This window comes from Chenopodium quinoa, unplaced genomic scaffold, assembly GCF_001683475.1.
Source record: "Chenopodium quinoa cultivar QQ74 unplaced genomic scaffold, ASM168347v1, whole genome shotgun sequence".
Taxonomy (NCBI): domain Eukaryota; kingdom Viridiplantae; phylum Streptophyta; class Magnoliopsida; order Caryophyllales; family Amaranthaceae; genus Chenopodium; species Chenopodium quinoa.
Window position 1 is genome coordinate 3,248,267 of NW_018742763.1, and position 72,089 is coordinate 3,320,355.

General features: G+C 42.1%; 1 long non-coding RNA gene across 1 annotated transcript; it reads right to left on the reverse strand.

Moving 5' to 3' along the window:
* Positions 1 to 32,809: 32,809 nt before the first annotated feature.
* Positions 32,810 to 36,896, reverse strand: LOC110724413. Its single transcript, XR_002511980.1, has 4 exons — positions 36,513 to 36,896; positions 34,939 to 35,305; positions 33,812 to 33,938; positions 32,810 to 33,054 (listed from the first exon to the last, which is right to left on the reverse strand). It is a non-coding gene; the product is annotated as an uncharacterized LOC110724413 (long non-coding RNA).
* Between the last annotated feature and the right edge of the window lie 35,193 nt (positions 36,897 to 72,089).

Consider the following 72,089-nt stretch of genomic DNA (forward strand, 5'->3'; position numbering starts at 1 on the left):
ATGCCAAAGCGAGGCATCACTAATTCCCTAAGAACGTAAGGTATACTAGGTATACAAGTTGATCTTGGTTGAGCTCAACGATATCCGTAAGGAGTCCTTAGATGTCGTGGCAAAAGAGATAAAATGTTAAGAATGCATTAGATGCGACGTTTTATAAAACCGAGAGTAGCTTAGAGCTATTAGCAATTGGATTGCTTACCCTAAAATATTAAGTGTTAAGACATGCCAAAGCATTCTTAATCACTTTCTGATTTTTGGGATCTTGGAATCATTTTATTCTCGCCAAAAGGGACAAATTATTTATGCGTGGATAAAATGCTCAATAAGATTGAAAATTTGCATGAAAGCTATTAAATTTCAAATTCTTTCAATTGTAGAAACATATCTACAAGTAACTCAAACTATAATTCTATGTGCCCGGAACTCCCCGACAAGTTGGCCTTTTGCCTTAACTTGGTCAACTTCAAGGAGTGGGAGGAGGAACTCAGGAAAACTCTTCGGGATTGTTCCTTGGAGTACACTCTTGACACTCCCATTCCAAGCTTCTTCTATAAGGGAATCATGACCGATGAGGCTCATGAAGAATGGTCTTCCAACTGTAAGAAAGTCTCACGACTTATGGCTAATTTCATCCCGGAACATTGGAAGGAAAGCCTTTCCTCCTACCTTCCGGATATGTTCCTCAAAGTTCTTGAGGACGTTGTCAATGTGAGAGTCACCAAGAGTGACATTGGCAACTATGATGGACTCGTGTTTTATTTGACTAGGTCACTCTCAAACATGAAGATAAAGCCACTGAATGTGGGTTGTCTTGCTAAGGAAAGGCGCCGGCTTTGGAAAAAGGTCTACAATACCAAATTGAGACCCGGTATGCCCCTCCGACCTCATGTGCTTTGAATGACTAGGCTCTTCAAACACACGCAGCTTCTCGAAATCTCATTAGAGGATGAGATGGCGGGGCATATCTTGCTTGCTTCGCTCCAATCGGGCTATGATGCACTTAGAGTGCATATAGCTGCGGGAAAGGAGACACAATCTTTAATGGAGGTGGTGAAACAACTTAGCCGAGCCACTGCCTATGGAGTAACCGAGAGGCCCTTAGGATCAAGGAGAAGGGAGATCAAGAACAAGGAAAAGATATGGTGCTTCTATTGTGGTGGGCAAGGCCACTACAAGAAGGAATGCAAGCTCTTCCGAAAGGAGGAGGAAGAGAGGAATGTGGCATCTGCCTCAAGTATAATCATTAACACTTGTGCTTAAAAGCTATTCATAGGTATTGGATACCACATATGACTCACTTTACGTTGCCTTTTTCAGGAACCAAGTGAGAGGGCTTCATAAGTGGATGTGCAACTACTAGCGGACGACAAAGATGGTCTTCTAGTATTTATTTTGTCTATAACTTGTAATTAAACTAATCTTAGATTCATCATGCTTTTGAACATACTATGATCTATGGTGTTGAACACCAAGTTGTTTTAATCGTAAGACTTTGACAACAGTTGTTTCAAAATGTCTTGTTTGTATATGTTCAATGGAAATTGCATGTTTTTACATATGATTAGACAAATGTAGATACCGCTGACAAAACTAAAACAATTCATAGCAGACATAGTTATGTTTACTTTATGTCGAACAAATCTGAATCCTTTGAGAAATTAAAAGAATTTCAGAGTGAAGTTGAGAATCAACTTGGCAAGAAGATAAAAGTGCTTCTATCGGATCGAGGTAGAAAATATTTAAGCCATCAATTCGACGGTCACTTGAAAGAAAATGGTATTCTTTCAGAGTTGACACCTCTTGGAACTCCTTAATGGAATGGGGTATCCGAAAGGAGAAATCGAACCTTGTTAGACAACATGCTGGTGCTTGCGAGCAACTTGCGTGCTGGGCTGGCGCCTACTGATGCTAGCCAACATGCATAGGCAGCCCCTACCCAGCCATTGCCCCAAGCAATGCTGCGCCCAGCAAGCTCCCTGCCACACAGCCACACACATCATCATGGCACACCCCTGTGCGCACCATAGGCAGCCACATGTGGGCTGCTAGGCAGCTCGGCTAGCCTTTGTGGCGCTTGGGTGTTCTTGCCTTGATTTGCGTGCCAATTCTCGGAATTTAATTCCGATTTGTGTGTGACAATAATTAATTCTAAATTACATTTTAGAATCAATTTGAGGAAAAATAAAATAAAATAAGTCCAACTTAAATAAAATTAATTTTATTGGTGCACAAGCCTAAATTATCCAAAAAATTTATTTTGAACAGAATTAGGTCTTACTTTATGCTTAAAATAAAATGAGCTATGTCCATAATTAATCTTGCCAATATGCAAATTAATAATGGGTTTGACAAATGGGAGCTGGAAAAATAAATTAACCATCCAATGATAAAATTTTCCAACTTTCATACTTGTGTAAAATACCAAGATTACATCTTCCAATATGAAGATTAATCAAATTTTACTCATAAGTATTTGAACTTCATGGATTTTAATCAACCAAACGTGAAAAATCCAAACTTTGTTCAACATGGAAACCAGTAGATTAGTGATGCAAATGTGCATTTAATCTAACCTTGTAATGCTTGCATTAATCAAGGCTTAAAAAGAATTAAAATTTACATTGAAAAAACGAAAAACCCCAGAAAAACTGGGTTTTTTGTTCGAATTTGGCTTCTGGACAGCCCTTTAAAAGGGTTGAATCTATTCAAGAATGTTGATTCCACCCAAAAATCACTATTTTTGAGCTAAAATCTAGGTTCGACAGCTAAGTCGAGAATAAAATCGAGTTTTAAAATTAATTAAAACGAGCATCTAATCTAATTAGAAGAACATGAACCAGAAAAAATAAATTCTTTAAAAACACCTTAATTAAAATTAATTGCAAAAATTAAAAGGAGCGTGGCACCGATACCACTATAGGGTTTCGTAGTAACCCGACACTACGCGGAAGGAAACCCCCCAAGACCTGCCCCTTAATTAAAGCAATCAACAAGCATAATAAACTTAATCAAACAAGACTAAGAACAAGAATTATACCTTTGTTGCATGCTTCACTCCCGAAGATCTCTTACTTCAAAATCCCGAAACCACGAGACCTTCGACGGATCGTACCCACGACCCGACCCGAGCGTCCTAAGTCTTGAAGGTTAGTCAAGACCCGGATAAAAGAAAACTATGAGTTTTACGAATCAAAGGTTTACTCTAGTTATGAGAGTTGCCTTTTTAATTCCACTCAACGTTGTGCATTTCCCAATACCATGCCTTTGGTATTTATAGGGAAATGAACCCTTGATTTCCAATTTCCCATCAATGTGGGAGAGTTGGTAAAATCAACAATTTATTTAATTCTAAATTAAATAAATAATCAACTTAATCACATTACGACAAGTGGCACAATCACATGCTTGAGTGATGGCCAAGGCTAAGAAGGGAGGGACCATTTGCCTTGCTCCCCAAGGACTTGATTTGGTTCCCACATCTATGCACAAAATCGGGTCAAGGAAGGCTAGCTGGCTGCCAGCTAGCACTGCCTTGCTGCCTAGCACCCCAGCCAGCCAGTGCGTGCCGGTGCTGGGCTGTGCTAGTGTTGTGTGCTTGCGCTGGTGTTGTGCCTCGTACCTCTCGCTGCATCTCTCGCACCATTGCTAGCATGGCCAGCATGCGTGCTGCTAGCGAGCCACGCATGCTGGCCCCCTTGCCTCGCATCATGCGCATTAGCCTTGCACCATGCACCACGCAACGCACCACGCATCACGCATTGACCTAGCATCATTGCTAGCACATCCAGCATGCGTGCTGTTAGCGAGCGACGTATGCTGGCCCCTTGCCTTGTCAGTCACACGCATCAGCCTCGCACCGCTCGCATGCTACTGCTGCTATGCCTTCCTCGCACACGCACACAAGGCCTACCATGGTGTTGTGCTTGTGCAAGGGGCCATGCGAAGCCATGCATGTGCGCAAGCATGCTTGCTTTGTTGATGCTATAGGATAAGGCACAAGCACACGCACACACGCACTGGCCTAGCCATGCGATGGTGCTGTGCTTGTGCTGCGATGATGCGATGGGCTGCCTCGAGCTTGCGATAGGCTACCAGGTGCTCCTGGTGCGCCTTCTGCTTGTGATAGGCCAGCGATGGCGCGCCTAGGCTGCGATGGGGCACCTAGAAAACCTAGTGTGCTTAGGCTTGCGCCTAGCCATGCTAGGCGCATGCTAGCTTGAACTAGCCTAGCATCCACATGGCTAGGCCAGTGTGGTGCTAGGGCTATTTTTATACTTGTCGCTTTGTGATTTTGCAACGCTCGGTCTCGACGCCCTAGGCTCGATTCTGAACCCTCTATCGGAAGAATACACTTGTTAGAAGGACACCATTCTTTACAATTGTAATAACTCATTTTTAGCCATTGCATTTGATTAAAAATGTAGTAGTGACATTAACATCAAACCCATCAAGAAACTTATTCAAGAAGGTGTTCTTGACTCATTCGACTTGGAGTCGTTTGAAAATTGCGAAGCATGTCTATTAGGCAAGATGATAAAGCAGCCATTCTCCAAGTTGGGAGAAAGGGCAAGCGACTTATTGGGTCTAATACATACATATGTATGTGGACAAATGAGTACACTTGCAAGGCAAGGTTTTTGATATTTCATTACCTTCACCGACGACTATAGTAGATATGGTTATGTCTACCTTATGTCAAACAAATCTGAATCTTTTAAGAAATTGAAAGAATTTCAGAGTGAAGTTAAAAATCAACATGGAAATAAAATAAAAGCACTTCGATCGGATCGAGGTGGCGAGTATTTAAGCCATAAATTTGACAATCACTTGAAAGAAAATGTTATTCTTTCAGAGTGAACACCTCTCGGAACTCTAAAATGGAACGGAGTATCCAAACGGAGGAATCGACCTTGTTAGACATGGTTCGATCAAAGATAGGTCTTAGTGAACTTCCTATCTCTTTCTGGGGACACGCACTTCTTACTGCGGCACTAACACTGAACCTTGCTCTGTCATAAGCTGTCGAAAAGACTCCATATGAACTATGGACGAAGAAACCTCTAAGGTTGTCTTTTCCTAAGATTTGTGGTTGCAAACCATATGCCAAGAGATTGATTTATGACAAACTTCACCCAAAATCAGACAAGTGTTTTTTTGTGGGCTACATAAAAAAAACCAAAGGGTATTCCTTCTACAATTAATCCAAGAACAAAGTGTTTGTTGCTCGTGATGGTGTCTTTTTGGAGAAGGAACACCTTTTTAAAATGACAAGTGGGAGGAAAATTGAATTCGACGAAGTTCGAGAGGTAGAGCAACAAAGTCAACATGATATAACTGACAATCAAAGTGCTTTAGAAGCAGTTGTTGCCATTGGTCAGACGTATTACCCTACGTAGGTCGCAACGGCCAAGATCTCAACCAGATAGATACCTTGGTATTGTCTTAACCAAAGATCAAGACATCCTACTTATGGATGGAGATGAGCTAGTGACATACAAACAAGCTATGACGAGCCCCGACTCTGCTAAATGGAAAGAGGCCATGAAATCCAAAATGTACTCCTTGTTTGAAAATCAAGTCTAGGACTTGGTTAATTTGCCCGAAGGTTACACACCTATCGGTTGCAAATGGATTTTCAAATTGATAACAGACAAAGATGGAAATGTATCTATCTACAATGCTAGATTGGTGGCAAAAGGGTACAGGCAAATTCATGGAGTTTATTATGATGAAACCTTTTTGCCAGTTGCAATGCTTAAGTCCGTCCGGATCATCTTAGCGATTGCTGCATATTACGATTATGAAATATGGCAAATGGTTGTATAAACCACCTTCCTTAATGGGATTTTGAAAGAAACTGTGTATATGACACATCCGAAAGGTTTTGTTGATCCAAGCAATGCCGGGAAGGTATTCAAGCTAAAGAAGTCCATTTATGGACTAAAGCAGGCAAGCAAAAGTTGGAATCTGCGATTCGATGAAGCCATTAGTAAGTTTGGTTTTGTGTCTACAAGAAGGTCAGTGTGCGTGAAATCGCATTCCTAGTCTTATATGTCGATGACATATTACTCATTGGAAACAACACTTAACTGTTAGATTTCGTAAAGCAAGCAAGCAGTTCGCTATGCCTCGCCTAGTAGCAGCGCCCAGCATGTGTGGCTCGCTAGCAGCACGCATGCACTTGCTGGCTGCGCATGCTTGTGGCTGGTTGTGCGTGTGTGCTGGCTGGCTGGCCAGGCTACCTAGCCTTGGTGCTAGGCTCCAGCTGACATCCTTGGTAGCAAAGGCAGGTTGTTAGCCAGCCAGTTGACATGGTGGTTTGGTTATGCTATGTAGGGACCAATGCTTGGTCATTGCATTAGGGAGAAAGGTCGGTTGGTCCCATCCCTTGGTGGTCCTCACCTTTTCCCCTTCCTCTTATTCCCACTTGTAACTTGGTGATTGTATTGCAATTTTATTTTTGTTTTGATTAAAATAAATGGGAAAATTGCAAATCTCCCACATTGATTGAGAATGGGATATCAAGGTTTATTTCCCTATAAATATCCAAGTTTTGGGATTTGAGAAGAACACTTGAGTGGAAATAAAAAGGCATCTCCTTAGAAAAGTGAGAAATCCTTAACTTCGTAAAACTCTAGGTTTTATTGGTCAAGTCCTAACTAACCTTCGGGACTAGGTTCGTTCATGTCGGGTTCATGGGTACGAGCTGCTGGAGACCTTCGCATTTGCGGGGTTCATGTTTTGAAGTAAGAGCTCGGGTTCGAGCGAAGCACACGCCAAGGTTATGAATGTCTTTTCCTTCTCTCACTTAATTGTTGTTTAATTTGTGATTGAATGCCTAGTTGACTTAATTACTGGGCGGTTCTTGTACGGGTTTCTTTTCCGCGTAGAGTCGGACTCTATGAAACCCTATAGTCGATTCCCAAATTTGACTCGATGTTCGACGCTCTAAGCTCAGAATCCAACGTCTTAGTTCATAAAATCTCTATTGGCTTATTTAATCCTTCAGATTAATTTGTCGTCTTGGTTTGTTTACACGATTGGTCCTAATTAGTTCCGAACTCTCTATCAGAATAATATATTGTTCAAAGGACACCATTCCTTTCAGAATTTAATTTTACACAATACTTTTTTATTATTGTGTTATGTTTGATTACCATAAAAGCGAAAAAGGTTTTAATGATTTAAATATGATTTCATAATCTATTAAAGATCTTTTATAGTAAATAAGTCATGAAAACCTAAGTCTTTTTGAAAGGATTTAAAGTAACCACTTAAAGTAAAGGTTTTATGGCTTTAAAACCATTAAATTGGATTGATTAGTAAGGTTTAAATTGTATTATAGTTGCTGGAAAATTGTGAGAATAGTGGATTAATTATAGTTATATATTTTTATTTGTAGGAACATTTGAGCTAGGTGATTTCTAGCGAGTGTGGCCGAGTTTGGGAACTATTCAAGGTAAGTATGCGCATGAGACTTATTTCGGGGTTTTTTGGATGTCCTACATGAGAATTACAACACCAAGACTGACCTCTGGGCGCATGTACCTGCAAAACAACGGAGACTCCAGTCGGTGGGAGTTCTGCCTTTGACGATCAAGTTAGAGCGCGTTCGGATGTAAAGATGCAGAAAGTGAAGGGGATCAGGCTCCTCTCAAAAGGGAAAGGATCATCCACCTGTTGAGATTGTCTCAATATTCGAGCCTTAGCTCTCGAAGAGTGTAATTAATGCTGGGTTTGATGCGGAACAATCAATGTACACGTGTGTTTGGGATTTTCTGAATGATGTTCCTTAAAGGAAACATCTCTCTTTTATAAGGACTTGAAATGTGTGCCCAGTACTAGGTTTTCAGAAACCTAGGACGGACAGGGCTTGCCTAAGTATTTGGGCCCATTAAAGGCCACTTTCCTAGTTGGCAATCTGCCTTCAACGTGTCGTGGCCTGAGAGGTCCACCTTGGACCTCTAACGAGGTGACACATGGCGAATCTGGTTGGTCCGCCTGGATGACACGCGGTAGAGCTCCATTGGTCCACGTGGCGGGGAAAAATCCCCTCATCATTTGCCCCTCACAGGAGTGACGTAGCTTGCCACGTGGTGCTTGTCACAAATGTCACGCTCTGATTGGCTAACGGTTTTTTACCGTTTTTTTTACTGCCCCTTGAAATTCACCCCCCTTAGAAATAGGGTATGTCCAAATCATATTCTTGGACATTCTCAAAAATTCCTAAAATAATCTTTTGAGAAGTTTTTCCTTTTTTGAGAAAGAACGACTGCCGCCTACATCAGACCGCCTGCTCTTACAACCGTTGCAGATTTTTCAAGCACCTTCATCTTTAACGACTAAAGGTAACCGCCTGTTTTTGTTTTGTACTTTCTCTTTATTTCTTTTTTTTTTAAATGGTTTCCCAAAAGCACGTGGTACGACCTAGGCTAGTTATCAACCGTCACCGGGGACGGCTAAATCTAGAACTAAGAGTGCCGACTACCCCTTACTGAATCATACTTTGCAAACTGCCCCAAGTACGACAACCTATGTTTCTATGCAAGACACAATGGCTAGAACAAAGAGAACCGCAAGGGTGACAAATTCAGACGGCTCTTCCTTCTATGCGCCTGTTTGTGAATTGTCTAACGTGCCGCCTGGTGCCCCAAGCACTCCCTGTGATTTCATTTTACCAGAATCAGGAGAGGAGGTTCAAAATGATATGCCGGGCTTTGTTGATCTAGCCCACCAAGTGGACACTAGGTCAAGAGCTCAGAAAGCAACTCTAAGCCAAGTAGTTCCAGCAAATTCTCAAATGAATCTGAAGAGAGGCACTCTCGGCTAGAGACTGCGCGAGAGTCTCTCAGTATAATTTGGAGCAAACTGGGCAAAGCCGTCTGCTACCAATCAAGAGCAATATGCCGCTTACTATCATCATGTTCCCAGGCAGGAGGAAAATGATTGCAAAAGAAAATTGGGAGCTTCAAGGCTGACCATGTCATGGGGCATGGTTTTGTCCTACGCACGCCGAATGCCAAAGACACTGTGGTCTGGCAAAAAAGGTTCAGCTACGGGGACGCATCTTTTGGCTACTATGAGGCGGTTATTAAGGCCGGCCTGAGATTTCCTCTGCATCCGGTCGTGGAGAATATTTTGGACGGATACCAGCTAGGTGTCTGGCAACTGGCTTCAAACTCTTGGTTCAACAAATTGGGCTATGTTGCCGGCTGTGAAATGCATGGGGTAGGGCCAAGCTTTGAAGCATTCGTTCCGATGCACTACCTCTGTCGGACCCCGAAGACAAGCAGGACCGACTGGTATCAACTGTCTAGCCACAAGGGTTATATGATGACTGTGGGGAAGGAGAACAAGTGGAAAGATTTGAGGAACACTTTCTACATTGTCTCCAGCCCTAACACAATTAGGAAAAAAATGTTTAACAGGTGGAACAGGGACCCACCTTTCCTAACAGGCGGTTCTGAGCTGCCGCATGTTCTTCGTAAAGAAAAAGAAGAGATCCTTGACAAAGGGCTCTTCAAAGTAGACATCCAGGCAAACCCCGAGACTGGAGCGAGAGAGTTCATTCCTCAAAATAATATTCCTGATTAATTTATACGATTGGACATATCTGGCCGCCTGTGGCCTTAGTGAAGGGATGCCGAGAGGTAGCAGACCGCCAGTTCAAGTGTCTTGTAAAACTTGATTAATTTTGTGTCAAACTAACCTCTTGATTCATCTTTAGCAGACAAAGCTATGGAAAGACTCTCGGCCTTAAAGAAAGTTGTTGCCTTGTACCGCTCGGCCATCTTAGGCAAGCGATCAACTGAATAGTCGCCTGTTTTGCAGGCGTCCAAGGTGAATCTTCCTTCCAAATTTTTCAACCATGGGGTACCTCAGCTCTACATTCCGTAGAACATGACTGATAAAATAGATCGGGAGCTAGGTGCTGCCTCTTTCAACAAGGAGAACAGCACTGAGCTCATGGTCAGAGACAACTAGATACATGTACAACACTTCCTTTGCCAAAGGACGAACAAGCCTAGGCAAAGAGTGCAAGTGTTCCTTCAACTTTTTGAAGGCCACGTCAACATCCGCCCCCCATTCGAACATAGTCTTCATCTTGATCGCTTGGAAGAAATAGAGACAATTGTCGCCTGATCGACTGAGGAATCTCCCCAATGCCGCCAGGTAACCTGTTAATTTTTTAACCTACTTTACAGTGCGAAGCGACTTAATGTCTATGAAAACATGTATTATTTCAGGGTTTGCCTCTATCCCCCTTTAACCAATCAGAAATCCAAGGAAGTTCCAAGACTCAACACCAAACACACACTTCTAAGGATTGAGCATAACCAGGTGCCACTTGAGTGTGGGGAATGTTTCTCGGAGATCCGTAAGATGGTCCATTTGAAGTTTGGATTTGACTATCATATCATCAATATACACCTCCACATTCCTTCCAATTAGATTAATGAGATTGTATTAACATTCTTTGGAAGGTAGCAGGCGCATTCTTTAAACCATACGGCATCACAGTATAGCAGAATAACCCCTAATTAGTGACGAATGTTGTCTTCTCTTGATCTTTCTTCCACAAGAGTATCTGATGAAAACCTGAATAGGCGTCCATAAAGCTCATCAAGGGATAGCCAGCTGTAAAGTTAACCACACTATCGATCTTTGGGAGAGGATAGCTATCCTTCAGACATGCCTTGTTCAAGTCTGTATAGTCTACACACATGTGCCAGGTTCCACTCGACTTCTTTACGAGCACAATATTGGCAATCCAATCTAGGAAATAGCTGTTGGGTTTCGTAGCGTCCAACGCTACGCGGAAGAGAAACCCACCCAAGACCCGCCCCAATAATTAAAGCAATAAAGCATGCATAAACATAATTAAACAATAATTAAGAAAAGGGATAAAGAATTAATACCCTTGAAGCGTTCTTTGCTCGCAAACCGAGCTCTTACTTCGAAGCTATTAAGCCTCACAAGCGTGAAGGCCTCCAACGGCTCTTACCCACAATCTGACCCGAACGATCTTTGCCTCGAGGGTTAGTCGAGACTTGAGCAAGTATAAAACTAGAGTTTTACAAACTTAATTGTTTTCTTAAAAATAAGAGATGCCTTTTTTAGTTCCACTGAAGTTTTCTTTCCAAATGCCCAATAATGGGGTATTTATAGGGAATGACAACTTCCATCCCCATTTCATGATCAATGTGGGATAGTTGCATTTTCTACTAATTTATTTAATTTTAAAATAAATTATAAAGCAATGCAATCACAAATCAACAAGTGGCATGAGGAGAGGAGAGGTTAGGTGAGGACCATAACCATGGGGGGGGACCATTGCCTTGCTCCCTAAGGCTTTGCTCCAAGCATTGGTCCCCACTCTCCTCAAACCGTCCGCAAGCAATGGATGGGTTTGCAGCCAACTAGCACGCCAGCACGCACTAGCTAGCACAGCCAGCATGCACAGCACGCACCAGCTAGCACATGCGTGCTGCTAGCGAGCCACGCATGCTGCTGGGTATTGGGTGTTGGGCGCTAGGCGATGCCTCGCTGCTTGCTGCCTGGGCGCTAGGCTCCTAGCATGCTGCTGCTGCAATGCCATGCCCGCACACGCACACACGCATAGGCCTAGCAATGCGATGGTGTTGTGCTATGCGTAGGCTGTGCGAGGGCTTGCGATAGCACCTAGGCACGTAAGCATGCATGCTGCGGTGGTGCTGTGACATGTGAAGGCACGCACACATTCAAGCATGCTGCTGTTGCCATGCGAGGCAAGCACACACACGCAAGCGCCCAGTGCTAGCGATGGTGCAGCCATGTGAGCATAGTGCTTGCGATGGTGCGCCCAGCACAAACAGTGCATGCTAGCTCGAGCTAGCCTAGCGTCCACATGGTTTGCCAATGTGATGCTACGGCTACGCTCGAACTTGTTACTTGTTGGTTTTATGAAGCTCGATCTTGACGCCCTAGGCTCGATATCCGACGTCTGTGTTCGAAACACTCTGTTGACTCATCAAATCCTTCGGATTAATTAGTCTGTTCGGATCGGCAGTTTGTTTGCGTTCGACCCGAAGGGTTCAGTCGAGACAAAGCTGTAATATTAATTACAGATCGGAAGCGGCCTCCACCCAGGCATTCCGATCACTTCATCTCACTAGAATTAGCTTCCTGATAATTCAGAACCCTCTATTAGAATAATGCACTTGTTGGAAGGACACCATTCCTTTCAATAGCATTGTCGAATGAACCTAGCATCTAAAATTTTTTTCAGCTCGGCAGCTGCCGCCTGGCTTCGTTACTCACCAGGTTTCTTTTTCTTTTTTCTTACCGGCTTCTTTTTGGGATCTACAGCAAGTTTGTAGACGGCTAGATCTAGGCTGATGCCTGGCATCTCGTCCACCTCAAAGGAAAACATGTATTTAAATTCCTTTAGCAAGTTGTGCAAGTCTGTACCAAGTTTAGCAAAAGCAGTCGTCCCCATATTGATAGTTCGTTCAGGACGAGAGTCATCAAGAATGATGTCCATGTGCTCACTAGCCGGCTCGGGACGGAATTCATCCGGCCGCTCACCGGTCAATGATTGCTATACCTTGTCATTTCTCTCGGCCACTATTTGGCTAGCCTTTCTCTTCTTGTCGGCTCATGTGGCAGCAGGCGCGGCTTCCTTTACTTGGTCTAGGTCAGTAGTTTCTCCACTAGGGCCAACTGCGTCCATAGTGAGTTTGACATCAGAAAGATAACACTCCTTAGCTTTTGGTCTCCCCGAAGGGAGACGACTGTTCCATCATCCTTCTCAAACTTGAGTAGCATAAGAGAAGAAATGATAACAGCCTTTGATTCATTTAGGGTGGGACGGCCCAAAATCATGTTATAGGCCATCAGCTCTTAAACAACTAAGAACCGGACCACCATGTTACGTCCCTCCCCTTTTTTGCCCAGAAAAATGTGTTGGTCTATTCGACCTACCAAGATGTACCACACAACTCCCAAATCCCACTAAGGGATGAGAGACTTGGTGCATGCCCTCGGGTATGTACCTAATCTTAGCCAGACACTTGTGACTTATAAGATCAGACGAACTACCAGTGTCAATGAGGATCCGATTAACTCTTTGGTTGGCCACTTAATATTCGATGACAACAGGTTCATTATGCGGCCTCCTTACTTTGCTCCTATCATCCTCAGTAATTACAACTTCGGGGAAGGAGGCCTTGGGCGCTTGCCCCTTGTCGACCGAGTTGACGTCGAGCCATCTGATTTAGTCCTTGTTATCCCGGATCGTTGGGCCGCCTCCAGCAAAGCCGCCTGTTATTGTGCAGATCAAAGTTTCTTTAGTGTCCGAACTATGAGTAGAGTGGGGCTTCTTCTTACACAACTACCCAGGGTTAGTTTGTAGAGTAACCTTGGACCACAAAATATAAGACTTGAGAACTCCTTTATCAGCCAGATGGTCCAACAGCCGCTTGAAACTAAAGCATCCGTTGGTGTCATGGCCAATATCCTCATAGTAGTGGCAATATTTATTTTTTTTCTGATTTTTGGCGGAACCTTTCATAGCAGCCAGCTTCTCAATGGAAACTCGATCCTTACTCTCCATGAGGATGGAGTGACAGTCTTCATTGAATTCGTACTTCGGGGATTACATTTTCGTTTCTCTCTTTTTCTTCTAGGAAGGTTGTTCAGTAGTATCAGCCACCTAGAGTTCTTTTCTTTTCTTTTCTTTCTTATCTTGCTGTAATGGCCGACTCTCTTTTTTGTCATACTTCTTTGAGCCCGGTCGCTTGATGTTGCAGAGCTCGGTCGCCTGTAAATAGGTGTCCGCCTCAATCAGTGCTTCTTGGAGGGTATCAACCCTCTTCTTGACAAGGTCGAACTTGAAGGCCGACCCATCTTTCAAACCTTTGAAAAAGTCTGTATAGGCCACCTCATCGGATAGTCCTTGAATCTGAATTTTCATTAGATTGAACCGCCTGATGTATGATCGTTGGCCTTCCTTCATTCCCCGTTGTATAGCTCCCAAGTCAACACTTGTTTTCTTCGCAGGGATGTTCGTTGAAAAGTTGGACGCAAACAAGTATGCAAGCGTCCTAAAATTATTGATGCATCCGGCTGGCAAGTTGCCGAACCATTGTTGGGCGACGCCCTTCAATGTGGTCGAGAAGCATCGACACCATGCGGCATCATCCAACCATTGTAGATACATTAGGTTGGTTTATGCCATAAGGTGATCTTCTATATTTGTGGTAACGTCATAGGCACCTACCAACACATTTTTCACTTGGGCCGGTTGTGCGGCCTGAGTTATTTCCTTAGAGAACGCAGAGGGTTGTTCTCTACGTCTTAATAGTCAAAGCTGTCAGTCCAAGGGTTGGATATTATGTGTCGCCTGCCCCTTGAAGAGGGTCGGCTGCATATAAGGTTGTCCATACGGTATATATGGCTGTTGAGGCGCATATGAGGCCACATGGAGCATCTGAGGACTAGAGTGGGCAAACATGCCGCCTGTCTGATTCTCTCGATTTGATTGTGAATACCTCATTGAGATATTCTGAAAGCTGTCTAGCAAGTTCGATGTTGAAGCTGACTCTAACAGTTGCATGTTCTTGTTTTGCTAAATTAATATCCGAGAATCAGAATAAGTCTTCTTTGAATCATCCAGCTGTACATGCTTGATGGTCTTCCTTTTCCCTAGATTAGGGAACCGGAGTTTAGTGAAATTAAACAAGGACCTCTTCCCCTCCCTAGGTTTAGGGTAAGGAGTGGCCTCTCGGTCTTTGACCGGCTTATTCTTCCCAGAATGAGAGGACTTCTTAGCCGACTGTTCCCTGGTGGAAACAGTCGTCCGTTTGTCAATCAGGTCCCTAATCTCCCCTTTGAAACTTGTCATGAAAGTCATGAGCTCATTTTAGGTGATAGGGATGAACCTTCGGCAACCTAGGGTTGACCACCGGACTAGTTCAATAGGGCTCGCCTATTCGTCATTTTGATCCCTCCTTTCGATGGGACGGATGCGTCTAGTCCTCAAGGACCTATCAAGGGCCGTGTGTGTGTCAACTTCATAGTCGTCAGCTGTATCCTGGTCTATCTAGCCCAGGACATCGGCCTTATGCCGTTTCTCATTAAGAGGCGATACAGGTTCTTGTGAAGCCATCTTAGAAGTACCCTCCACATAAACGGCGCCAAATGTTTCGGGGTTTTTTAGATGTCCTGGGGATAGTTACAACACCAAGACTAACGTCTGCACGCCTGGACCTACAAAACAACGGAGACTCTTGTGTGTGGGAGTTTCGCCTCCAATGATCAAGGTAGAACGTTTTTGGGTGTAAAGATGCGGAAAGTAAAGGGGATCAGGCTCCTCTCGAAAGGGGAGTGATCATCCGACTATCTAAGACAATCTCAATATCTGACATGTCATGGCCTCAGAGGTCCACCAAGGTAGTTGTTTGGGGTAAAATTACCCTAGCCACGTGGCCCAATGGCTGAGTGACACGTGGCACCTTGCCATTGGTCAGCAGGGCTCCAATCCCCTACTAACACGTTTCCTAGGAACCCTAAATGGGGAACCAATGCTCCCCACTATAAATAGTGGGAGAATCTTCATAAATGGGGTATTCAATACAATTATAAATACACTTACACTAAAACCGAGCAATCTTAATTGCGGAATTCTCCCATTACGCGAGAAGTAATTTTACGCTTTACACACTTTCTTCCTCCCGTACATCACTGACTTGATCGTCGGAGGCGGAGCTCCACCCAACCGGAGTCTTCGTGGTTTTGCAGGTACACGCGGTCGAAGGGCATTCTTGGAATTGTAACTCTCCCAAAGGACACATTAGAAAACCCCGAAACATTTGGCGCCGTCTGTGGGGAGAGTACTTCTGAGATGGCTTCAAACCCTGTACCATCGGATTAGGACAGGCGGCCATTGGCCAAGCCTTAGGTCCAGACGGACCATGAAAGCGGTGATAAGTACGAACTCAACACCTATGTGGCCCCAGACGGGTCCTTCAGAACAAAGCACACCCGTTCCAGGGATAAGAAGGAACGGGAAAACATCCAAGCTGCTCTAAGCAACCCAACCGGCAACCTGGTTGGAGCTGCACATGCGGCAAAAGGCTCTGCTCCCGTCACAAGGAACGAACTCATGACCTTCATGAATAGTTTCAAAGGCGAGATCCAGAGCCTTATTCGGTCAGCTACTCCCAAGAAGAGTCAGCCGGCCAAGAAGCCTTCTAACAAGAAGGCAATCAAAGACCGGGTTCCTACCCCTCATCCAAAGCCAAAGGAGGGGGAGGGCCTCAGATTTGATCAAAATCGTCTCCGCTACCCACAAGCGAGCCCAGAAAACCCATCCGGCACTTGCTGCCGGATGGTTCAAAAAAGATATTCTCTGAGGCCCGGACGTTTCTCCAAGAAAAGAGAAGTCTGGCGTCTACGTCGGCTTCAACGTCGACCTTTCCAGACAGTTTCCATGACGCCTCCAACAGGCGTATGGGAACGAGTCTAGGGAGTCAGACGGGCGAACCATCCGCCTGGTCTGGACCATAAGTGATCCAGCCTGGTCTATTTGGTTCGTCGAATGGGCTGGGTGGATCCCCTTTTACCCAAATGGGTCCATTTGGCAGAAATGTGCAGCATCCGTTCCAACTCATGGATTGGCAACAGCGCCTGCTAAATTTGGGAGAGCAGCCCTCGGCGTTCTCCCCTAAGATAACCCAGGCGGCACAACCGGCCAAGATCAAAAACGTGTTGGTAGGGGCCTATGATGGTACCTCTAACCCAGAAGATCATTTAATGGCTTATTCCAACCTCATGTACCTACAGGGGTTGGATGATGCCGTCTGGTGCCGATGCTTCCCGGCTTCCCTAAAGGGCATTGCCCAACGGTGGTTTGGTAACTTACCAGCCGGCTGCATCAACAGCTTCAAGACCTTGGCGTACCTGTTTACGTCAAACTTCTCAATGAACATCCCGGCTAAAAAGACAAGCCTCGATCTGGGGGCCATACAGCTGGGTGACAGAGAAGGACTCCGGTCGTATGTCAGGCGGTTCAATCTGATGAGAATTTAGATTCAAGGACTGTCTGATGAAGTTGCTTACACAGACTTCTTTAAGGGTCTGAAGGATGGGTCAACTTTCAAGTTTGACCTCGTCTGGAAAACGATAGCCACCCTCCAAGAGGCATTAATGGAAGCGGGAGCCTACATATAGGCGACGGAGCTTTGTGCTGTAAAGCAACCATCGGATTTCAAGAAATCCGACAGAAGTGACAGCCGGCAACAACAACAACAGCCGGCTAAAAAGGAAGAAAAGAAGAGAAAAGAGGTCTGGGCGGCAGACCGATCTGGTCAGTCGACTCAGAAGCTCAAGCGGAAATCTGAACCGTACGTTCCCAAGTACAAGTTCACAAAGGACTGCTCATGGAGATTAAGGACCGGATGTCTCTCGACAAGCCGGCCGTTATGAAAAGCCCCGTAGGCAGCCGGGACGAAATAAAAAACTGCCAGTACCATGAGGATGTTGGCCATGACACTAATGGTTTCTATAGCCTCAGGCGGCTATTAGACCGTCTGGCTGATAAAGGGGCTCTAAAGTCTTATCTGCCCAAAGCCAAGGGCAACACCCTGGCCAAGAAAGGGCAGGCGGCAAAAGTTGTTCTTGCCAATTCGGAAACGGATGAAGAGACAATCTTCACAATCGCAGGCGGCTTTGCCGGTGGGGGTCCCACTATCCGGGGCACCAAAGACAACATCAGGAAGCTGGTTAACTCAGTTGAGGAGACCCAGGCGTTGAAAGACATATTGCCTGAGGTCCTAATTTCTTAAAAGGACCGGGGCAAGGTAAGACTGCCTCATGATGATCCTATAGTCATCGAATGCAAGGTTGCCAATCAGAGAGTTGGTCGGATCTTAATAGATACCGAAAGCTCGTCTGACCTAATCAGTTATCAGTGCCGCCTACAACATGATTTTTGGTCGTCCGACCCTCAACGAATCCAAGGCTGTCATCGTTCCCTCCCTCATGCTTGTCAAATTTGAGAAGGACGATGGTACAGTCGGTTCCCTGAAGGGGGACCAAAGGACGGCTAGGGAGTGCTATCTCTCTGACGTCAGACCTACTATGGGGGGCAGCCGGCGACGGCAACCCCATAGACCTTGATAACTGGATGCAGCAATCCCGGCTCCATGGGCAGCCGATAAGAAAAGAAAGGCGGGCCAGACGGATCCCGTCAAGCAAGAAAAATAGCAATCACTAGCCGGTAAAAGGTCAGATGATCAACGACCTCAGTCGGCTGGTGACTGCATTGATGTCGTCCTCGACGACAGCGGTCCTGCAGAACTGTCAAGGTTGGGACGGTTGCTTATGAACGGTTGGGAGCAGACTTGCTCCAACTTCTAAGAGAATTCAAAGACATCTTTGCCTTTGAAGTGGAGGAGATGCCAGGAGTCAGCCCGGATCTAGCTGTCCACAAGCTTGCCGTGGATCGTGAAAGAAGCCGGTCAGGCAGAAAAAGAGGGATCACGGTGAAGAAAGATCTCAGGCGGCAGCGGCTGAGGTCAAAAAATTGTTAGATGTTGGGTTCATCCGGCAATGCTACTACCCAGATTGGGTAGCAAACGTTGTCCTCGTGAAAAAGTCGAATGGTACCTGGCGGATGTGTGTAGACTACACAGATCTGAATAGAGCATGCCCACAGGACAGTTACCCGCTTCCAAAGATCGACAATCTGGTCGACACTACAGCCGGTCATGCTCAGATGAGTTTCATGGATGCCTATTCAGGTTTCCACCAAATACCCCTATGGAAAAAAGATCAAGAGAAGACGGCCTTCGTCACTGATCAGGGGTTATTTTGTTACAAGGTGATGCCGTTTGGGTTGAAAAATGCACCGACTACATTCCAGCGCATGATAAACACCGTTTTCATCAATCAGATTGGCAGGAATGTAGAGGCGTACATTGATGACATGATAGTCAAATCCAAGCTTCAGACGGATCACCTACTGGACCTCCGAGAAAAATTCACCACACTCAGGCGGCACCGGTTCATGCTTAACCCAAAGAAGTGTGTATTTGGTGTTGAGTCTGGGAAGTTTCTCGGATTTTTGATCGATCAAAGGGGCATAGAGGCTAATCCGGAAAAAGTGCAAGCGGTCATTGACATGCGGTCTCCCGCACTGTGAAAGAAGCCCAGAAATTGACCGGATGCCTGGCGGCGTTGGGAAGATTTCTCAGCCGGTCAGGTGACAAGTGCCTCTACTTCTTGCAGGCCATCCGAAAGAGGTCCAGATTTGAGTGGGGTGAAGAGGCAGAAATGGCATTCCAAAAGCTAAAGCAACATCTGCATTCGTTGCCAAGGCTAGTGAGCCCCCTGCCCCGGGAGGTCCTTTACATGTTCCTCGCCGTCTCTGATCATGCCCTTAGTGCCGTTCTCCTTGCTGAGAGAGACGGTAATCAGCTACCGGTGTATTTCATCAGCCATGTGCTTAAGAATGCTGAACTCCGGTACCCCATGATCGAAAAATTTGGGTTGGCCCTGTTCGTCGCAGTCAAACGGTTAAAGCCTTACTTTTTGGCTCACCCGGTGATTGTATATACAGACAAGCCGCTCAAGCGCCCAATGACCAACATCGAGTCATCCGGCAAAATGATCAAATGGGCTGTTGAAATACAGAGCCTCGAGATAACTTTTGAGCCCAGGCGGGCAGTGAAAGGTTAGGCGTTTGCCGACTTCATTGTCGAGATGACTAGGCCAGTGCAACCGAAAAATCCTGATCAGGTTTAGAAGCTATTCGTAGACGGTAGTTCTACGGTGAACGGCTGTGGTGCAGGCGTCATATGTCATTCTCCGGAAGGGGATAAGTTTGAGTATGCATTACGGTTCCGGTTCTGAGCCTCTAATAATGAGGCGGAGTATGAAGCCCTGCTAGCCGGTATACGCATGTGTAAGGTAGCAATGGCAACAAAGATTGCCGCCTGCTCAGACTCTCAATTGATTGTTAGCCAGTACAATGGTGACTACGAGGCCACCCATCCGGCTATGATCAAATATATGCAGGCGGTCAGAGAAGAGGTTGTGTCACTTGATGAATTTCATTTAAGTCAGGTGCCCTAGTCAGAGAATAATCAGGCGGATGCTCTTTCCAAATTAGCGTCATCCGCCTCCTGTGACGCACCTAAAACTGTTTTTTGGGAAGTCATTGAGAAGAGAAGCATTGATCATGACCCCATAGGTGTCCTGGACCGAAGTGCCACCTGGATGGACCCCATCCGGGCTTATTTGGCAGACAGTACCTTACCGGATGACCCTTCTGAAGCAATGGCGCTCAAGAAGCGTGCTCTGAGCTTTGTTATGCATCATGGAGAACTTCTCCAGAAGGGCTATCTGCAGCCGTTTCTAAAGTGTGTAACCCCTAAAAGGGGAAGAGAGGTTCTAGAGGATCTGCACGCGGGTTTTTGTGCCTCACACATAGGCGGCAGGTCCTTGGCAAGAAGAACCAGACGGCAGGGTTACTTTTGGCCCACTCTTGAGGCAGACGCCATGGATTTGGTGAAACGGTGTGACAAATGCCAAAAGTTTGCCCGGTTGATACATCGACCGGCAACTGACTTGACAGCCATCCATAGTCCGGTTCCTTTCGCAAAATGGGGCATGGACATTTTGGGTCCTTATACGCCTGCATCAGGCGATCGCCGGTATATCTTGGTGGCAGTAGATTACTTCACCAAATGGGTTGAAGCAGAGGCGGTCAAGGGCATAAAAACAAAGGATGTGATCTCCTTCATTTGGAGAAATGTCATCACCCGGTTTGGGGTTCCAATGTCTATGGTCTTTGATAATGGACCTCAATTCGAAACGCCTGTCCTCAAGAGCTGGTTGGGAGACCAAGGAATATCCCATTGTTTTGCATCCGTTGGTCGTCCCAAGGCAAACGGACAGGTCGAGGCCTTCAATAAACTGATCTCAGACGTTATAAAGAAGAAGGTGGAAAGACTCGGTGGACTATAGGCAGAGGAACTACCTCATGTCCTTTGGGCCATCAAGACTGTTGAAAAGGGGGCAACCGGTGAAACCCCATTTCTCATGACATACGGCACTTAGGCGGTGCTCCCCATTGAACATTATGAGCCAACGCTTTGCATCATGCTATATGATGAGGCGGCCAACTGGGAAGCCATGCGGCTTGCACTAGATGCTCTCCCAAAGAGAAGGGGCAACGCAGCTTTGCGTCATGAGATTTACCGCCTGAGAATGACAAGAGCCTACAACAAGCGGGTTCACAAACGACCCCTGAAAGTAGGAGATTTTGTGCTTCGGAAAATGGAAGCAACCGGTAGGGCCAATGAACAAGGCAAACTGACTCCAAATTGGGAGGGACCCTACCGGATATTTGAAGAAGTACGAGACGGCACATACCGCCTGGAAGCCCCAGACGGTAGAAAACTGCCTAGAACTTGGAATGTAGATAATCTAAAAAAGTACTACTAGAAATTGTATAGTTTTTGTATATTTCTATATAATTAATGAGAAAGATTTACTACATATAGTGCTTACATGCGCCATGTCTTGTGCTTAACACAAGCGGCTCCCTTTACTTATTTCCCATGCGCCTTGTCTTGTGCTTAACACAAGCGAGCCCAGAGAACCAACCGGTGACGCCCATTCGGGTGAATTCATCGAAGAGAACATCTCCCATTTGGGTGAAAAATTGTTCTAGCGATAAAAAATCAGGCGGCCCTAACCGCCTGATTGATCCATAGCACCAAAGAATTGCGGGTTAGCATTCCCAAACATGCATCCGGCCCCCTCTTTGGATCGAGTACCATTTAAGGCTGATCTCAAAACAGACAGCCGGTACCTAATGTCCCGCCTAATCAACTAAGAGAAGGCAGGCAGGAAAACATTTGGGTTAGGCCAATAATCTATAGTGTTCTTGCGAAAACCCGACCGGCAAATCGTTAAAAACGGTTGCCACTTAGCACTTAACTAAAACCTTAGCATTTGCGCTATAGCATATGGATAGCCGCCTGGCACCATTTCGTCTATACCAGTCTCCTATCCAGGGGCAATTACCTACCCTAAACCCAACAAGTCATGCGGAAACACATTCATTCAAAAAGCATGCGGAAAAACATTCATGGTTTGACTTTTTGAAAAAGACCAATACTCATGGTTGCTACCACCATAGTTTACACAAGGCAAAAAATAGAATTGCTTGCGAAGACCCAGACGGCAGAGATACCGGCTGGGTTCTCTTGTTTACCCTCGCAAATTTCTTTGCCTACCCTCACAAATTTCTTTGCTTAGCTTGCGAAGACCCAGACGACAGTGATACCGGCAGGGTTCTCTTGTCTACCCTCGCAAATTTCTTTGCCTAGCTTGCGAAGACACAGACGGCGGTGACGCCGACTGGGTTTTCTTGGCTATCCTCGCAAAATTATCAAATCAAGAAAGATACGACATTCAAGACATTCAAAACAGCAAAAAGGAAAAGAAGCAAATTCATTTAAAAGCGGACTAACCGGTTGAAATATAGCAGAAATAACCGGCATAGCCGGTGAAAATGTTAAAATTGTTTACAAGATAAACCGGCACAACCGGTGAAAATATCAGTGCTCAAAATAAAAACAATAGCAGAGTAATCCGACCCTTCCGGCGCTATGACAAGTAATGCACGGCGCGCAGGCCGGGAGGTCGCTGCTACTCTACATTCACTGTTACCCGGTCGCCCTGAGCCTGGCTCCCTTCTGGATGAGTTGGGTCGGTGTTGGGGACGGAGCCGGGAGCAACCTCATCCTCGACTGTCGTCTCCAAAGCAGCTGCTTCCGCCTGCATTCACTGGAACTCGGCTTCCACCCATTGCTCATACGGTCCGGGCCCCGGCTGGCCCTCCTCTTCAGCCAGAATGGCCAGGTCTGCGTACTTGTAGGCGAGCTCCCAAACGTTGTAGTCCGCACCCGGGTGGATGATGGAGAACGCCCTCTTCATTCTGTTTTGGCAGTCCTGCTCATTCTCCTCTACGAGCCGGCTCTGATCAGCCTCTAGGGTGGATTGGAAATTGCGTTGAGCTTCGGCAGCCTCCTTGACCAGGCGGTCATTCTCTGATTGCAGCCGTTTGCTGCTCTTCTCCGCCTGATCGAGCTGCTTGAGGGGCTCTTCATGCTTTTTTATCTCATCTTCAGCGTTATCCAGGGCCGCCTGGAGGTTGTCCAGCTTGTGCTTTTGCTCGGAGAGGGCCCGTTGGAGGGACTTGACCTGATCCGCCTTTTGCATGATTATAGCTTTAGTTTCTAAGTCATGCACAATCATGGAATAGTGAGTAACGCTATGTGCGTCATCCGCAGAACGTTTGGCTCTTCTTACCTCTTCCTGTTTGCTGATGTAGGCCTTCTTAAGCCCCTCCACGCGGAGCAGTGCCTGCAACAACAACACACTCGGTATTAGTTGAAAGACCGGATGGGTTTACTACAAATAAAATGCCGGGTGGGTACTCAGTGACTTACATCGGCCAGGTCGACCATAACCCGGTCGGCATTAAAGATATTGATTCCTGGAATCGCCTCCTTCTCGTCCCGGGGGACGGCTTTCAGCATGGCCCGGGCGTATTGAGCAGCGTCCGCCCAGCGTGGTGAGTTATCTGCACCAGAAAAAGACAGTGAGAATGCTGCGTACGCTCCACCAACGGACAGCCGGCTGATCGGAGAATCTCCCGGCTGCGAAGAGGAGTACGATTTTACCCGCATGGGTATGTCGAGCAATGTGAGATCGGAAGGGCTTGTACCTTTTTGGGAAGCCTTTTGGCTTCCAGAAGCAGATGGACCGGTTGCGGTCCTTATTGGAGTGGCCTCTAAGGCCTTCTCAGTGTTAGACCCGCCTGGGGTCTTTATTGTTTTACCGCCGGTTGTAGCCCGGTCGGTAGAAGCAGTTCTTGGCACCTTGAGTGCCGGTTCTTCAACAGACGGCCTTTGCCGGATCTGTTTTTGCAAGGAACGGGAAATAACACCCCCATCTTGAAACAAGACCGCAAACGGTTAGATGAATAAAACAGCTAAAACAACATCTAAGCCAAACACATAGAGAAGGTCAGGCGGACTAAACTTTTTAGCCGCCTGAGCGGCAAGCTTTTTCTCTAGATTCTCCTTGCGGATATCTGAAGCCTTCTTTGCGGGTGTCTTGGCGGTGGGCAGCATCTTCTTAGCTTCTTCTGCAAAATGAAAGTACATCCGGTCAGAAATATAAATTTCATTGCAATCAAGAGAAAAAGGTCAGCCGGTATCAAATTAACCGGCTAGGGTTTGTAACCTTTGGTCTTAAACATGCTGCTAAGCCCACAGGCGGACAAGAAGCACTAGTCTTTGAAAAATTCGTGTTTAAGCACCCAGTTCTTGGGTACACTTATTATCTCTCCGGTTGAGAGAGAGGTAGAGGTCAATTCAAAAAATCCGGAGTCCGGAATGGCCCTCCTATCTTTATCAGCGACTGGGGGCAGCCGGCGCTTCTGCCCCATAAGCTCTTGTTTCCGGTTGTAGGTCCGGTACTCCCTGTTTTCCTCCTCAGACGGGGCCTTGACCAGGTAGAACCGGTTCTTCCAGTCCGACCATTTAGATGGCTTGTCTAAGGTCATCATGTATTGGGGGTGAGTGGTCAGGGTGTACCAGGCCCTCCAGCCGCCTGGGCTCCGGCTCAGGTAGTGCATATGGGCAAACGCCTCCCAGCGGGGTTGAGACCCTGCATCTCGCAGGCGGCGATGTACCCTAAAATATTCACCCAAGAATTTGGGGTGAGCTGCCAAACGCCAAGGCCATACCCCCTAAGTATGGCCCTGATTGTGTTGTGAAGGGGAAGCACCGGCTAGGAAAGCCGCCTCGTAGCTTCCAAACCAATTGTTAGCGTTGGATTGGTCATCTTCCCATACAACCGTCCCGAACTCCCCCGGTACGGTCATCTTGTATCCTTCACCAAGCGGTCGCCTGGTGATAAAGTCTTGTAGAGAAGACCGCATGAGGGCGCGGTCTTTCAAGGAGACGGCGATCATGAGAGGGTCGTTTCTGTTTTGCCACGAAGGCCTCTCCGCCTCCTCGCTATCTTCTAATATGGTTAAGTAGCTAGACCTACTACTTTCAACCCGACCGTCATCGGAGCCGGCTGGGGAGTTGGGAGCATCATCAGCAACTTCTGGCTGCTTAGCCTCCTCAGCCGGAGAGGTCTCCTCGTTGTAGGAGCCTAGAATGCTATCGCTTGGGGTGGCGGGGGTACCGCTGGATGGTTCTCTAACCTCCCCGTCTGGGCCTCGAGTTTTAGGCGATAACTCGTTCGAGTCCCCGCCTCTGTAATTGGGGTCCATAGCTGTTCCCCTAATTCTGGCCATGGTCACCTGCACAGACACGGAGTCGGTCGATACAGGCGTTGAAAAGGGGAAATTCCAAAGATCAGAGGCGGCAGATCCAGTTCTAGACTCAGCCGTACTAATTGACCGGCTGAGTTCACAACTATGGTCCGAGTATGGGTATAAAGGGTCCATCTACCTAAGCGACTTATAAACAAAAATGCAAGCAAAAGACGCAAACGGAAATACATGGAAAAGCAAGAAAGAATAAAGACGGTACCTAGAGTAAAGTGTTGAAAACCTCAAGAAAATTTCTTGGGGATGCTTGCGAAGACACAAGCGGTTTGAATACCGGCTGGGTTCTCTGAGGTACCCTCTCAAAAATCTTTTGCTTGCTTGCTACTGCACAGGCGGTCTGAAAACCGGCTGCTCTTAAAACTATGAAGTCTTCGTGTGCTCTGAATTTCAAGTACCGGATGCTCTGAAATGCCGGATGCTCTCAAAATTCAAGAAATTTCACAAAGTTTGTAAATGAGCTCTCGTTTGCTTCCTCCCCTATTTATAGGGGTTGTTCCGGAAGGCGAAGGGGCGCGACCTTTCCCCTTCTTCTTTTCCCTCTTCCTTCAGTTAGAATTTGAAGGGGTTTCAAAAAAATTAAAAAAAAATAAATAAATAAATATTTTCTCTGTCAGCTTTCTTCTCGGGTGCCACGTGGCACCTTGCAACGTCAGCACCTGAGAGGGGCAAATGTTTGGGGTAAAATTACCCCAGCCATGTGGCCCAATGGCTGAGCGACACGTGGCACCTTGCCATTGGTCAGCAGGGCTCCGATCCCCTGCTGACACGTGTCCTAGGAACCCTAAATGGGAAACCAATGCTCCCCACTATAAATAGTGGGAGAATCTTCATTAATTGGGTATTCAATACAATCATAAATACACTTACACTAAAACCGAGCAATCTTAATTGCGGAATTCTCCCATTACGCGAGAAGTAATTTTACGCTTTACACACTTTCTTCCTCCCGTACATCACTGACTTGATCGTCGGAGGCGGAGCTCCACCCAACCGGAGTCTTCATGGTTTTGCAGGTACAGGTGCTCGATGGGCATTCTTGAAATTGTAACTCTCCCGCAGGACAAATCAGAAAACCCCGAAACAGTAGTAATCGTGCAATTTTGTGCACAAAACTAGGCAAGGAACCTTAATTAAAATAAGTAGTATGTGCTCACTGATTAATTTAAGAATTAAATGGAAGTACATGTTGATTGTTATTATGCTTGTTCTTGATTGATTATTTGGTGTCATCACAAGTTAAATTGGTAAATCATGTAAAGTGTACAAGGATACGCACCAAAACTCTTAGAACGTATACACCTAGAAGACGAACATATGGGGGTAGTTATGGGGTTTTATATTTAACCATAGATTCTACAAGAGTATAGGATGTTGTACTTTCTTTTATTATTAATACACTGAAATTCCGTCACAAGTGTGACATAGTAGGTGCCAATTAGGGTAGTCCCCTAATTGTAAGCTCAATATTTAAATGGGCTATTTTCAAGGAATGAAACCCGTTTGATGCATAATCCACAATTATTATTTATTAATTAATATTGTTAGTATGAGTTAAAGGTAAGTGGACTTGTGATTGCATGGCAAGCATGTTTTAATTATTTTATTGATGATAGGATATTCACGTTAGTGTGGTGCATATGGACTCAGCTTTTGTTGATTCGTACTTTTGTGTTTGTGTTTGGCTTTCCATTGGAATTGCCCTACTATGACCCATGTATGGGGAGTAGATGGGTTGAAATAAAGAGAAATTGTCAAGTACTTGAAGCATAAAGAGCATGAAGGGAATGAGTGTAAAGAGTTACTTCTTATGGTTTCTTAAATTGGTTTTATATTTTGAATTATCAGTCACACCCAATCGAGTAACCGATCCGAGAAGACGAATCAATCCGACGGATTAGATGTGTCATTAGAGTATTACGAACAAAGAAGTCGGACATTGAGCTTAAAGCGTTGAAACCGAGCGTCCTAAGTCGAGTGGAATTCAGAATTCGGCGAGACGGGAAATCAAGCAAGCGACAAGTTAGAGCTAAGCCGTAGCCTTGCATTTTCCTAGCAATACGAGTGCTAGACTAGCTTAAGATGTCATGCCCATCACTAGGCATACCGCAAGCATGCAACACATAGCATCGCATAGCAGTAGCACGCACTAAGGAGCAACATCGCAGCAGCGTGTAAGCTGGCTGGGTTGTGCGTGCTAGTGTAGTCGTACCAAGCAGCAGCACGCACCAAGGAGTTGTATCTCATGCGTGTGATTGGCTGGCTATGTACTGGCTGGCTAGGCTGATAAGCCTTGGCAACGATTTCAAGGGATTGCTTGGTGAGCAAGGGGATTTGGTCTTCCCTTTGAATGGTCCTCGCCTACTCTTCCTCTCCCTTTACCACTTGGTGCTTGTTGATTGCCTTACATTTTACATTGCTTTTGATAAAAATAAATTTGTGGAAAAATTCAAATCTCCCACATTAATGGGAGAAGGGAGATCAAGTCTCTTTTCCCTATAAATACCCAAGTTTTAGGTTTGGAAAAAATCACTTGAGTTAAACTCTATAAGACATCTCCCTATAGGTGAAAAAACCTTTAAGTTCATAATACTGTAGTCTTTTCTTGGTCTATCCCCGACTACCCTTCGAGGTTGAGGCCGTTCGAGTTGGGTCTCGAGGGTAAACTCCGTCGGTGTTTCTCGCACTTGCGGAGCTAAGGCTTTAATGTTCGAGCTCTATAGGAGCGAAGCACGCGTCGAGGGTAAGAATGCCATTTCCATTTCTCTTTCTTTTGTTGTTTAATTATGTGATTCCATGTTTAGTTTCTTTAATTAGTGGGCGGGTCTTGGGTGGGTTTCTCTTCCGCGTAGCGTTAGACGCTACGAAACCCAACAACGATATCGGAGCCGCGCTCATTTTAATTATTGTAACTAATAATTAATTGAGGTGATTTAATTTAAAATGGACTTAAATCCAGGTTTTTCTTTCTAATTAAATTAGAAGCTCTTTTAAATTAGTTTTAATCTCGTATTTTACTAATTTTGGCCAACGAACCCAGATTTCGACCCAAAAGTAGTGAATTTTGGGTGGAATCGATGTTCTAAATCGTTTTTGTCCCTTTTTTAGAATTGTCGAGAAGTCAAAATCCATCTGGAAACATGTTTTTCAAGGGTTTTTCATTTTTGACGAAAAATTTTAAATCTTTAAACCTTGATTAATTATGGCATGTTAACGGTAGATTAAATGTATGGTTGCATCACTAATCTAATGCAATTATAAACCTTATTAAGCATGTTTATAAAGTTATAATCGGTGCTTAATTTGGTGAGTTCATTTTTCACATAAACTTGAAATTTTCGCATTTTTGCAAATAAATTGCTTCAAGTGTGAATGTTTATGGTGAACTTGTAATTTTGAAGTGCCTAATATGTTAAAGATCCAATCCTTCATTGTTTATTTGGTTGGAACTTTGTGCTAGTTTCCATGTTGAACTAATTTTTGGGTTGATTAAAGTCCAAAAAGTTCAAAACTTGTGATTGAAATTTAAGTAACCTCATATCGGAAGATGTAATTTTTCAATTATACATAAGTTAGTGTTGGAAATTTTTCATTAGATGAATGGGTTTATTTTTCCAACCTCTTTAATTTTTCCAAATCTCATTATTAATTTATGTATGGTAAAATTATTTATGAGTGTAGCCCTTCAATTTTGTAGCATCAAGATGAACCTAAATTGATTTAAAGAATGGTTCTTAAATAATTTAGGCTTGTGCACTACTAATGATGAATTAAATTAAGTTGGACTTCTTTTATTTTCATTTTGCTTTAAATTAGTTCTAAAATAAATTTAAAAATAATTTTTATCACACATAAATCGGGAATTAAAATGCCAAGATAAGTGCACGCAAATCGAGGACAAATTGCCCAAGACACGCTTTGGCTAGTCGGGCTACTCAAGCACCCCACATATGGCTGCCAAGGTGCGTGATGGGGCTGCCTTGCCTCGTAGATGCGCTAGTGTATGGTTTGTGTGTGTGAGTGTAATGCACACCTGGTGCTATGGGTTGTGCGAGAATGATGTGTGTGATGTGTGGCTACTAGAAGATGCCCGCAAGTGCTGCTGGGGCAGCAAGGCATGCGAGCCCCAGGATAGTATATATGGACTGCGATCCGTCATGTATTTTTGTGAATCTAAATACGGTCTTTGAACTGTTGTGTATTTTGTACCGTAATATTTAGATTATTCCTAATCGTAATAGCAGTAGTTGCGTATTTTGGCGGAGATTTCTCGAAGACATTGTTTCTAAGAAGATAAGCCAAGAAGTTGCACTAGAGACCCTTGAAAATTTGAAGACTCAAGGGGTCATGCTAGTTGATAAATGCATCTTATACTTATGATATATATATATTGTGTTTATATATGATTGAATTGTACGATTGATGCATGTTAAGGATTTCAAATGTTGCGATGATTAATTAAGTTCACTTAAATCAACCAACATAGAAACCCTAGGTCCCTATAATATTGAGCCATACTTGCCATTCCAAGAACGACACTTACCGAACTAATGCGTGTGGTGATGGGCTACGCTAAAGCGAGGCATCACCGCTTCCCTAGGAACGTATGGTATACTAGGTATTCATGTTGTCTTGGTTAAGCTTAACGATATCAATAAGGAGTCCTTAGATGTCGTGGCGATGGAGATAAAATGTCAAGGAAGCATTAGATGCGACGTTTTATCGAACCAAGAGTAGCTTGGAGCTATTAGAAATTGGATTTCTTACCTTAAAATATTAAGTGTTAAGACAAGCTAAAGCACGCTTAATCACTTTATGATTATAAGGGTCTTGGAATCGTTGTATTTTCGCCTAAAAAAGACAAATTTTAATGCGTGGATAAGACGTGTAGTAAGATTGAAAGTTTGCATGAATGCTTTGAATTTCAAACTTATTATGTTATTAACTTGATAAATGGTTATAATTTGCACTTATATTCGTAGAACTCTAAATCAAATTATATTGTTTCCAATGATTGGTAAAAGAAATATTTTGAGAATGGTTCTCAAGGAAAAGGCATTTCTAAAATACAACTTCTCATAATTAACTTTTATAACTAAAGTCCGAAAGGACGGTTCGATATCATGTATTTAAAATACTAGGTAGTTTTGATGAACATGAAATATTTAGTTGAAAACTCAAATTGCCAATAGTTGACAACCAACATATCTTTTCGCTTTATACACTAATGAGTAGGACTCATTGATGTAGTAATTCAAGCTAAGTTAAAACTCAAAAGATGGAACTTTGTTTCACGGCGCATTAGATGCTTAATTATGCCTAACAAAGTGTAAAAGTCAAGTCACTTACAGAAATGGTTCTTAAAGTTATGAGATGGTGTATGATAAGAAATATAAGAAACAAGGAACAAAGGAGAGGAATAAGATTCTTTTTCTACCCATGAGTTCATGTTATTGTGGTCAACTTAACAATTCGTTATCTTAACAAGTATTGGATACTGCTTGAGTGTTCCACTTTAGAAGTGACCTAAAACCATTGAAGTCAAGCTAAGTTATTGACTTACAAGCTTAGAATGAAACAAGTAGTGCTACATCAGTTGTAAGGTCATTTGTTTTGTTTAAAGTCATTTTAAGCCAAGGCTGGAACGAATAATTGTTATTATGTTCCATTATCAGCAAACAATCCATTTACACACGGAAAGAGTCACATTCGAAGTAAAAGAGCAATAGTTGCGGGTTTTATTTGAATGGCATGGTTGTCTAAGGCATAAGTCGAGAATGCTAGATTATAAACAAACATATCCTTAACATGAAAATTCACAAGGTTCAAGTTATGGACATGATTTGTGTTCCAAACATCTTTAGCAACGTCACATTGACAAGGACGAACTCAAGGCTCTATTAGGTAGACTCTTGATAGTTGATTGATTCGAAATCGTTCTAAAGCAAGCAAGTCTTACTTGCTGAAATCGACAAAGAAAGGAGCTATTGTGCTTGGCATAAACACTTGACTCCAAAAGATAAAGAGAATTTTATTACTTCAATGTTTCACATGAAATCAAAAGAATATGGATATATTCATCAAATGTGAACAAACTGGACCTTGAGTAGCTACTCTGTTCAGTGAAGTATAAAATCAACTTGGAAAGATATCAAAACGTCTAGATAAGATCAAGCGATGTTTGCTTGAGCCAAGAGTGATCATATCAAAGTTATGAAATTGAAATTTCATTATGAGCTCCACAAAGAATATAGTATGTCTTGACGGAGACCTCGATGCCATTTTGAAACGACTCGAATGATGATGGATCACATCCCTTCCTATAAAGTTCTTAAAGATTTTCACAAATGACTAGTGTTACACTAAACAAAAATTGTCGAAGCTAAGAAAGGACACCATATTCAGTTATGGATAGAAACAGTTTCTACTGTCTTTTCAGGTATATGTCTAGGGCTATTAGCTTAGTGGGAGTTCATTGGCTCAGTGGGAGCTAAGTGGCTCAATAAGGGGTATGGTAGCTCGAGAAGGAGTTAACTGTTTGTTTCACAACGAACTTTTACCCAAAGACAGTATACATGTCTCTATGTAAATATTCAAGTGAGACTACGGGCACTACTTCCACAACCTAATTGAGAACATAGTACTTGTTGCTCTAAATGGTGTCTTTTTGGAAAGTAACACATTTCCAAAACGACAAGTGGGAGGAAAATGAACTCGATGACCATCGAGATTAGAAAAAAACTTAAACTGAGAATCTCCGAATACTTTAGAAGGGCTTAATGAGAATGATTGATCAAGAATACTCAAAGGACTTCACAAATGCCTTGAATGAGAATTCAATCCTCACAAAACTTTAGAAGTGGTGGAGTAAGATCAATATAATCAAAGGGCTTTAAAAGCACCATGAAACTCAGTGTTTGATGCAATAACCCCGTATAGGTATAGAGCTCACCAAAGGCTTGGATTGAATCTTATAAATTTCTATTAAGTTAGAAATAAACCTACACTATTACATTTTTAATCTAATCCAACGACAAATTTCGTTGTATTAGGTGTTAAAAACCGTTGTATAAGACCTAATCCAACGCCTGTATACCGTTACATTAGCTGGCATTGTATTAGGCCTAATACAACAACTTATTGCATCTAATACAACGGCAACCAATATGCCGTTGGATTAGGTACATGCCGTTGTATTAGCTTGATACCTAATACAACGGTATATGTCACATAATACAACGGTATATGTCACCTAATACAACGATATATTTTCACCTAATTCAACGGTCGTACATTAAATATACTACGTATTATAATTTTTTTTAGGGAATACATATATATTTTGTTAGTTATTTTAAATTTAAAAGGTATCAATAAATATAAAATATATCAACATATATATAAAAATAAACGAAGTGTATATAATATGTACGTTACATTACAAAATATTGTTTCCATATATATGTTACACTACCAATACTAACTAATAATAAATAATAAAAGTTTACTAATTAAAAATCGTCCAAAATACAAATCCTAATCTTCACAAGCTCGAACTAAAAAAAATTAGTCACCGACGTGTACGCTCCATTTATTGGATGACAATATATAATCATTGTACTTCATTCATCTCCATCTAGCTCGCCATGCACCTATATGTAAAAATAAAAGAAATTAATACTTGAATATAACGATACAAATAAGGCACTGTAAATATCATGTTGTCATTAAGAAGCATAGCTGGATACAGATAACAGACATGCAACACCAAATTTCACCCACACCTTGATAAAGTATTACGGCCATTTGTTTGGTGATTCAATCAATTTTGTTTATATAGGTCATTGGTAACAAATTGAAACTCTAATTAAGAGGAAATTTAATAGCCTAAATGCAATTAACATTAACCAATTAACCCATTGGCATCAACAAACCGAAATGCTGACAAGGGAAAAAGAGAAAACACTAGGCAAAAAGACGTAATTTGCACCGGTTCAAACCCCCCATTTAGCACCGGTTTTGAATCGGTTCTTATTTAGGGGGTGCTAAAACCAACACAGACAGGACTGTAGCAGAAACAGCAGCTCACAGCAACACAGACAAGAAAACCAACCCTGCAGTAATCAAGATAAAAGAACCAGTATCTAATAGCTGAACGGGACAACCAGCTGAGTAGACACAGCCTCACAGCTAACACCAACAGAACAGAAACAACTACACAAGTAGTCAAGGCAGCTAAGGTAATACTTTTCTGGATCAACACTTAACTATGTCTCTGCTAATGCTTCTAAGATCTGTCAAGTCTAAAATACCTCTCATTGATGCCTAGCCATGAACCAAAAGCCTTAATAAAGATTCTACTATAGGAACAATCAAAGAATAAATGCTCATGAGTCTCATTTGCCTCACCACAAAGCAGACAACTTGCATCGTCACAGCATTCCAGAGAAACAAGCCTATCTCTTGTTCTAAGCCTTCCTTGAACAGCCAGCCAAGAGATGAAAGAGTGTGCTTTTAACAGAGAAACAATCCTTATCTGCATTTCGGCATCAACGATCGTTTTAGCTATTAACAATCAACAGACACAGGCTTTAACTCTGAACAATTCAAAATTGTTCATTCAAATACGAACAGAGGGAATAGAACAATTATAAAAAAGATAATGTTCCCTAACTGTTTCCGATCCTTTATATCATCTGATATGATTAATCTGAATGTGGTCAACTAAAAGCATTCCACAACAAACCATTATTGTAATATTCTACTTGTATAATACATTGATCAAATGTGTGAAGCTAAATCTAAGAAAGTTGACACTAACTGGACTATTTATATCACGAACTTTCTTCTACAGGGTAGGTAAGGAATTGCACTCCCTACATCTTTGAGTGCCATTTACATCCAGCAAAATTCTGTTATTTCTAATAAACTATTGCTTTTAAACTAAAACTTTGATTTTAACCAAGTTTTTATTTTTATATTTAAAACCAGTTATACTTCATATACTAGCACTAATAATACATGTAAATAGATATAGAAGAAGATGTCTAATACCTGCATCTTAAGGTAGTTATCACATTAGGTCGTATAGATCATCTCATCAATGTGAATAAAATCCAAAATGAAATAGTAGCTCTTATTATTAGCAAATGATCAAGTGAAGTACCCTAAAATGATTAAAACTAAGCTAGCAAGCATCCACACTAAGCACAATAATTGACGTGTTAAAGTTCTACCAGACAAAAAAATCATTTACTTTGACTTTGTTCCCTTTCAATTGTAAAACTAGCAATCATTAACCTACGCAAATGCATGGGTCATGAATCATTTACTTCCCTTGATAACATAGGGTAGAATCAATTGACTCATAAGGCAGAAAAAAAAAAACAGCCTTGCTCCTGAATACAACCAATTTTTCATACTTCACAAAACATACGGTATTTTTATATATTCAAGCAATAGATAATACTACTTTCAAGCAATGGCTAAGCCTTTTTCCTGCAACTTTTCCTTCTTTACATCACTGATCTTCTTACCAATAGTACCCATGGCTGCACAGAGAAGTACTATAACCATTGACGAATCTCTCTCAGCCACCATCAATGACTCTCCATGGCTTTCACCTTCGGGTGGTTTTGCATTCGGCTTTCATCAATTACCCAACAACAGCAGTCTCTTCCTTCTTGCCATTTGGTATGCAAAGATTCCCGACACAATAGTCTGGTATGCAAATGATGGTAACCCTGTTTAGGAAAGGTCAAAAGTAACATCAACAACTAAAACAATGCAGATGTCAAACCCCTTTTGAACACTCAGCGAAACCTAAAGCCTGCAATTGACATTTCAGAGAAAGTACACATGTCACCTTCTCATTTCCAGGGATCCCAAGGCCAATGCCCACACCTGAGAAAACAAACAAAAACAGGAAAAAGGAAAATAAAAAATAAAAAAATAGATTTAACAGACTTATTAACTCCTAACAACCAATAGTAATGAAGGCTAACTTAAATAAAAAAAGCCTCTAATTGTATCATATAGATGCTATATCATCATATCAGCAAAGCGTAATCTTGCTATAGTGCTTTTCTTGTCACATAGTTGTACATGATTGTACAAATGTACACCCAATCAATATCACGGAACTCTTCATTTCACCTCAAGTATCCCTTACTGGAATTCTAGTACATCAACACGGGTACGAACAACCACAATAAAAAAAAAAAAAAAAAAGGAAGCGTCTTGCCTGTGCACTATGCCTTGAGCATTTATACAAATTATGAACAACTATGTCCCTAGGGCACTTCAACTTAAGTCACGAAACAATTAAAAACAAAAATTAATGATCAAACCCACTATCTATATACGAATAAATGTAGCTATAAAACTCAAATACACAAATTTGAGGATTAGTACACATCCAAGTATCTCACATGCTAAGCTTATAAAATTTAATTACCATGAAGAACTAAGTAAACACAACACTAGTTAAACACAATAATCAACCATGCATAGTTGCATACACCATTCTCAATTAATCTGCTTGCAAACAATAGATTCAATATATATTCTACATAAATTATCCTGTTTCCAATTTTCCAGTGGATTTTATACTTGAATTCCTTCAAAATTTTCAATTCTCAAGCTCAAATCTAAATAATTCCATATAATTCAATTCACAAAATTAATAAGAAATCCAACAAAATGTCCGAACGTCCTAGTAGTCCAGAAAATGTAGCTGAGCTAGCAGATAAAGCTACAGCAGCAAGCTTAGAGCAGCAACGATGGGGGTTCGTTGATGACTTAAACTAGAAGGAGAAGGAGAAGAACCCTAACAATATAATACGAAAAATCACACCTTCAGTATGATTTTAACACCAGAAAACCACCACCAAAACTCCACAAAACCACTCTGATTACACCACAAAACCACCTCAAAAACACCACAATACCAACCCGAAAACACCACAAAACAACCCGAAAATCCCCTAGCCACCCCGAAAACTAGTTTAATTGAGCCGAAAAACCGACCCACCCCTAAATTCCTCATCAGATTTCAGACTAATCAAATTTTAACACAAACCCAGATAAATTAAAACAAATTTAGGTATACCTTAAACAGAGTTTCGAGCAATCAGCGAAATGCAAGATCAATATTCGCAGTTACAGCGCTCCAGCAACCTTCCACCACCTGAAGTTCCGCTGCTCCAACAGTCAGCCTCCGTCACCGCCTTAACCACCTTCGTCTACTTCCTCTCTTTTAGTGAAACATGGAGATTTTATGAATATGGGAAGATTTTGTGAACATTCAGCCTCGCGACCCTTTCTTTCACTTTGAATTTGGGAAAATTAGGGAGAAATTAAAGAACTATTTTCTGTCTACCTTCCTTAGCTTAGGTATGAGAATGAAGAACAAATTAAACCGTGTGCATATTTGGGGAAAAAGCTAAGAGGAGGGAAGTTAAAATAAAATAACTTTTATTTTGGCTCGGGTAAAAAAAAAAAAAAAAGCCCTTGGATTAGCTTAAGTGACCGTTACATACTTACATTAGGCAACAAAGCCGTCGGATTAGCCTAACTTATGCAACGGTTTTTTAAAACCGTTGTATTAGCCTACTTTATTAAGAAATGAAGTATAAGCCGTTGTATTAGCCATGTCTAATACAACGGTCTAATACAACGGTAACCAAATGGTCGTTGTATTAGCTCCTTTTTAACCATTGCATTAGATAAAAAATGTAGTAGTGCTAAGACTTACAAGCATACTATTTACCATTGGATGGTGAGGGAATAGTGTCTTATAAAATAGCTACGACAAATCCAAATTCAGAATAATGGTTAGAGACCATAAAATCCGAAATAGACTCCATGTATGTAAATCATGTTTGGATCTTGATTCATTTGCATAAAAGGGTGAATGACCCATCAATCGCAAATGAGTTTTCAAGGAGAAAACTGACAAATGTAAATGCATAATGCATACATAGCTAGATTGGTTGAAAAGAATACAATTAAATCACGACGTTGATTTTAATAAAAACCTATTCACCAATCGGAACGCTTAAGTCTTTCCATGATAATTCTAGCAAAATTGCGCATATGAAATATGGCAAAATAGATAACGAAATTGCCTTCCTAAAATTGGATTTTGGAAGAGACTATGAAAATAGTCTAAGGGTTTTGTAATTCTTAATAAGGCTAGATTTGAAAGCAAGCACAAGAAATCGATTGTGGGATTAAGTGAAGCATTGCATGTAGGAATTGGAACAAGTATTCTCATAAAGTTAATAAAAGGTTTGGCTTATGGAGAATCACAAAAATTCTTATGAGTAAGAAGTTTAGTGCGAGCAAGAGTCAATCTAGTATGTTCCAACAAGAAGTTTATGAACTCTATTATGAAAGGATTGTCAAATGCTAAATGCTTAGATTTGAAAGGATTTTCAACAATGGACCAAGAAAAAAGGCGATACTTAGTACGTACTGGGAATTAAGATCTATTGGATAGACTTAATGAAATGTTTAAACGAGTAAAGGAATTTACCGTGTTAAACATAAAGGACATGGAAAGGCTTTCGACCCATATGTATAAAACTAAGTAAATGTTTGAACTAAGTATAAGCTGGGCAAATACTAAGTCAAATAAGAAAGACTCTAGTAGAGATTTTCAACCGTATCACATAGCAAACTGTTCAGCAAGACTCGGTGAAACTAGATGAGCTAAAAGGTCACATGAATGGAATAATATTGGGAATAATTCTACAATTGAAACCATCAAGTATGCTATGATATGGAATCGTCACTGAACTTACATGCTTAGAGCATGAGAAGTATAAAATACCAATCAATTTAAAATCTAAGTGATAGATCGTTAGATTATGATTAGTTTGATAAGTAAAGGGGTTAAGTTCTTGACGCATGGAAACAAACGTAATTTGAGAATTGATGTTCCAAGCACATACTTAGCAAGGATTAGATCCTTAATAAGGAAGTCGTTTATAAGCACGAGGTAGAATGCGTCGTGGCTTGAGAATGGCAACATGGACGCGCATCCATGTATAATGTGTAGAAATTTAAGGTAAATTTCTATAATCACAAGTGATTAGGGTCTCTCAAATCATTGTGAGCCGTTTGGAAAGAAATCCAAGCAAAGCACCATCAGGAAGTCTACTGAAATATATGTTGAGAGCATTGTTCCCTTAAAGGCGATAATAAGAAAGTTGTTTAATGGATAGTTCGTTGCCGAATGTTGATGATTGTAGGTTGTCAAGTTGAAAGATCTAAAGTCATGAAAATGAGTGGGAGCCATCAGTTAAACAGTAAATCCTAAATCACATATGATGAATAACTCACTCAAATTTTATAATCTTATTATGAAAGTGTTCGATAATGAAGATGCTAAAGATTTGCAAAGTAATCATATCTAAAACTATGCAATAAGTGAATGACAACATTCACCAGAATTGCATGAAAAAAAACAAACATATTAAATATAGGTGTGATTTCTATAAATGTTTTGTGAAGAGTGTTACTCATGAAACATTTGGGGAAAACCATTTATCATAGGATGAAACGTTGAAAAGTTTCATGGTGGAATAAAATTTTACTAATAAAATTCCGCCAACTATTTAATTGTGGTTTAGAATTAAATAATGAGTCTGTTTGATTTATGAGAATTTTTAAAACAAGGTATCAAGACAATGTCTTAGATAAAGAAACACCTGTTAAGTGAACAGTGAATATGTAAATCGAAAATTATCCCTAATCAAGGACATTTAATGATTGACGATTAATGACCACTTGATATTAGTGTGTAGTATGATTTATAGCACCGTTTCTTGTGCTACGAGGACATGATAGTCATAAATCATTTGCACAGGTACTAGTTTGGAACTGTACCGGATCGACCTATGAGAGTACTTTAAGAGATTTAAATTCGTCATAAGTACATTTCTCATTATAGCGGAACCTCTTTCCTCAACCATGAGTATTGTAGGTTCTTTTGTTTGAGTACTGGTGGTTTTGATGTTGTCAAACATTTGATGTAAAAGGGGATTATAACATCAACACTCGGGCGGCTAAGTCCTCCCTGTAAGGGAAGCTTACAGTACAAGACTGGGAATGTCCCCCTATTAACATTAGGGAATATGTCTTTGTTGTTTACAAGGCCTCTCGAAGAGCGAGACTGTGAAAATGCATGGCCGTGGTCAGATGGATTTTTAGAAATCATCTGCTCATTGACAGTCGAACTCAGGAATCGAGAAACACTTCTGGACATAATAAAGATAACGAAGAATCATAGCTTATAGTTCATGAAGAGACATTAAGTGACATAGGAAATGGGCTACACACCAATTGCAAGGAATGGTGTCCTTCCAACAAGTGTATTATTCCGATAGAGGGTTCAAAATTATTAAAAAGCTAATTCTACAATGAGGTCAAGTGATCGGAATGCCTAGGTAGAGGCCGCTTCCGATCAGTAATATTAATGTGTAATTAATATTACAGCTTAATCTTGATTGAACCCTTCGGGTAACACCCAATCTAGTAACCGATTCGAGACAACGAATCAATACGACGGATTAGATGAGTCATTAGAGTATTACAAACAAAGACATCGAACATCGAGCTTAGAGCGTCGAAACCGAGCGTCCTAAGTCGAGTAGAATTCAGGATTCGACGAGACGAAAAATCAAGCAAGCGACAAGTTAGAATTAAGTCGTAGCTGCGCCAAGTAGCATCACGCACCACGGAGCAGCATCGCATGCGTGTTCGCGTGTGGTGCGTGTTTGCTGGCTGGGCTGCCTAGCGCCAGCTGGTAGCCTTCGCAGCCAAGGCAAGCTGCCAGCGAACCAAGTGGCGTGGTGATGTCGGTTTTATGTGGGGACCAATTTCATGGGCTTGCTTGGTGAGCAAGGGGATTTTGTCACCCCCCTTGAATGGTCCTCACCTACTTTTCCTCTTCATATTCTACTTTGAGCTTGTTGATTGCTTTACATTATAATTTGTTTTTAATAAAAATAAATTGGTGGAAAAATGCAAATCTCCCACATTGATGGGGGAAGGGAGTTCAAGTCTCCTTTCCCTATAAATACCCAAGTTTAGGGTTTGGGAAAAATCACCTTAGTTGAACTCAATAAGACATTTCCTTATAGGTGAAAAAACATTTAAGTTCGTAATACTCTAGTCTTTTCTTTGTCTAGCCCCGATTAACCTTCGGGGTTGAGGCCGTTCGGGTCAGATCTCGAGGGTGGTCTCCGTCGGGGACTCTCGAACTTACGGAGCTAAGGCTTTGAAGTCTGAACTCTATAGGAGTGAAGCACGCGTCGAAAGGTAAGAATGTCATTTCCCTTTCTCTTTCTTTTGTTGTTTAATTATGTGATTGCATGTTTAGTTTCTGTAATTAGTGGGCGGGTCTTGGGCGGGTTTCTCTTCCGTGTAGCGTTGGACGCTACGAATCCCAACATCAGGGAGCTTAGGTTGGATTTTAATTACCACTAAAGCCAAAAACATTTTTTTAGGTACCTATATTTTAAAGCTTAGTGAAGTGCTTATTAATTAAGTTTGAAAATACTTTGTTTTTAGAGGGTCTAATATTTTTGTAAGGGGCCCGAATTTACTTTTTTTTAAGAGGGCCGAATATATTATTTTTTATTATTTAATTGGTGAGAAATTTTTTTTAAAAAAAAATAGTAAGGGCTGAACTTTATTTTTTTTAATAATTTCTAGCAACTAATTGTCGAAAATAAGTTTCAATTTTAAATTTTTTTTATTATGTGTGAAGGTATGTGAAGGAATTAAGGTTTGTAACTATGTGTTAATCGCTATTGAAAGCATGTGGTGAGATTGGAAAGAGTGAAAGGAATGGTGTCCTTCGAACAAGTGTATTATTATGATAGAGGGTTCAAAACTAATTAGGAAAGCTAATTATTTAGTGAGGTCAAGTGATCAGAATGCCTAGCTAGAGGACGCTTCCGATCAGTGATAATTAATGTATAATTAATAATATAGCTTGCTTTTGACTGAACCCTTCGAGTCACACCTAATCGTGTAACTGAACAAAGGCGACGAATTAATCCGAAGGATTAAATAAGTCGATAGAGATTATACGAACTAAGATGTCGGGTTCCGATCTTAGAGCGTTGAAGCCGAGTGTCGAACGTTGAGTCGTTTTGAGGAATCAACGAGACGAGAAAATAATTCAAAAGACAAGTCATCAGACCTAACCTCGGATTGGCCTAGCAAACTAAGGACTAGGCCACATTAGCTAGCATGGCTGCTAGCCATAGACTAGCCTCGACAACAAGGCCTTGCAAGCATGGATGTGTTGGGCGAGCTAGCAAGGCTAGCATCAGCCAGCAAGCATGCGAGTAGGCCAATGCTAGCAGCGTTAGTACCAGCCCACAAGCACACGAGTAGGCCTAGCAGCAGCCCGCTCCCTCGCGTGGGCTTGCAGCTTGCTAGCAAGCCGAGCTGAGGGCAAGGCCGCCAGCTAGGCAAGCCTTGAGGCCCAAGGCATGTTGCCTGTCTTCTCTTGGTTGACTATGGTGAGTTGGCTTTTTCTTGTTCTTCTAAGGAAGGTGTTGTGGTCTTTACCTAACCCGTCCATTGCATTGCCACTAGTCATTTGCCTATTACTTATGGCATTTAATTTAATTAAGAATTAAATTAATTCATTCATTCTTCTCATTTCAACAATTCTCCCACAGGAAAAATTGATGGAAACTTTAGGGAGCATTTCCCTATAAATATCCACCTTGGGTAATGGGATTTCTCACTTGTGTTGAACTCAATAAGGTGACAAAGCCTTTTAGTTCGTAATACTCTTGTTTTATTTGGTCTAGCCCTGTCTAAGCTACCGTGTAGGGGCCTGTTCGAGCACGAGGCTGTGAGACATTGAAGGGCATGCACTTGCAAGTCTTGAGTTTTTCCATGTCCAAGCTTGTGATACGAGCGAAGCACGCATCAAGGGTGACCTACTCTTAAACTTACTTTCTCTCTCTTCATTTTTTGTTTATGCTTTCATAAATCGCATGGTATGTTGTTATGTTGTAATTATTATGCATGCGATCCTTTTGTGGGCTTTGTTTCCGTGTGGTGTCTAAAAGGAATTGTGTCCTTTAAACAAGTGTATTATTCATATAGAGGGTTCAGAATTATCAGGAAGCTAATTATTCAGTGAGATCAAGTGATCGGAATTCCTGGGTGGAGGCCGCTTCCGATCTGTAATATTAGTGAACAATTAATATTACAGCTTTGTCTTGACTGAACCCTTCGGGTCGAACCCAAACGAACTGTCGATCCGAACCGACGAATCAATCTGAAGGATTTGATGAGACACTAGAGTATTATGAACACAAACGTCGGATATCGAGCCTAGGGCGTCGAGATCGAGCGTCGCAAAATAAACAAGTAACAAGTTCGAGCGTAGCCGTAGCATCACAATGGCCTATCCATGTGGACGCTAGGCTAGCTCGAGCTAGCATGCACTTTGCATGGCTAGGCGCAAGCCTAGATGCACCATGTGTGCTAAACGCACCGTGCATGCTAGGCGCACCTTGCGTGCTAGGTGCACATCACACTATCGCAAAGCTAGGAGCTTGCGTGTCTGTGTGCATCGCTAGCTCTAGGCGCATGGCAGCACCATCGCAGCACCATACGTTCTTGCGTGCGTGCCTACGCATATCACAACACAATTGCATTGCTAGGCATGTGCGTGTGTGCGTGTTCGCGCATGCCATCGCAGCAGGAGCACGCTATGCATGCTTGCTTGTGTGCGTGCCTTCGCATGGAAGCACAAAGCAGCAAGCTAGGAGCCTCGCAAGCAGCAGCAGCAAGCAGCGAGGCCTCGCCCAACGCCTAGCAGCCAGCAGCATGCGTGGCACGCTAGCAGCACGCATGTGCTAGGCATGCTGGCTGGTGCATGCTATGCGTGCTAGCTGTCTGGGCTGGCTGTGCTAGCTAGCCAGTACGGCTGGCAGCCAGCTCACCCCTATGCTTGATGATGGTTTGTGAGAGGTGGAGACCAAGGCTTAGAGCCATGCCTTGGGGAGCAAGGTAATGGTCCCCCCATGGTCATGGTCCTTACCTAACCTCTCTTCTCCTTATGCCACTTGTTGATTTGTGATTGCATTGCCTTATAATTTAACTTGGAATTAAATAAATTAGTTAAAAATGCAACTATCCCACATTGATCATGAATGGGAAGAACAAGTTGCATTTCCCTATAAATACCCCATGATTGGGCATTTGGGAAACAACTTGAATGGAACTCAAAAAGGCATCTCTTATTATTGAGAAAACCTTTAAGTTCGTAAAACTCTAGTTTTATTCTAGGTCAAGTCTCGACTAACCCTCGAGACGAAGATCGTTCCGGTCGGGTCGTGGGTACGAGCCGTTGGAGGCCGTCACGCTTGTGAGGCTTCAAGCTTCGAAGTAAGAGCTCGGTTTACGAGGGAAGCACGCTTCAAGGGTATTACTTCTTTATCCCTTTTCTTAATTATTTTTTTAATTATGTTTATGCATGCTTTATTGCTTTAATTATTAGGGCGGGTCTTGGGCGGGGTTCTCTTCTGCGTACCGTTGGACGCTACTAAACCCAACAGCGGTATCGGAGCTGCGCTCTTTTTAATTGTTGCAATTTGTAATTAATTAAGGTGATTTAAAATGGATTTAAATTTCTAGTTGTGCTTTTTAAATAGTGATTTTTGGGTGGAATTGATGTTCTAAATCGTTTCTGACGCTCAAGGGTTGTCCAGAAGCCAAAATCCTCTCTGAAATATGTTTTTCGAGGGGTTTTTCGTTTTTGACAAATATTTTTAAATCTTTATGCCTTGATTAATTTATGCATGTTAATGGTAGATTAAATGTATGGTTGTATCCCTAATCTACTGCAATTATAAACCCTTTTAAGCATGGTTATGAAGTCATAATGTGTGCTTAAGTTGGTATGTTCAATTTCTCACATAACCTTGTTATTTCACAATCATGCTAATAAATTGCATTAAAGTATGAATGTTTATTGTGAATGTGAAATTTTAAGCTCCTTATATATTAAAGATCCAATCTTTAAGTGTTTAAATGGTTGGAACTTTGATTCGAAATTTCATGTTGAACTAATTTTTGGATTTAATCATTTTTGTGTTGATTAAAGTCCTTAAAGTTCAAGTACTTGTGATTAAATCTTGATTAATCTTCATATTGGAAGATGTAATTTTTCGTTAGATGATTGGTTTTATTTTCCAACTCCCTAATTTGTCAAAACTTATCATTAATTTACATTTGGGATAAATTAATTATGGGTGTAGCCCTTCAATTTTAAAGCATCAAGAAAGACCTAAATTATTTCAAAGGTAATTTTGGATGATTTGGGCTTGTGCACCATTAAAATTGAATTTAATTAAGTTGGATTTATTTTAATTTCATTTGCCCTAAATTGATCCTAAAATAAATTTAGGATTAGTTTTATTTCACACGTAAATCGGGATTAAAATCCTGAGAAACGGCACGCAAATTAAGGCAAAAACACCCAAGCAACATTAAGGCTAGCCAGGCTGCTTAGCAACCCGCATTTGGATGCCATGATGCGCACAAGGGTGCTTAAGCATCGAGGTGCTGCTGTGCAGTGTGGCGAGGGATGTTGTTGTGTGCTGCCGTAGTGCTAGGTGCGTGGCTGGGCTTCTGAAGTTGCTTGTGCGTGCCATACGCTTCCAGGCACCAGCTAGAATGCACAACATGCGTAGCGAGTTGCTAGTGCTGGCCGGCGTACAAAAATACTTAACGACACGCAATCCGTATTTAGATTTACAAAAATACAAAACGAAACGCAGTCCGAATTTACTATCCTAGTCGGGCCCCACTAGTTGCCATTTTGTAAAACCTGCATTAGAATATCTATTCCATTCATCCATTCACTAACGTGAATGGCCCATGCATTTTACAAATAATTTAAGCAACAATTCAAAACTAGGGTAAAACTAGTTATTAACTTAGGTGGTTAATCCAATTAAAGCACCTAATTTAAACTAGTCAAAATTGTTATTCAATTATGAGAATTGACGCAATAATTGATTAGGGGATTTTGCTCCTACCAATCGGAATGCGCCACGTGGACCAATCAGGTCCTGCCAAGTGTCCCCTAGTTGGAACTATCAGGGCTTGCCACGTGGCACGCGCTTATTCGTCCACCTTGGACCTGTTATGTCACGACATGTGGCATACTCCATGCCTAATGGAGAAACCGGCCACCCAGGCCCAATTTCCGAGGGAAGCCAAATCGGCCCTAGGTTTACCTAAACCTAGGATGGGCACGTTTCCCAAGGTTATAAATACCTCCCTTAATCCTCATTAAGGGAGATGACAAAAAACATTACGGAACAAACACATTAATTACACACACTAATAACCGGCTGATCTCGCTAACAAAGCTGATTACCTACATTAAACACTCTCACCTAGAGAGACCCTATTACTTTAATTTCCGCATTAATTACTCCTTAATCAGGTACTAACTTGACCGTTGGAGGCGGAGCTCACAGGAGTCTCCGTTATTTTGCAGGTACAGGCGTCCGGTTCCAGTCTCGGAATTGTAACTCTCCCGCAGGACATCAGAAAACCCCGAAACATTTGGCGCCGTCTGTGGGGAGAGTACTTCAGAGATGGCATCCAAGTCTGTACCGACTCCTGAAGAGAGGCGTCCCCTAGACGACCCTCAAGTTCAGTCGGACCATGATACCGAAAGTGAATTTGAAGTTGAAGCTCATACAGCTTCAGACGGGACCCTAAGGGCACGACGTACCCGTCATACCGAAAGGAGGGAACGGGAGAATCTTCAAACAGGAAGCGAGCCAGCAGGCGCACCGCCTGTTCGACAACAGCCGACTGATGGGTCTGCTCCCATCACAAGGAACGAACTCATGACCTTCATGAGGGACTTCAAGGGAGAGATTCAAGAGTTGATAAACAAGAAGTCGACTGCTCCAGTCAAGGAGCAGTCGGCCAAGAAACCCTCCACTTCACTGAAGAGGAAGCCAGTTCAAGGGCGAGAGGCGACTCCTCATCCTAAATCTAGGAAGCGGGAGCCACCTGCCCTTGATTTCACAAAATTCCATTATCCTACAGGAAGTAGGAAACATGTTCGTCATATTCAGGCGGACGGGTCGAAGCAAACATTCACAGATGCTCGACTACTGCTAGAGCAGAAGAAGAGTGACCGATTGTCAGAGTCGGCCTCTACTTCAAACTTTCAAGACAGTTTGCGAAATGCCTCGATGAGGCATACTCAGTCGTACCATGAGAGTCAGTCAGGCGGCACTTCCCGTCAGTCCGGCTTTCATAGTGCCCAGGCGGTACCAAACTTACCATTTGTGCCGCAACAACAGTATTTTTTGCAGCCACCTCCATTTGGTGGACCTGCAGCAAAAAACGTCCAACCTATGGACTGGCAGCTACGGTTGCTTAGACTTGGTGAACAGCCGTCGGCCTTCTCCAAGGAAATTACTGAAGCCGCTCAGCCGGCTAAAGTGAAAAATGTACTAGTAGGCGCCTATGACGGCACTACTAACCCAGAAGCCCATCTGATGGCATTCACCAACCTGATGTACCTTCAAGGGTTGGATGATCCCACTTGTTGCAAGTATTTCCCAGCGACTCTCAAAGGAATCGCACAGCAATGGTTCGGCAACCTGCCGACTGGTTGTGTAAATAGCTTCAGGACGCTTGCTTACTTATTTGCCTCCAACTTCGCCATGAACATCCCTGCGAAGAAAACGACCCTTGATTTGGGAACAATTCAGCAGGGCGAGAAGGAGGGGCTTCGTTCTTACATCAGGCGGTTTAACCTGATGAGAATACAGATTCAAGGGTTACCGGATGAGGTAGCTTATACTGACTTTTTCAGAGGTCTCAAAGACGGGTCTACCTTCAAATTTGATTTGGTTCGAAAAAGGGTGGCGACTCTTCAAGAGGCCTTGATTGAAGCAGAAGCCTATATACAGGCGACTGATCTTTGTACGATAAAACAGTCGGACGAGAAAAGGTTCGACAAAAGAGAAGGTCGACAGAAACAGTCGTCTAACAAAGATGAGAAAAGAAAAGAGGTCTGGGCGGCTGAATCCTCTAAACAGCCGACCCAGAAAAAGAAAAAAAGAATTCAAACCATACTCCCCAAAGTATGCGTTTAACAAGGATAACCAGTTTATCCTAAAAGAAATCAAGGGACGGATCTCAATTGAGAAGCCGGTCCCCATGAAGGGTTCTGCAAACAACCGGAACCAAGATAAAATCTGTGCTTATCATGATGACGTTGGTCATCACACCAATGACTTCATCAGTCTTATGCGGTACCTAGACCGCCTGGCTGAGCAAGGTGATCTTGACACTTATGTCAAGAAATCTACGGGGAACACTTCCTCAAAAAAGCAGTCGGCCAAAAAGAATCAACAGGCCGACAGCTCCGATACAGATGATGCAGTCGTCTACACCATTGCAGGCGACTTCTCAGGAGGCGGCCCCACTATTAGGGGAAAAAAAGATAATATAAGGCGGTTAGATGTAAATTCCGTTCACCAAGAACGGCCGTCCAAATATACATTTCCTGAGATTGTCATCACTGAAGAAGATCTAGGAGGGGTAGGGGGGCCGCATGACGACCCTCTCGTTATTGAATGTAAAGTGGCCAACCAGAGAGTTGGCCGAATCCTCATAGATACCGGGAGCTCCTCAGATCTCATCAGCAGCAAATGTCTATCGAAACTGAAATATCAGACTGATTGCATACATCCGGCCTCCCACCCTTTAGTAGGGTTTGGAGGAGGAGTCGTCCACCCACTGGGACGAGTAGATTTACCCATTCGCCTGGGCGAAAAAGGGGAAGGACGACACATGGTAGTCCGGTTCCTAGTAGTAGAGGAACTCTCGGCCTACAACATGATTCTGGGTCGACCAACCCTGAATAATTCCAAGGCTGTTATAATCCCGTCTCTTATGTTGCTCAAGTTTGAGAGGGATAATGGAACAGTCGGCTCCCTAAGGGGAGATCAGAGGATGGCCCGAGAGTGCTATCTCTCGGATGTCAAGCCCACTGTTATGGCCACTGGGTCAAGTGGTAAAAAAACAAACCTTGACAATGTCAAGGAGGGTGCGCCTGTTCAAGAAGCAGGCGGCAAAAAGAGAAAGGCGTCCCAGACAGAGGCCGCAAGAAAAGCAAGAAAATAGCAATCATTGGCAGAGGAGCGGCCGGATGAGTTCCGCCCTCAGTCGGCTGGTGAGCATGCGGACCTGATCTTAGACGACTCACGTCCTGACCGAACAGTCAAAGTTGGGACGACTGCTCTGAGAAAACTTGGTGACGACTTTCACAACCTATTGAAAGAATACAAGGACATCTTTGCATTCGAAGTCCATGAAATGCCAGGCATTAGTCCTGATCTGGCGGTACATAAACTCGTCGTGGATCCGAAAAAGAAGCCGGTACGGCAAAAGAAGCGGAACCATGGCGAAGAAAGAAGTCAGGCAGCAGCCGCCGAAGTTAAAAAATTACTTGATGCAGGGTTCATTCGGCAATGTTACTTCCCAGACTGGGTTGCAAATGTGGTGCTTGTTAAAAAGCCGAATGGCACCTGGCGAATGTGTGTAGACTACACAGACTTAAACAAGGCGTGCCCCAAAGACAGTTACCCTCTGCCTAAAATTGATAACCTGGTCGACTCAACATCCGGCCATGCCTTGATGAGTTTTATGGACGCCTATTCTGGTTTCCATCAAATTCCTTTATGGAAGAAAGATCAGGAGAAGACGACCTTCGTCACTGATCAGGGGTTATACTGTTACACGGTCATGCCGTTTGGTCTTAAGAATGCCCCGGCTACCTTCCAACGAATGATAAACACTGTGTTCTTTGATCAGATTGGGAGAAACGTCGAGGCATATATTGATGATATGATTGTCAAGACTAAACTTCAGAAAGATCATCTGTCGGACCTCCGAGAAACTTTCGCCACACTCAGGCGGCACCATGTCATGCTCAATCCCAAGAAATGTGTATTTGGAGTTGAGTCTGGGAAATTTCTCGGATTCCTTATCAATCAGAGAGGAATAGAGGCGAACCCTGAGAAGGTGCAGGCGGTCATTGACATGCAGTCGCCTCGTACCATCCGAGAGGTTCAGAAGTTAACAGGTTGTCTGGCGGCCTTGGGAAGATTTCTAAGCCGATCAGGCGACAAATGCCTATACTTTTTCCAGGCAATTAAGAAAAAGGCAAGGTTTGAATGGGGGCCGGATGCTGAGGCCGCCTTCCAGAAATTAAAAGTTCACTTGCATTCCTTGCCGAGGCTGGTCAGCCCTTTGCCCAAAGAGGTTCTCTACATGTACCTGGCCGTCTCTGATCATGCGTTAAGCGCTGTTCTCCTTGCTGAAAGGACGGCTGTCAGCTCCCGGTCTACTTTGTCAGTCACGTACTGAAAAATGCCGAGTTGAGGTATCCCCTAGTGGAGAAATTTGGTCTTGCACTCTTCATGGCTGTTAAAAAATTGAAGCCCTACTTTTTGGCACATGCAGTCGTCGTGTATACAGACCAACCTATCAAGCGGCCACTGACCATCATGGAGTCGTCAGGCCGAATGATCAAATGGGCCATAGAAATACAGAGCCTCGAAGTTACTTTCGAGCCTAGAAAAGCAGTGAAGGGGCAAGCCTTTGGTGATTTTATTGTAGAGATGACTCGTCCTCCTAACTCTCAAGTTCCAAACCAAGTATGGAAGGTATATGTGGACGGAAGCTCTACCTCAAATGGTTGTGGAGCAGGCGTCATATGTCAGTCGCCAGAAGGCGACAGGTACAAGTATGCTCTACGCTTCAGTTTTCAGGCTTCAAACAATGAGGCAGAATATGAAGCTTTACTAGCCGGGATCCGCATGTGCAAGGCGGCAGGGGCAAGAAATATAGACGCCTGTTCCGATTCACAATTGATAGTGAGTCAGTACAATGGCGAATACGAAGCAACCCATCCGGCCATGATCAAGTATTTACAGGCGGTCCGACATGCAGTCGGCTCCCTTGAGGATTTCCATCTGATCCAAGTGCCGAGATCAGAAAACAACCAGGCGGATGCACTGTCAAAATTAGCATCATCCGCCTCCTCCGATACTCCTCGAACTGTTTTTTGGGAAGTAATGGAGAAGAGAAGCATCGAGGAAAACCCTATTGGAATCCTAGACAGAAGCTCAACCTAGATGGATTCAATCAGGGCATATCTGACAAACGGTACACTGCCGGATGATCCTCAACAGGCGGCAGCACTGAAAAAACGAGCCACCTGTTTTGAAATGATAAAGGGAGAACTTCACAAGAGGGGGTACCTTCAACCCTTCTTAAAGTGTGTTACTCCAGAAAAGGGACGAGAGATACTAGATGATCTTCACTCTGGTTACTGTGCTTCTCATATAGGTGGTAGGATGCTTGCTCAAAGGGCAAGGCGGCAGGGCTACTTTTGGCCTACTTTGGAAGCAGATGCAATGGAGATAGTGAAAAAATGTGACAAGTGCCAAAGGTTTGGCAAACTAATTCACCGTCCGGCTACTGACCTCACTACCATTCACAGCCCACTACCGTTTGCTAAGTGGGGCATGGACGTTCTGGGTCCATATACGCCTGCTACAGGCGGCAGGAGATACATACTTGTTGCCGTCGACTACTTCACTAAATGGGTAGAGGCGGAGGCTGTAAAGGGAATCAAGACGAAAGATTTAATTTCATTCATTTGGAAAAATGTCATCACTCGGTTCGGGGTTCCCATGTCTATGGTTTTTGATAATGGTCCCCAATTTGAGACGCCTGTTCTCAAAAGCTGGTTGGGTGACCAAGGAATTGCAAACTACTTTGCATCTGTCGGCCGTCCACAAGCAAACGGCCAGGTAGAAGCCTTTAATAAAATCATCTCAAACAGTCTCAAGAAAAAGATTGAACGAGCAGGCGGCCTATGGGCGGATGAATTACCACATGTTCTCTGGGCCATTAGGACGACTGAAAAAAGGGCGACTGGAGAAACTCCATTCCTCCTAACTTACGGTGCGGAAGCTGTTCTTCCAATAGAACACTACGAGCCGACTCTTCGAGTAATGCTATATGACGAAGAGGCAAACTGGGAAGCCATGCGCTTGGCATTAGACTCACTTCCTGAAAAGAGGGGCAATGCTGTCTTGCGCCATGAGATCTATCGCCTGAGAATGACTAGATCATACAACAAAAAAGTACACAGGCATCCACTCAAAGTAGGGGACTTTGTACTTAGAAAAATGGAAGCAATTGGTAGGGCTAATGAGTCTGGCAAACTAACTCCCAACTGGGAAGGACCCTACCGAATCTATGAGGAAGTCAGGGACGGTACCTACCGTCTGGAAACACCAGACGGACAACCGTTGCCTCGAACTTGGAATGTAGATAATCTTAAGAAATATTTCTTTTGAATGATGTAAATAGTCAAGAGCTACTTAATAAAAGTGCCCTTACTATTCAATTTGTACTAAGAGGGGCACGCTTACTAACAAACAGTCGGCTACTCTCCATTGAGTTTTTTACTCTATCTTCAGAGGGGCATGCCGTCTGTACCTTTACAGTCGGCTACTCTCCATTGAGTATTTTACTCACAATACTTAGCTAAAAAGATTAGGGCCTGGCCGACCCTGTGCCTAACAGGCGACTACCCTCCTTTTACTTAGCACCTACGTTCACCAAGAACTTACCAAGGCCACAGGCCGAATGATCAGACCAGGCGCCAAGCCAACTGATCAAATCTACAAAACTAATACGACCTGTCCCAACATCATAGCAGGCGTCCGACGGCATCCATCCGGATGAAATTCGTCGCAGAGAGCAGCTCCCTTTTGGGTGGAACATTGTTCTATAAACTAATTACACGGCACCTATACGACTGTCCCCAAGGGCAACCACGTAGCCGTTTTTGAGACAAGGATAACTCTATCACTAACCAAACCAGTGGTAGCAGTTGACATCTGAGTCAGATGACCGCTTGTATTACTTGGGATAAATACAGGGGGTACCTATTGAGTTAATAGCCAACAAACATTTGCGAATCAAAAGGATCAGCCGGTCTCCGCCGCCTGGTACCTTTACTACTCAAGCAGGAGTGACGGCGACTGAGTAACTACAAAGTTAACTCATAGTCACTCTCTCAAACTTAGTATGGAGCCTAAAAGGTATGAGTCGTCTGCCTGTTTTTAGCAAATAGGGGCCCTCAATCACTACTCTTTCTAGGTTAAAAAATTATGAGTTAAAAGCCAACAACATTGGCAATAAAGGGAAACAACCGGTACCCGCCGCTTGTTTTCTCTACTACTCAATTCCTTGGCGACTAGGTAATACTCTATTTACTTGGTCAGACCACTTTCCTACTTGGTTAAATTTACAAATTACAGGACCGCCTGCCTAAAAAGGATCCAGACAAAATAGTTCGAATACTGATTGGATAAATGGCCGACTGATCGTCTATTCTGGAAATAAACAACCAGTCGTCCAGGGGCATAGGCGGCGTACTAACTCTCCGTACCTGTCTGCAACGTTTAGCCATGTAAAACAGTCGGTCTAGTGAACAATTGGATATTAGATATGGAATACTTAGACAAATTTGAAGCAAAACAGAAATTCATTAAAAAATAAGCCGGTCATTAAAGACCAGCAAAATATTCAAAGCCCCGGCCCCCTGGCCGGGTAAATACAAAGCAAACGGCACGCAGGCCGTGGAAAGAATACATAAAGCTTAAGAAGGGGGCAGTTCAGTATTAGCAGCTGCCGCCTGGTTAGCACTCTTCTTGCTGGACTCGGCTTGAGCTGCATCCTTTTTTGATGCCTTACCCCCAAGCGGCACAAGCGCCACTACCGGCTCCTCCTCCTCCTCCTCCAACTCTTCCCCCAACGCCTCTTCTTCAGCAGCCGCCAGGATCTGTTGATTATATGCATCCGAGCACTGGCGGTACGTTCTTTCCCAAGAGGCAAAGTCAGCACTAGGGAAGAGGCGGCCCCAGGTCATGCGCTGGATTTGAGCGGAGTCTTCCATCATCTCCCGGACCAGCTCTTTCTTCTCTTGCTCGGCCTTTTCCGAGAGCTCTTGGGTAAGACTCTTCTCCTGGGTCACCAGGCTTTCCTTTACGCTGGCCAAGGATTTCTCCATGGCTTCGTAAGAGTACATTTTCAGGCGAAGAGGTTTCAGCTCGGCCTTGAGATTTGTGATGGTCGCCTCCAGCTCGTCATTCTTCTTCTGGGCCGCCTCTAACTGAGCCCGAACAGCGGCGGTAGCCTGCGCCTGATAATAAAGAATATCAATGGTCAGTACTTCATTTTGGGCAATTTGAAACATTGCCTTATCACAGTCAGAGGCGGCCATAGCTTTTGCAGCCTTTACCTCTTTGTTCTTCCGATCAAGCGGCTTGCGAAGGCCGTTAACTCGGAGCAGGGCCTAAGTAAAAAAAAAAAAACAGGCGTTAGTTTCCAAACAAATAAGAAAACAGGCGTCCAGAAATTCAAATACTCAAAAATATGCTAAGTATACCTCAGCAAGGACCCCTGCAATCCCGTCAAGGTCAAGGGTGCCGACACCCCTGACCGCCTCCCTTTCAGCTGGAGGAACTGCCCTGATCATAGACTTGGCCATCTCTACCAAGTCAGGCTCCTGGGGGCCGGCTGCATCAAGCATAAACAAACGGTTTAGACTTAGTAACAAAGGGAGCAAGTCTAAAATTTACAAGGACAACTTCATACCTCTAGGCGTCCCAGTTGGAGCTTTAGAAGAAGTGGCCGGCTGTTTCTCAGCCGCCACCTGTTTCCTGGCAGAACCAGGAGAGCTCCCAACATTCGTCTTCCGGGCCTTGGGGTCCGGCTGTTGGGAAGATGAAGCTCTTGGAGCACCCGTCTAAAAAAAAGAAGAAAAAAGTCAGTATATGCATAAACAATCCAAAAAGAGGGTGAAAGGTTCGGAGCTCACCAAGGGTGCCCCCTTCTTGGGGGAGTCGGTTGAAGCTTGTTGCATAATAGAGGCCCGCAACATGGCCGCCGCAGTCTTGGAGGCGGTGATTTTGCTCATGGCGTCAGCTGCAAAAACAAACAGCAAAGTTAATAAAAGATAAACAACAAATGTATGAAACAACATAGTATTCGACAGGCCGACTACCTCTTGAGCACCTACTGCTGAGGCCGCAGGCGGCCAAAAAGTACTCGTCATAGAGCCACTTGAAGCTCGGGATGCAGTGCAGGGGTACTTGCTCTCGTACCCCTGAAGTAGAGTCGACCCTCAACTCTACTTTAAAGAGTCCTTTATCAAGGATCACTTTCTTAGCCTTGGGGGGAACAGGCGGCATGCTACGGCCGCCTGCAAGAAGGGGCGGATTCCTGTTCCACCTATTGAAGCGCTTGTTCTGCTCAATGTCAGAACTCTCAATGATGAGGAAGGTGCTCCGCCAGTCCTTCCACTTGTTTGCTTTACCTCTCGTCATGAGGTAGCCCCTGTGGCTTGTCAATTGATACCAGCCGGTACCGCCTGTCTTAGGGGTCTGGCTGAGATAGTTCATATGGGCGAAAGCCTCGAAGCTCGGCTCCACCACGTGCAGTTCGCACCCGGCCACATAGCCGAGTACGTTGACCTAAGAGTTTGGGGCTAACTGCCATAACCCCAACTCATACCCATCCAAAATCCGCTGAACAACCGGATGTAATGGGAAGCGAAGCCCTGCCTTGATGGCCGCCTCGTAGCAGCCAAAGCAGGAGCTTTCGTAACTGGAACCAGCCGGCCAGACGACTGTGTCTTCTGGATCCGGCACAAACACTAGAAAATCGGGGCCCATGGTGTGGTTTGCAATAAAGCTCTCCACTTTCTCTTGCATGGCTGTGATTCGGCCCCGAGGTACCGTGCAGTAGTAGGGGGTATTTAGCTCTCGGTAAGAGGCGGATGGTTCCGCCCAATTGTCCCCCTTCTCAACTGTGTGAGAAAGTCTCGCCTCTTGCAGGCGGCTTTTTTTCTCTTCTGTACCCAAAGAAGCCTGGCCAGAAGAGCTTGACTCGGAATCGTCCTCCGACGAGTCTGAAGAGGACGACTCCTCCCCTCTCCCGGAGGGGCCCGCCTCCTCTCTTTGAAAAGGAGTAGATTTGTTAACTGTTAAATTGGAAGGGGTCACTATGACTCCCCCCACAGAATTGCCGGCATCCAGGCCGCCTTGTCTCACTTCCACATCTGGCGCCTAGTCAGATGTTTCACTAATCGGCACCCTGTGGGAGGAGCCGTCTGAATTTGAGATCCTAGCTGTCTTTTTCGTTCTGGCCATACTGCTCTGCATAGACACAGATACAGTCGGACTTTGTATAAAGGGCAAAGATGGGTCTGGAAATGGGCAGGCGACACTCCTAGTCCTAGATTCAGCCGTCCCCGGTGACCGGCTGATCACTAACCTAGGTCGTGTCGTGTGCTTCCGTGGTGCCATTTCAGAAAATAAAAAGAAAATTAAGAGTAAGAGAACTGAGTTACCTGAACGAGAGACGGTTGATGAAGTTCTGAAAATCCTGTGCAGTCGGCTTGTCAGAACAGGCGGTAGGCAGAAAAAGTCCAAAATGTCAGAGCAAGTTCAAGGGTCCGAATGTTCTCAAATAGTTCTCAAAGTGTGAAAATGACTCAAGGCAACTCTCCCTTATATAGGCGAAGTGAGAAGGCGAAGGGTCACTTTCAGAATTCAAAATTTGGGCGGGAAAAACTCTCGTCCTTTCTCCGACTGACACCTGTAGCAGGCCGTCGCCCGTTACAGTGCGACACCTGTCACAGGTAACACGTGACCAGTCACGTGCCACCTGAGAGGGGCAAATGATTAGGGGATTTTGCTCCTACCAATCGAAATGCGCCACGTGGACCAATCAGGTCCTGCCAAGTGTCCCCTAGTTGGAACTGTCAGGGCTTGCCACGTGGCACGCGCTTATTCGTCCACCTTGGACCTGTTATGTCACGACATGTGGCATACTCCATGCCTAATGGAGAAACCGGCCACCCAGGCCCAATTTCCGAGGGAAGCCCAATCGGCCCTAGGTTTACCTAAACCTAGGATGGGCACGTTTCCCAAGGTTATAAATACCTCCCTTAATCCTCATTAAGGGAGATGACAAAAAACATTACGGAACAAACACATTAATTACACACAGTAATAACCGGCTGATCTCGCTAACAAAGCTGATTACCTACATTAAACACTCTCACCTAGAGAGACCCTATTACTTTAATTTCCGCATTAATTACTCCTTAATCAGGTACTAACTTGACCGTTGGAGGCGGAGCTCACAGGAGTCTCCGTTATTTTGCAGGTACAGGCGTCCGGTTCCAGTCTCGGAATTGTAACTCTCCCGCAGGACATCAGAAAACCCCGAAACAATAATATTAGCTCAAAACGATTAATAAAGCTCCCACTAAATTCCACATCCAACTTAATTAAAACTAATCCAATTATAATTAATTATTTGGATTAATACCGTTTTTTAATCCCAAATTTCACCAATTTATTTTCATTAATCCCAATTTTGGATTATTCCTTAATAATCCCAACTTTAAGGTGGCCTATCATTCTTCAACCCCCAAAACCGGTAACCTGATGAAAGGGTTAAAAAAATTTTAAGAAAATTATTTGACACATGTCACATGTTAATTGCTTTAAAAAATTAATATAAATAAATTAAATCAAATAAATTAAGAAAAACAAAAAAATTAAAAATAAAAATTAAAGATCTGAAAAATAAAAAAAAAATTAAAAAATTCTCTTCCCTACCAACCACCACCATCCCCCTAGCGCCGCCGGATTCCGCTACCACTCGCTAAAAACCTCCCTTTTTCCTTTCAACTCCACCGAAAACAATCACGTTCCCCAGCCCAACCCTGAAACTGCCCCCTCCCTCCCCCTACCCCCAAAATCACCCTAAACTAACCCTCTTACTTGCTTGCCCGCTCACGAAACCACCCTAACCTACCTCCTTATCTTCTTCTCCGCCTAGATCCGCTAGAGAAATTCACCAACCTCCCCTGCGTCGATTATTGGAGGTTGAATTCAATTGTTGTGTCGGTGGCTGGTGGTTTTGGGGGTTGGGAGGACTGTCGGTTGGTGGTTGTGGGGTTGATGGTGGTTTTGGTGGTTGGAGGAGGAAGGAGTATGGGTTATTTGAGGGAATGGCAAGGGATTTCAGGAAGGGGGGAAGTCAGCGCCGAAAAGGGGCGGCTAGCCGACAGGGAATAAGCGGCGGTCTGAGCACGGGCTGGTAGTGTTAAGGTGGGCCGATGGGGAAGGAGAGGTTGGCTGGTGTTTTGAGATTTTTGGTTTTTAATTTTTTTTATTTATTTTTTTAAAATTTTTTGGACCAATCAGGACTTGGCATGTGTCAAGTGACCTGGTATAACAGGTTTAGTTACTGGTTAGGTATGAAGAATGATTGTCAACCTTAAATTTGGGATTATTGAGGAATAATCCAAAGTTGGGTTTAATGAATATAAGTTGGTGAATGTAGGGATTAAAAAAATGTATTATTTTGCAAAATTATTTTGCAAGTGTTGGGAAAAACCGAGGCTTAGCCTCTTTTAATTAAAAAACGAAAAATCGCAAAATCAATAGCCCCTTACGGTCGAGTGCCTAGCATCCAAGCCACGAGCCTCGCCTTGCTAGGCACCAAGTCCCAGGCTGCCATGCGTGGTTGCTTCCATGCACAGCCCCTGCTGCGCCAAGCCACCTGTTGTTGGCTGACATCATTGCTCGGGCGTTATGTTGGCCCTAGCAGCATGCTTGCAACGCACCAAAGTGTTGGCCTCAAAGGCCTTGTTGTGCAGGATGGCGCTACCTAGAAGCCGCACACGCACCACACGCAAGTAGCCATGCTGCACTAAGCTGGTGCTGCTTGCACACACTAATGCCCTAGCACGCCATGCACTCTCGACAGCTACATGCGGGTTGCGCAAGCAGCCTAGCTGGCTGAGAGTTATGCTCGAGGTATCGTGCTTTGATTTGCGTGCTTGCGCCTCGGAATTTTATTCCGATTTTTGTGTGACAGAAAAAATTAATTCTAAATTATTATTAAAACCAATATTGAGCTATATGAAAATAAAACTAGTCCAACCTAATTAAATTCAGTTTTAGTGCACAAACCAAAATTAATTCAAGAACTATTTTTTAAATTATTTTTGGCTTAACTTGATGCTAAAAAATTGAGGGCTATTCTCACAATTAATTTAACAAACATAAATTAACAATGAGATTTAACAAAAGGGGTTGGAAAAATAAACATAATCATCCAATGTAAAATTTCTCCAACACTAACTTGTGCAAATTTGAAAAATTACATTCTTCCAACATGAAAAGTAATCAAATTTCAATAACAAGTTTGAACATTTTTGACTTCAATTAACTAAAAAATGATTAAAACCAAAAATTAGGTCATTATGGAATTAAGAAAGTTAAGATTCAACCAAATAATCAATTAAAGATTGAATCTTTAACATTTTAGGGGCTTCAAAATATATTTTCACCATAAACAGCCACACTCCAAGCAATTAATTAGCAAAAATGTTAAATTGCAAATTTATGTGAAAATAAGAGCTAACCAAATTGTGCACCCAATTATGACAATTGCATGCCATAATTAATCAAGGTTTAAAGATTTAAAATTTTTCATTAAAAACGAAAAACCACTTTCTGGATGGATTTTAGCTTCTAGAAGGCCATGATTTTATCACAAAGTGAGTAAAATCTGATTAAGAATGTCGATTCCACCCAAAATTCACTAATTTTGAGTCAAAATCAAAGTTCGTAATCCAAAAAAGCATAAATACAATTTTTATCCAATTAAAACGACCTCCTAATCTAATTAGGATGCTAAGAAAGAAATTTCAATCCATTTTAAATCACCTTAATTAATTTTTAGTTGTAAAAATTAAATGCAAGGGGCTTTTATACCGCTATTGGGTTTTGCGGTGTCTGACACCGCGTGGAAAAAAAACCCGATAACCAGATCGCATGCATAATAATTACAACATAAATAAAAGCATGAAAAATAAACATAAACATAAGAGAAGAGAGAGAATTCTCACCCTTGTAGCGTGCTTCGCACAACCTTTGAGCTTGAACTTGAAAGCTTCAAGTTCCACAAGTGCGAGAACCACCGATGGCTAACACCCTTGCTACCGATCTAAACCGATCCCTACCCTGAAACTTAGTTGGGGATAGACCAAAAACAATTTAGAGTTATTAGAACAAAGGGTTTTTCTCTTTGGAGATCCCTTAAAGTTCACCAACTCAAGTTCTTTCCCAAATGCCAAATGATTCGTATTTATAGGAAATAGTGCCCTTGAAATCCCATCATCTTTCAATGTAGGATAGTTAGTAAAAGACAAAATAGAGTTTAATTTAATTCCAAATTTAATTAATTAGCCATCAAACAATAATTAAATGACAAGTGTCATCACACAATTGGGGATTAGGTAGAAGGACCACCTAGGCCTTGGAGAGCAAGGCAAGGGTTGCCCCCACCTACTCGGTCAGCCTGGATAGCTGCCCATCCTTGCTGGCTGCTTTGTGCCATAAGGCTTGGCACGCTAGCCCATGGCCGCAATCCCACGCGCTTAAACAGGCCCAGAAGCAGCACCCACAAGCGAGCAGCAGCAACATAGGCCCAGCAGCTGCCTCGCAAGCTCGGCTTGCTTGCTAGCCTTGCTGGGTAGCGTCGACTAGGGGTATTGTGCCGCGCAGGCCTATAAAGCATCCGGAGCCATCCCCACACGCCACGGCCAGCCTAGCAGGGCTTTACGGGGCTGCGATGGCTTAGCGTCTTGATGCTTTCGATCCGAGGCGTGGCTAGAGCTTGTGCTATGCTCGTTATTTTTAGCACGATATATAATTGATTAATTTTCTCGTCTTCGTCGATTCCTAAAATTGAATCGATGCATGACGATCGGTTTTGACGCTCTAAGCTCGTAATCCGATGTGTTTGTTCGTAAAAACTCTATTGACTCAGTTAATCCTTTGAATTAACTCGTCGCTTCGGTTCGATTACACGATTGGGTTTGACCCGAAGGGTTCAGTCAAGATTAAGGTGTAATATTAATTATTCGTTAATATTACTAATCAGAAGCGGCCTCCGTCTAGGCATTACAACCACTTGACCTCACTGAATAATTATCTTGATAATTAATTTCGAACCCTCTATCGGAATAATACACTTGTTTGAAAGACACCATTCCTTTCAGAGGTACTAACAATCTTTAAGCCAGTAAAATAGGCCGAAGCCCAACTAAACGAATCTTATAATGTCACACAAAGGGGCTAGACCGAGCATAAGAGGAAGGGGCCCATGATGGGCTTTCTCCCTCTAGGTGGCCGGCCATATGAGGAGTCATATAGAGTCTGGGCTTTGCTTCCTAGTCTAATTATATTATGATTATAAATAAACTAGTTTCCTAAGGTTGAACATAACATTCAGTGATCTTTTGATCAAACCCTAATTAGCAAAGATTAATCAACCTCTGTCATACTTCCTCACACACGTCTCTCTCTCTCTCTTCCTTATGCCAGTGGTGTGCACGGTGGTGGTGGTGGTTCGGGGTTGTGGCCGGTCGTCCGCAATGAATGTGATCGTGGTGTTTCCCCTTCATCCGAAAAATCTAGTATTGGTGGACGACTCATTCGAATCCCGTGGACTAAGTAGAGGAGCAACGCTTGGGGCTCTATTCTCTTCCTAATTGATAGTCAATCTTATCGTGGAAATCACACGTCAAATGTATGAATTATGTGATTCTATATGTGTTATGTTAGTAGATCATGTTTAGGTGCGAATGAATATGATTCGTGAAATTCCGCAGTATAGTCTTTATAGTTGTATCAGTTAGCATAATGCCTATACGCATATTCGTCATAATTCTTTGATGTCCATAAATTTTAATTCAATTAGGATGGAGAATAATAGAATTATGGGTCAATTATTATTTTAAATGGTGATTTAACATATGGAATCGTTAAATATTATATAATTGCTAAAGTTTAACCTATAATTTAGACCCAATTAAGCTCCTATGTGTTCAAAATTTCCGAACCCCCTAGCCTTAGATTCAATTTTCCGAAACCCGAAACCCTAAACCCTAAACCCTAAATTTTTTGTTTTGAGTTTTGTGTTTTGATTAATTTCAATTGTTTCACGCTTCACAAATTTAATGTGATTGATTTTATGCATAAATTATGTATTTTGCATAACCAATGTATTTAATTAGAGTTAAATTAATTGGGGATTATTTTTCATGAAGAACCCTAGAAATTACAATTAGATTGGGAATTTAATTTTAATTGGATAAAATAGCATAAAATTATATTTTAATTTATCATGGACCACATTAATTTTATTTAACAGAAGTTAACTAAAATTGAAATTAAATTATAAAAAAACTTTTTTTGTGGTTGTTTAAGGGTGGAAGCCGCGGCTGGGTGGCGCAACCATGGTGGCTGCCATCGATGATGGTCTAAGAGGGAGGGCATGAGCAGGGCTGCAGGGGTCCGAGACCAAGAGAAGCAACAACATCGTGCAACGTGTTGCGCGGCACTGCTGCCACTGCTGCTGCACCGCTGCTTTGGCAGCGTACACCGTCAGATGTACGATCACTGTGGCCGGTTTAGGCTGGCCACACCACTGGAGATGGTGCATGGTTGTTTTCAAAATAAAAAATTAATTTTACTCTAAATAAAATCTGATTTTTTTAGAGATAATATCAAATTTAGAAGTTGTAATTTTGAAAACTTTTCAAAATTCAAGTTGTTATAAGTTTGTTAGGATATTTTGAGCAAAAGATTCCATATGGAAAATAATATATTTAATAATATGATTATGTCCTAATTATTTTAGGAGAAAATTGATTTAAAATAATGTGATTGGCTAGTAATTAGGATAGAATTTCCTAAGTTTGTTAGGATAATCTTTAAAGATAAATTAAATATGTTTTATCTCTTAAGATTAAAACAAGATTTGATTCTATCTCATTCCTAACTTAAAATATATGATATTTTAAAGATGGTCATGAACAATATCTGACATTATCTAATTATAGTTTAAAATATGGGATATTTTGGTATCATGTTTCCTAAATTATGAACATTCAATGTTGTAGTTTAGGCAAGCATGTTTACATGATATTTATTATGTGGCAGTTTTAAAATATATGATATTATTTTTCTATATAATGACTAGTATGGTCTAGTAGATTACTAAATACGATCTGCGCATCGTGATGTATTTTTGTAATCTAAGTATGGTCTGCGTACCGTTTAAGTATTTTTGTAGTTTTATTTATTTTATTAAAGTAGTAAATAGAATAGTGTATAATTACAGGTTGTAGTTAATACAAGAACCCTATAAAATGAAGGCCCAAAAGAGCAAGGTAGGTGGAGATCCATGAAGGTTCAAGGGGGAGCATTTACTTTATTAGTTTTCTTAGGATAAGGGGCCATACTATGTCTTTTTTATGCATGCTAATTTTTATTGATGTTGATGATGATGCGCTAGAGTTCACTAAATTAATCATAACATAATATATCTAGGTCCCTGATATATATTATTATTGTTTTTCCAATTAAAAACCGAACAACCCTTTTATAATTAATGATGGGTCATGCCAAAGCTGGGTGTCATTTATTAAACTTAGGTAACTTGGGGTAAATCAATTTTTATAATTTTAATTGTTTGTGCTCAACAAGGTTACCTAAAGCGTTTAGAACCTTGAAGCAAAGGGTAATAATAAACATGAGATGGTTAATTATTTAACCAATAGTTGCAGGAGTTGAAATTAGTAAAAAGTTTACTGACTTTGAAAATGTAATGCTTAATGGTAGGACCAAAGTCCGGTCAATTACTACATGAATAAAGGATCTTAGCATCACTTAATTCAAATGGGACATATATTTTGACTAAAGTCTTAAGGTTACCTATAATTTTAATTTAGGTGTTTTATAGATAAACATAGTTGAATTTTGCGTTTATTGAGTAAGAAATATATATATATATTCTAGTTTTGTGATTATATAATCTCCTCGATTGAAAATAAAGTTATGAAACGTTCTCAAAAGTGTAAAAGTTTATCCGTAAAACTATATTCCAATTTTGCTAAATGGTTCTAAAAGGCAAGTTTCAGAAACCCATGTCACATGTCTAAGTTGGATTTCTTCAACTGGAAACGTTTGAGTAAAACGCTAACACCATCTTCACTTTTGATAAGTGTTTCAAGGGATATAATGAGATGGGAGGTATGAACTCTCTAAAAGGACTCAATGTGATTGAATATAAGAAACTGGTTGGAAGTCTCTATGATAAAAAGTTGATCAAATGACAAAAATTTTCATCCATTTCATAAGAATTTAAATAGTTGATTAAACTCTACTATGAATAATGATTGAATAGACTTAGAAAAATTATGAAAAGTGGTTAAAGTAGTTAAGCAAAGTATCATTTTGAACCTCAAAAAAATGTTCTAAGTGGCTCAAAAGGAAAAGGTTTAAGAATATATGGGGATAGCATTAAAGAGTTATAGGCTAAGAAATGCAAGCAAGTTGCTACCTCTAAGCCCTTAAACTACTTATATGCTAAAAGTTGTTATGAACCACAAAAGTATCCAATTGAATGGACTAATTCCAATTCATTAGAAACTACCTCATACAGTTGAAAGTTAAAGGAATGGAAATGTTCCAATTAAGAAGTATATTATAGAAATTTATTTAGCATATTACTACTTCTTGGACATGCAATGTCATGTTTAGTTAACTCATTGAAAAATATGGTTGAATTAAAAGAAGAAGTTTGGCTAAGGGAGAAGTAAATCTACAAGTTTAGAAGCAAATGCTGCTACATTACAAGTAGATTATACAAGTTTAGAAGCAAAAGTTGCAACTTTACAAGTAAAACTTACATTATCACCATACCTAGTAGCTGACTAGAATTAAATAAATGTTATTGATTCTTAACATTATCAGAACACCAACCAATGTTAGTAATGACTAAGCATTGAAGATTTAAAACATGGAGTAAATGTTATTCTATGCTTTTTTAAATCACTATATGTTTTTAATAGCAGAATAGGTTTAAAAAATCTATATTGTAGATATAGATAAACCATTTCTATATATATATAAATTGTTTGTAAAATGTGAAATGGTTCAAATGAAAATGAACATTGCATACGAAAGATCCAAAAGGATGGACTTTCAATATCATTAGATTATGAAACTATCGATATATGCAAATATCATTCTAATTTGACAATAGACAAAGTCATCTTTTAGATAAATGATGACATGAATTAAAGGTCAAACACAAATCGATGTAAGAAAACCTAACGTTCAACGGCTAGAGACGGACAATGAGATTTCATTTGTGATACTTAGTTGAAGCATAATAGTGAAAGTTTTTGAAAAGTTCAAAAGGTCCAGTATGAAGTTTTGAATCAACTTGACAAGATAATAAATATATTACAATATGATTGTAATGGTGAAAGTTTGAGTCAAGACATTTACTTGGAAATATATTCAAAGTATTTTGATATGATTGTAATAATGAGAATTTTAACCAAGACCTTGCTGACCATCCAATAGTTGTGAAATTGTTCTACAACAAAATCCGAAAGAAAACATTGTGAAGTTTATGAAAGGAGATATCAATCTATATCAGATATATTTTGATAATGGATGAAAATACCCTATCTTCCTACCATTACTCAAGGGATATACACTTAAGATGAGCGACAGTAGTAAACAAAACTACATACGTCAAATCAAAATGTAGCAAAGGCTTCATATGTGATATGGATAAGAAGTTCTTATATAGTCTTTGTACAAAGCAAGGAATAAAAGTTGTATTAAATCCTTTAATGCACGTTCGATTCCTATACTAAGCATAGGGTACTACTACACAAGTCATACTTAGCACAAAATGTTTGTTGCTCAAGTAGATGCCCTTTTGGAAAAGATGCCATTTCCAAAAGGTCAAGTGGGAGTAGTGTAAATCTTCAAAGAGTTCGAGAAAACCAACAAACAAACATGGTTCAAACCATGATTAGTTCACCCCATGCTAATGTGCATTTTCAAAAAGGCAAGTGGGAGTATATTCATCTCGAATTAGTTCGAGAGCCTCGAAGGAGTTCGAGAAAAGTTAGTTAAATTTTTTTGATGAAATTCGTGAAGTAATCGAATAAAAGCAATAATATGAGCATGATTCACCTCTTGTTATAAATGACAATGCGTGGTCTCCTTAAGTGTAATGGGAATAATACCATGTGTCGAAGACAGTACATTCCAAGTGCACACCCTATATTGTCGTTTCTCATTGAAAATTAAACAAAGTTGTTGTATAAGTTTCAATTGTTGCATAAAGACCCACAATGATGACTAGTATATCTAAAACATAGCCAAAGAAGTATGATTTCATATTTACTAAGAGTTCAAAAATATTGAATTTAGAACATAATGGTCATGCAAGTAATAAAGATGATTTGACAAGTTATAACTCCAAGTGGTTTAAAAACCATGGAAATCTGAAATAGATTCTAAGTCTGTATGACACATGATAAATTTTAAATGGGTAAAGGAAAAACTAACAAGAAAGAAAAATGTTTTCTAAGTAAAGTAAAGACTTTTTATTAGAGGATTTAAGTAATTCATAGTATGACTATGATCAAACCTATAAATTATTTATATTGCCAAGATCTTTTAAACATATTTTAGTGATTTCTACTTTATGAGATTTGGTAGATGGATTTCAAGACGTTTTCTTGAAATGGTTCACGAAAGAAGATTTGTATATGTTACAATCAGAATGGTTTTGAAAATCCAATAATCCCAGGGACGCGTAAAAGATTCACTAATGGTTTGAAGTAAGCATCATACACTAGTAGAAAAAATGAAATAGGCAACCCCCCTATGGCAACGGTTCATAAAAACCGTTGCCAACTTAAGTGAGCGCCATTTTAAATATCAGAGTTGGCAACGGTTAACCGTTGCCAATTTTTTTTAAAAAATAAAAATAAAAATTGATTAACATTGGCAACGGTTAACCGTTGCCAATTGCGTTTTTTTTTAAAAATAAAAAATAAAAAATAAAAGGTAAAGGTTTGGCAACGGTTAACCGTTGCCAAGTAAAAAAAAAAAAATTCCGGTTTACAACGTTCATCTTCAACTTTCATTCATTCAAATCAATTCGATTTTCGTTCTGCTTTGCCTCCCACGACGCCTCTGCTTTCATTCAATTCCCAAACGCTTAGCTTCCTCCATTTTCCATTGAATCTTCCATTGTTATCAACGTACATTGCAAGCAACAGCTCCTATTTGGGCTTCAATTCGTTCTTCTCCTCACGCACTACACTCCTGTCTGGGCTTCGTTCTTCTCCATTTTCAATTGAAGCTTCCATTGAAGGTTCTGCCTCCTCACGCACGCAGCCTCCTGTCTGGGCTTCGTTCTTCTCCTCACGCACGCACTCAGTTCTTCTCTTCTGCCTCCCTCCATGCGTTATTGAAGCAGCTTCGACCTAGGTAAGTAATAACGCTCCTCCATTCACTTAGCTTCTCCATGTATTGCATTAAAACCATTGTTGGGTTTTTTTTGAGGAATTTGTCTTTAGTTTAATATTTGAAAGTTTCTTGTAATTGCTAGGGCTTGTTCGTTAAACGTGCAAGGCTCCCCCTCCATTAAACGCACAAGGCTGCCCCTCCACAATGTAAGTCCTTTGTAGTTGTCATTGTTGCTGTTTAGTCAATTAATTAAACTTTTTTGCTGTTTACCCCAAACCTCCAAAGTAGCACCCTCAAATTCACCTATCCACCATACATAAAAACTACATACAATATGTTATCAAAAAAGTAATATCTCATGTAGCATTATAATTGCAGCAATAAAAGGTATTGCACAGTAGTTCACACACTATTATATGTTCATATATACTTTAGCTTAATATAAAACCATGCATGTTTTGTATATGAACTTATCGCAAAAGAGCTTATAATCAAGATTCAAAAAGCCCTTCACCAAAATACCTTAGCTTTATAAATAAATAAAGCTTTAGGGTTTAGAGTTTAGGGTTTAGAGTTTAGGGTTTAGGGTTTAGGGTTTAGGGTTTAGGGTTTAGGGTTGAGAGTTTAGGGTTTAGGGTTTAGGGTTAAGGGCTAAGGGTTTAGGGTTTAGGGTTTAGGGTTTGAATATACTTTTCTTTATGAGTTGCTTCTCACTATATATATGCGTGTTTCAGGCTAAGAAATGGGTGTCAAGGGCTTCTAGGGTAAGATCATCAGTTTGGAGAGTGGGCGGAAAACATCTTGGTATGGTATCTTACTCTGACTGTCCTTGTTCTTGCATTGCTCACTAATATCATTCTTATCTTTTCCCTTAATCTGGTTTTCTATTTGTGTTCTATATAGGTTACACTGAAAAAGATTATCAGGAATTTTTGGGCGAAGCATAGACCTTGGCATTGACCTTCTATTTGAGAGTGTTGAGCCTTTATAGGTACTCAGGTATATACATATATATAACTTTATGTGCTTTAAATAAGTTCTTGGTTGCACAATTTTGTGGAGATGGTGTGTGATATAACTTTGGTGCATCTTCTATCATGATGTGTGATTAAACCATTGGTTTTTAATTCATTGCATGTATCATCATATGCTTAGATACCCGTTCAAGGCTTTCTCATTAGGAGAAAGTCTTGAATAGTCCCCGGTTGGGACTGTTCTTGAACGTTTACTCTCACTTAGGTGGTGAATGTATGTCAGTTTTTTCGATTGTAAGGAACATCTTGGCTTAGCATTTCCTGGATCACCATGTTCTCTGGGTACATATGTGGGTAAGTAATTACCTACGTCGTGTACTTGGAGAACTAGGGGAAATGCTGCCGGATTTTCCTTAAAATTGGAAATCTGATATACATTCACTAGTGAGAGTAAACGTTCAAGGATGGGTTAGGTTGGAGTGATAAGGACCCTTTGGAAGCATATATGCATTTTTGTATCTATATGAATGTTATATGCATGTTGTGTGTTTGAATTTGATTTGTATATATAATAGATGTAGCAATTATACATTATTCGTAATATGTTGCCATGTTTAGAGACAATTTACTTAATGGAGAGGGATCGTGGATGGATGTATGGTAGACGTGATACATTGGAATTCTTTAATGGGGTTCAAGAGTTCTGTGAGACGGCTTCATCTTATCAGCGCAGAATGGGTTTCGAGTGCCTCTATTGTCCTTGTGTTGATTGTAATAATGTGAAGGTGGTCAATAGTGTTGATATCATTAGAGATCATGTAGTTCGTCGTGGGTTTAGGGTTAAATATCATGTGTGGATTTGGCATGGTGAAGAAGGAGAGTACAGTGGGGATGTTATTGGGTATGATGTGCATGATGATAGAAGCAATGATATCCATGTGGACGAGGAATACAAGAATGATGAACATATTGATGATGATGGTGCTGAGGAGGGATTTGAGGATGATCATGTGGATGAGGTTGAGGATGAAGGTGTGGATGAGTTGATGCGTGGTTTTGAAGGTGACGTGTTTGAGTCATTATCGGAGGCTTCTAAAAAGCCTTTGTATCCTGGGTGCAAAAAATACTCCAAACTATCAGCCGTGCTAACTCTTTTTAACATTAAGTCGAAGCATGGGTGGACGGACAGTAGTTTTACATCCTTGTTGAGCGTGTTAAGTGAGATGTTGCTAGATGGGAATGAAATTCCTAAGTCTTACTATTATGCTAAGAAGCTCATGTGTCCATTTGGTTTGGAGTATAAGAAGATACATGCATGTCCTAATGATTGTATTCTTTACCGAAATGAATATGAAAAATTGGAAGAGTGTCCAAGATGCAAGAAGTCGCGCTACAAGCACAAGAGTTGCAATGCTGGTACGAAGGGACCTCCTGCTAAGGTGTTGTGGTATCTTCCTATAATTCCTAGGTTTAAGCGTTTGTTCTCTTTACCAAAAGACGCTAAAAACTTGAGGTGGCATGCAGAGGGAAGAAAGAAAAACAGAATGCTGAAGCACCCAGCCGACTCCCCGCAATGGAAGAACCTTGATATGAAGTTTGGGGAATTTGGTGATGAAGTCAGAAATTTAAGGCTTGGTTTGTGCACGGACGGAATGAATCCATTTGGCACTCTTAGTACCCAGCACAGCACATGGCCGGTACTTTTAGTGATCTACAATTTGCCTCCTTGGTTGTGCATGAAACGGAAATATGTAATGCTTTCACTCTTGATATCGGGGCCAAGGCAATCTGGAAACTACATTAATGTGTATCTTGCGCCATTGGTTGATGACTTGAGAAAGATGTGGGACGAAGGGGTTTCCGTGTTTGATGCTCATAAGAATGAGATGTTCACATTGCGTGCAGCTCTTATGTGGACCGTTAATGATTTTCCTGCATATGGCAACTTGTCTGGGTATAAGAATAAAGGGAAAAGGCATGTCCCATTTGTATTGATGATACGCCAAGCAGACGCCTTGATCATTCTTTCAAACAGGTGTGTTTGAGGACAAGAAGGTTGCTCAGGCGCGATCACCCGTACCGTCGGCAGAAAAAGGCTTTCGATGGGACGGTGGAGGAGGGGACTGCTCCTAGGCCACTGACTGGTGAGGAGGTTTACGCTCGGGTCAAGGGTGTACGAACAGTATTTGGGAAATCTGAAAAAGCGGCGGAATCAGTTGCTCTCTTTAAAAAGAATCAATTTTTTGGTTTCTCCCGTAATGGAAAGAACATGACGTTAGGCACTGTCTTGATGTAATGCATATAGATAAGAATGTGTGTGACGCTCTTGTGGGAACGCTGATGAATATTCAAAACAAGACAAAGGACGGAAAGGGTGCACGTTTAGATTTGGAAAAGATGGGGGTGCGTCCAGAATTGTGGGTTCAGCAAAGGGTTAGTAAGGGAAAGGAACAGGGAAAGGAAAAAGAAATGGGTTCGAAAAAGGGAAAGGGGAAGAGCAAGGGAAAGGGAAAGGCCGCGGATGAGTTGAAGAAGAAAAATGAGGGAAAAGCCAAAGAGGGGAAGGCCTATTTACCTCCGGCTTGCTACACATTGTCAAGGGTAGAAAAACAGAGGTTTTGTGAATGTCTGTATGGCATTAAGGTTCCATCAGGGTACGCATCTAACATGAAAAGATTTGTATCCTTAAATGGAGAATTGAAGCTGACAAGTATGAAATCCCATGATTGTCATGTTCTGATGCAAGTTTTTCTACCAATTGCAATACGTGGTATTTTGCCAAAGCACTTGAGGGAAGCTATTAAAAGCCTCTGTTCGTTTTTCAATACAATATGTAGCAAAGTGCTTGATCCTTGTACCCTTGATGCTTTACAGGCGGATGTGGTTGTTACTTTGTGCAAATTTGAGATGTACTTCCCGCCCTCATTTTTCGACATAATGGTGCATTTGATTCTTCATTTGGTGCGTGAGATTAAGTTGTGCGGTCCAGTGTTCTTGAGGTGGTGCTATCCTTTTGAAAGACACATGGGTACATTGCAAGATAAAGTTAGGAATCGGGCTCACCCGGAAGGAAGTATGATTCAAGAGACCGTGGCTGAGGAGATTGGTAATTTTGTGGCCGACTATGTAGCCGTTGCTGAACCTATTGGTATTCCTACTTCTCGACATGAAGGGAGACTTGATGGTCATGGCACAATCGGGTCGAAACGAATGTCACATGATCGAGAGAAGTTCTTACACGCACACCTATATGTGTTGCATCATGTTGCAGATGTTCACCCATATTTAGACGAGCACATGGCTAGTTTGCGTGATGAGTTTCCGTCGAAAGGTGAAAGGGCACTGATGCAGTTGCACAATAAAAAGTTTGTGAGTTGGTTTCGTGATCGAGTCATTGGTGGAATGGATGAGAGTGTCACAGTTACAATAAGGTGGCTTGCTTATGGTCCTAGGGATGATGTTCGCTCATTTGAGGGATATGACATAAATGGGTACACATTATGGACTGAGCGTCAAGATTTGAAATCGTCCTCAACCCAAAACAGTGGTGTAACGGTTGTGGCATCGTCAAGGGAGTTTGCAAGTGCTAAGGATAAATCACCCGTTGATGCAGAGTTGTCATACTACGGTCGAATTCAAGAAATATGGCAGCTTGATTATTGTGACTTTAGGATTGCTCTTTTTCGGTGTAAATGGGTTGATAATATCAGGCGTAACGTCAAATTTGATGACTTTACTCTTGTAGATCTTGGCAACCTGAATGATAGTGCGGAACCATTCATCCTTGCATCTCAAGCTAAGCAGGTGTTTTACGTATCTGACCCTGCCGACTCAAAATGGTCTATTGTGCTAGCCGGCAAATGAAGAATCCTTGGCGTTGGAGATGTCGAGGATGAGGAAGAATATGATGCCTTTGATGACTCGGCACCTTTCACCGTTCCTAGACCTGCTGTGCCAAATGAGATAGACGACCAAGCCAATTACATGAGATCCGACCACGATGAAGGAATATTAGATTGAGGTACTGTATATTTTCTGTTAGTTTGAATTGCAGGCGTAGAAAGAATAAAAAAATCACATTTTAGGTGAAAATGAATGAAATTGTTGAATTACTTGCCCATTTTTCTTATATTCTTTTAAATGAATAAAGTAACATGCATCATCATT